The sequence below is a fragment of the Xenopus laevis genome, chromosome 4L (assembly GCF_017654675.1).
Source record: "Xenopus laevis strain J_2021 chromosome 4L, Xenopus_laevis_v10.1, whole genome shotgun sequence".
NCBI classification, from domain to species: domain Eukaryota; kingdom Metazoa; phylum Chordata; class Amphibia; order Anura; family Pipidae; genus Xenopus; species Xenopus laevis.
Window position 1 is genome coordinate 56,004,885 of NC_054377.1, and position 69,510 is coordinate 56,074,394.

The 69,510-nt window shown below is 37.9% G+C and overlaps 1 protein-coding gene across 1 annotated transcript; it reads right to left on the minus strand.

Moving 5' to 3' along the window:
• Positions 1-27,003: 27,003 nt before the first annotated feature.
• On the minus strand, positions 27,004-60,358 carry crispld2.L (cysteine-rich secretory protein LCCL domain containing 2 L homeolog). The gene is made up of 15 exons (XM_018257956.2): positions 59,877-60,358; positions 52,030-52,348; positions 45,248-45,366; positions 44,964-45,096; positions 44,538-44,653; positions 43,758-43,858; positions 41,308-41,445; positions 39,229-39,289; positions 37,619-37,685; positions 35,623-35,753; positions 35,490-35,533; positions 34,791-34,863; positions 34,137-34,212; positions 29,894-30,027; positions 27,004-28,461 (listed from the first exon to the last, which is right to left on the minus strand). The coding sequence occupies exons 2-15, from the start codon at positions 52,270-52,272 to the stop codon at positions 28,407-28,409; spliced, it is 1,491 nt and encodes a 496-aa protein (XP_018113445.1). The 5' UTR covers positions 52,273-52,348; positions 59,877-60,358; the 3' UTR covers positions 27,004-28,406.
• Between the last annotated feature and the right edge of the window lie 9,152 nt (positions 60,359-69,510).

Genomic DNA, 69,510 nt, shown 5'->3' on the forward strand with positions numbered 1-69,510 from the left:
TTCAAATCAGGGTAATTTGGAACCTAGCAACCAGATAGCTAAAAATTACAAACTGGAGAGCTGCTGAATATAAAGCTGAATAACTCAAAAACCACAAATAATACTAAATAAAAAACAATTGTAAATTGTCTCAGAATAACACTCTCTACATCATACTGAAAGTTAATTTAAAGGTGATCATTCCCTTCTAATTCTTTGTTGAGTTTTAGTTCTCCTTTAAGCAAGAGGCAGACCATGCTGAAGAGGAAGTGATGGTGTGTTCTTTTCTTTTTTATCATGATTTACTCTTTACAACTTCCTCGGCTATCATCAACTGCACCTGTATTTAGACTCTTGAGATCTCATCTTGTGAATGCCTAATTGAGGAGAAGTGACTTCTGTTTTAAGGAGTAAGAACCAGAGTACAAAAACAATATAAACAACTATTGTTTCAGTTGCAATTACATTTACAAATATCTTTAAACATGTTGAAAACTATTACAAAAAGTGGAATTCATTTTAATGCATATTGGAAATTTACTTTCATTTTGAAGAAGAAAAAAAACAGTTTTTGGATGAAGATCCAAATATGCCATATGACTTATCTTGAGTCAGGGAATTTTGTGTGAAGAATGGAAAACGGGGGAAAATATTTTTACATCTCAAGAGCGTAAAGAAATTATTTGTTATTGACAAAAAATCCCTAATGTACATTCCAATGTGCAGCTGCAATTGTAAAGCAAGCAGGATATTTGGTAGAAGTAAAACTGGAATGTTACAGCATATAAATTATTCAAATGTTGTAACAAACTGATTATTTTTTGTGTGCAAAACGCTATGAAGGTATGCTTTTTACAACAGGGATGAATATGGTGCAGAAGCCAGATGGATAAGTAGGAGGCAGACAATTCTACCAGATGTATAGTTTGATGTATGGAACAAAATATTAGCTTAGAGACACAGTACAATATGGGACTGTAACACAAATGTACAAATAATCAGTACTGGCTCACATGCAGATAAACCTCCATGTTAGATAACGCACTCTTTCATTTGTATATTTTTCCAAAGTCACTCTAGGTCCAGTATTTCAACCCAAAGAATGTGCAATGTCTGCTCTAAGGCATATTTTGATCATTTAAATACTGTAGTCCAAAACCTCACTGTTTTGTACCCCAATACTGACTGGATCATTTGCATAAAGCTTCTGTTTTATTGTTTTGTAACGCTAATCTGGGCTATCCAGGCCACAGATAGTTAATATCCAGCTAATGGTAATGAGCATAGGTTACATTGGACTCACACGTCAGGTTCAGGGCCTTTGCTAAGCGGAAGCTGTCCCTTCAAGGTGTAGTGCAATCACAAAACACAGGCTACTGTACATAGAAATAGATTGATTGGACACCAGGAGGTTCTCATGATGAAAACAAAAGGGGATTTTACTCACACAGGAGATGAAGTAATAGCAGGCGATATTCACAGAGGACAGGTCACATGATTGTTACTCCCATGAGTCTCAGTAGTCAACTGTACATCAATTCCCAGAAGACAGATATACCTTTGTGGGGATCGGGATCACCAGTTAAGTAGTTAGGGAAACAAAGTCTAAAGCCTAACACCCTGTCCACTGAGTCCCTGCACTAAAGGCAAACAAAGAAGCCTTTGGGAAGCTACTCCCTACCAAACCCTACCAAAGCCATCTTACTCTCCTAGAGAGTCTTATTAGAAAACTGCCCTAGGATAGCTATTCCTCATTCACGGGGTTGCCTGGTCCCCAACTTAATCACCAAAGGTACAGGTCCCTTTGGGGCAGTGGCTTTACTGGGGCCTTGGTGATCCCAGGCTCAATGGGAACACCTAGCTGGAAGGACACCAAGAGCCAAAGAGGAAGAGGCCACTCCTTTCCAACATTATATGGAAGTGTGGCAGGAAGTGGTCATTACACCTTTGGCCAATAACTAGTGGTGTACTAAAGGAAATGTTACAGGGTTTATACCAAATAACAAAGAAGTACAGAAGGAAGGTAGGGATTTAACTCTATAGGGGCATAGCAATCCTATAGGTCCCTACAGTTTCATGCACACATTCCTAGACCAGTAGAGTATTTTAAATCCCTTTGTACATAGAAATATCTGTTTACCTTTCTGTACCCCAGTGGTCTTGAGTAGAGAGCCTAATATTGGCCTGATGCTCACCCAGATAAGCTCACGGAATAGCCTCATTAGTCTTTGTATACTTAATAACTACTTTGGGTAAACTCTAATCTATTGTAAAACACAGGATGACAGTAAAGAATGGATCCCCTCCTTTAAGTAATGGAAAAAGAGAAAAGGATTAAATGTTGCTCAACAGTTTCTTAACCTTTCGAATTAATTGTAAGGAAGTTGCTGTCCCAGTGCGGGAGTCTGTAATGTTCTTTATTCTTTATAGTTAATTATAGTGCACATATGCACAGCATGTTGTTCAGATACAGCAGTAAGGTTTTATACATCCAAGTAGATACTGTTTGGATAAAAGAAAAAAGCATTTCAAAATGAAATAGTTCATACCTTATTGAATTGATTCAATTAGTTGAAATGAGAAATTCTCTTTGACATCACTGAAAGCTGGGAAAAATTAAAAGAAAATAAAGGAAAAAGCCTTGGGCACAGTTCTTTAAGATATAGATCTAGGCCATAAACTCTTACAGAGGTTGAACTTTTACAGAGTTTGAAAACACTATCAGCAGCTTTTACGTTGGGGCGCTAGCCTCTATAGCTGCGGCAACTTCAAATGTCAAATGTTGAAAAGGACGGAGAAGACATTTAGAACACAAAACCTCCATGCTATCAGAAACATTGGCAATTCCTTCATCTAATAAGAAAATAACATGGGAAAGGAAGGCCTTGTGCAAGGGCATAACAACCACGTAGCAGGTTACTGAGCAAGACTGGATAAACCATTTGTATTTGCAGAAAAAACAGGTACACACAAAGAAAACTGAAGTTTGGTACATGTACTAATGTTTAATGTTCAAGAAGAATATATTTCAGCTTTATATACAACTTGTGGGCTCCACTCAGGGCTAACACTCCCATCTAATCTCACCCTGCTGAACCACAGAATGGCCACCACCCCTCTACTTCCTTCTGGAGTTATCCCTTTCTTGATCAGCTTTATTAAATGTATTCTGTCATGGTTTTTATGGTGTAGTTTTTCTTTCTAAATGACACTTCACTGCAAATAATTCACTCTACCATGTAAAATTCAATTCCTGAACCAACAAGTATATTAATTTTTAGTTGTAATATTGGTGTATAGGCAGCCAGGTCATTTTGCTTGGTCATGTGCTTTCAGAAAGAGCCAGTGCTGCACTATAGTAAAGCTTTCTGACAGGCTATTGTTTCTTCTACTCAGTGTAACTGAAGGTGTCGCAGTGGAACCTGGATTTTTACTATTGAGTGCTGTTCTTATCTAACAGGGAGCTGTTATCTGGTTACCTTCCCATTGTTCTGCTGATGGGCTGCTGGGGGGGGGTGATATCACTCAAATTTGCGGTACAGCAGTAAAGAGTGACTGAACTTTATCAGAGCACAAGTCACATGACTAGGGGGTCCTGGGAAACAAACAATATGTCAAGCCCCATGTCAGATTTCAAAATTAAATATAAAAAAACAGTTTGCTCTTTTGAAAAATGGATGCAGAAGTCTGCTGAAGCACCGCTATTAAAGGGGAAGTAAAGTCTAAAATAGAATAAGGCTAGTATTTTGTATACTAATCATAAACATGAACTTACTGCACCACAAGCCTAATCAAACAAATAATTTATGCTTTCAAAGTTGGCCACATGGGGTCACCATCTTGTAACTTTGTTATACATCTTTGCAAGACAAAGACGGTGCACATGCAAAGTGTGGTCTGGGCAGCTTAGTGATCTTCATAAACAGCACAAGTCAAATAATATCTGCCAGAAGCCGATACAACAAGACAGCAGAATATGCAGACAGCACTGGGTCCTGTGTTGTCATGAAATCTAAGGTGGATTTTATAGTTTTTGTATTGTTTAATACAAACTTTCTCCAACTCTGCAGAACCAGTGGCTGCAAAATAATCCTCCAAATAGAATTCCAGTTTATATGTTTAAATCTATACTTAGCAATAATGGAGTTTGCTATGCACCCAATTAAGGTGTCAGGTGCTCAAACCTGCCCTTCAGGTCCTGCAATCCATGTAGAATAAAACCAGTAGCACACTGATAAAGGTGAAAGATGATTCCGTGGTTTATTCAGCCGATATGCATACAAATAAAGGACAATGTTTCAGGCTCCACTGAGCCCTTTATCAAGCCTGAGCTTGATAAAGGGCTCAGTGGAACCCGAAACGTTGCCCTTTATTACAGAAAATGGGATGTAAAGGCAAAAATAAAATCCAATACAAATCTCTACACAGTTGCAGACTGCTCTACAGGGAAACAAACAAAACTGCTTGAAAGGGGATGTAAAGGCAAAAATAAAATCCAATACAAATCTCTACACGGCTGCTTGAGTTCTGCATGGCTGGGAAGTAAGGCGGGGGCTCCCCCTGCTGTTCATAAGTATGATTGTTTCCCTGCAGAGCAGTTAGGGGCCATCTGACAATTCCTATCCACAGAAGTAAATGAATGTCACTGCATACAGTCAGGTTTCTTATAAAAACGGTACACATTTTTTAGTTAAAGTATATTGGAGATGATTAAATAACTGATGTCTATTATCTTATATGCTTTATATGCATATATTCATTCTAATATTCTGTTCAAATGTATGTGAGGCAATGTTATACATGGGTTTTATAAAAAAACAGGAAAAAGATAAAAGCATACTTTGTTGCCAAATCCTTTAAATAATGAATGAATCCATTTAATATTAGTCGTTTATATTATAACATATTGGAGCTGAAAGTTTCTAAGGAATCTGTCTCATTGCTCACATGATATGCAACCTTTATCAGATTTCTAGGATGTTTTGCTTTACTATATATCTCTATTTCAGTACTTCTCAGTGTTGTTGGAGACTGCAGAGGACGCACCTTCTGTCATTATTTTTGACTTTTGCTATATTTGACCACTGAGAAGCAATTCACTGAAATATTTTTCTTAATTAATGTTGTAGGAGAAATGAATCTCACCCAGGTTCCCCAAAACTGGTGGCATCTTTTCTCTTATGTTATGTAACATTAGTCAATTCAACGGGCAGTTATGTATCTGGCAATGTTTAAAAGGATGAGGACATCTGAAGAGTCTGTCATATGATTATGTGTTCTTGATATGCATAAATAGGAGATGAAGATGTAAGCCAATTTACATAACATATATATAAAACTTTTTATCTACATTTAGGTCTTCAGCTCACAGTATGGAATGAGCTTGTGTAGTTACAGTAAAAGGATGGATTTATACGTTTTTTGTATCAGAGTAGAACACTGTTGAAGGAACAGGGTGACAGACCCTTCTTTACATTCATGCTAGGTTTGTTTAGCCTTAAAGGTTTCCTAAAGTGCCTGGGTCAGGGATACCCTACAATGATGCTTGCAGCCTACACTGCATTATAAAGTAAACCCTGTCAACCTATACTCAGTACAGCAGCAAGTACAGGTTCCCCCAGGAGCCACTTTTCTTGAAGTTAAAAGTGCCTTTATTGCATTATTTTGCGGGCATTACAACTATATTTTCATTTCCCCCATAGATTTACTTACCTGCATTCCGATTGGTTACCTTTTCGAATTCTATCCTCTGATTGGTCGATTAAAAAAGGAAGGCGTGGCTTCACTTATATATAATGCAATTAATTGAAAAAAATATTTAATATTGTCACAGCTTTAATATTTTCGCAGCTTTAAATGTATAAAGATTGCAGATTAATTGGAGGTATGCCCCTGGCTAGGTGTTCAACAGGCGGGGCTTAAGGTTTTTTAATCCTTTAAGGCGGCTGGTGCAGGGGCTGCCTGGGAAGGCACGTATTAAGCAGTTATTAACAGTTGTTACTGTTCTGATTAATATGATAGATAATTAATAAAATAGAAGCTGCGGCCATTCTACACCATGTATGTGTTTGGTGTCTATTTATTATGGTTCGTGTTTAGGTAAATAAAAAATGATGGCTACAACTACCATGCAATAAAGGCACTTTTAACTTCAAGACATTGAGTAGTGCTGTTCCATATTAAAGCCTGTACCTTATCCAGTCCCCATAGCTACCATTGAAATTATTTTTTCTTCATTAATTAATTTGTCATTTCATAATGTATCTATAGTCTGTCTTCAATGGACCCTACAGTTGTGGGGTGCTCTTTCCAACCTCCTTATTTAGTAGCTTCCAGTAGTTCTCAGGGCTCTCGTGTAAGGTACAGTACTAAGAGGCACATTTATCAAAGGTTACATTTTGAATGCATGTGAGTTTTAAAAACTCCCATAAACTCCCATGAACTAAAAAAATAGAATTTCCTTAACTCAGGTGAATAGGATCGACCCAAAACTTGAATCGTATTTGAATCAAATTCGATCAGAGTTTTAAAAACTTGATTCGAGTTTTTTCTCCGAAAAAAACGTAAGTGGCAGATTTATCAAGGGTTGAATTTCGAAGTTAAAGAACTTCTAAATTCGACCATTGAATTCGCCAAATTCGATAGCCGAACTTTTCTTTTTGAATTTTTTGGCGTTTTCGGTCAAATTAATATCCTTCCATCGATCGTAGAAATCATTCAAATTGAACGATTCAAACGATTTAATAGATCGATTGAACGATTTTCAAAAAAAAAACTTCAACTTTTTAAAACGTAGCCAAATTTTGGCTCTAGGTTCTTGGAGGTCCCCATAGGCTAACATAGCAATTCGACAGGTTTAAAGTGGCGAAGTGTCAAAGTCGAAGTGTCAAAGTGTGATGGGCAAATTTGCGCAGTTTCGATACGGCGAAAAATTCATGAAACGTATGTTTTTTTCTTGGCGAAAATGCGTCAGCGTCCAAAAAACTGTTTTTTTTGTTTTTTTTTTACGCCTAAATGTCAGGAAGGCTGCAAACAACTCCAAATTGATCCCAGGACATCTCCCATTGGCTAAAACAGCAATTCGGCAGGTTTAAGGTGGCGAATGGTCGAATTTGAGTTCTTAAAGGGCCAGTGTATGATAAATCTCAAAAATCTAATTCAAATTTTTTTTTAACATTTCCTTAGTCGTATTTGACAGTTTGGCCATAAAGAAACTCAAAATTTCAAATTTGAATTTTCAATTCGACCCTTGATAAATCTGCCCCTTAATGTCTCAGGGAATTTGCACTTGCTTGTCAGTGATTTAGCAGCAGCAAAAATGAACTACATATGAGGCCTTGATCACCCTAGCTTCTTTGTTTCGGCAGACCAGCTGAATTAAGGTAAAGGGCTGGGAAAAATGATAAGACCTACCCTGTTCAATTTCTCTTGCAGCTACTGCAGCAATATAAGAATCATTTGAGTGCTGATACCCTACTGCACAGGCTGCCCACTGTACTAGAGGCTACTGATTGCAAGAGAGGCCTTCAGCATATGTAATTAAGTCCAAGGTTGCTAGTCTTGCATTGTTCCTCAGACTGACCCAAGCTGTCAAAAATTTATGTATTTACTAAAATAAGAGCCAATGGGGAATAGTATTCCAATCATTTAGAGCTTTCTGTATATGTTCCAAGATCCAATACCTGTGTTTGATATGCTATTAAATAAAATTATATAAAGAAGTATACAGTCATTGAATCAGTTATTTAGAAAGCTTCGGATTATGGGAAGGTAGACTCAATTTTAATCAAATCATTTTTAAAAATGATTTTCTTTTTCTCTATAATAATAAAACAGTACCTTGTACTTGATCCTACCTAAGCATGATTAATTCTTATTGGAGAAAAAAAATCCTATTGGGTTTATTTACTTAAATAATTTGTTAATAGACTTAAGCTATGCAGATCCGAATTATAGAAAGACCCCTTTTGCAGAAACCGCCAGATCCCAAACATTTTCAATAACAGGTCCCAATACTGTACTTTTAAAACCAAAGAATATTTTAAATTCACGTGCAATACACATTAACATTACAAAAGGCCACCATTCATTACAACCTGAATAGTGAGCTGAACCATAGCCATTTGACTCATTTAGGGGGCTTATTTATCAAAATTCAAGTTTGTTTAACGCTAGTTTTTTTATACTTCAAATAAACTTCGTTATTAAAAAAGTTTGAATCCTTGCTTATTTATTATAAAAATCTTCATAGAAAACTTGTGAAAAAAAATTCAAAAGACTTGAATTTTTACTCATTTTGAATGGGTCAAAAAATGTAAAAAACTTGCATTGATAAAATGCATTAAAACTACCATAGACTTCTGCATGAACTCGGCAGCTTTTAGATGACAAAGTTTTACATTTGAGCTCAATTATTTGCCCTTAATAAATATTGTACATACAAGTTTTTTAAATCATAATTTGAATTCACAAGTTTTAGCAAAAAAAAATATGCTTTGTTAAAAATAAAATCCAAATTCAAACGCTGAAATCTCCCCCTTATTGTGATAGGACTAAAGGTCAATTCAAATAAAATACTAATACAGTACAAAGAATTTTACAAAAAACACATTCATTCAAGGATCAACTAAAGGCACAGGATTTTTTTCCTCCTAACCCAAGGGAGGAGAGATGTAATCCTGCACACAAAAAAAGATAAAAAGGTTAATAGAATTGGATATATTGTCGATTAGTGATGAGCTAATCTGTCCTGTTTCATGTTGTCAGAAAATTTGTGAAACTACTGAAAAGTTTGCGAAACTGTGAAAAAATTTTTGAAACACGTTGAGGTCAATAGTCTTCAAATTTTATTTTTCATTTTCAATAAAAAAAGTTAGATGGCGAAATGCAGAATTTTGCTGCAAATCCATGCCTGGCAAAAGAATTTACTCATCACTATTATTTGGACCCTTTGGCGTTCATGGTCTTTCTGCTTGTGTATTATGGAGTTTGCTGATCCGGTTAAATAACAGACTCTAGAAATGCAAATAAAAGTTCAAGGACAAGAGGACAAAAATAAAAAGGTAAGGATGGAGAATTCTAGAAAATATCATTAATAAAGTACAGAGGTTGCAAGTATTTTGTAGTGGTGTAGAGCAGGGGTCCCCAACCTTTTTTACCCGTGAGCCACTTTGGAATGTAAAAAAAATTGGAATGCAACATGAGCATACAAAAAGTTCCTGGGGGTGCCAAATAAGGGCTTTGATTGGCTATGGTAGCCCCTATGTGGGCTGGCAGCCTACAGAAGCTTCCCTTGGGCAGTACACCTATTTTTTATGCAACCGAAACTTGCCTTTAAGCCAGGAATTTAAAAATAAGCACCTGCTTTAAGGCCACTTGAAGCAACATCCAAAGGGTTGGTGAGCAACATGTTGTTCATGAGCCTCTGGTTGGGGATCACTGGTATGGAGTTCAAAAGTTAAAATATGGTGTTATGATAATATCTACATAGGTAAACATGTAAGGGGGTATTGGTAAGTTAATAGTTAATGTTTAGCTAGGTTGGCCTCTAGAGGGAGAGAGTGAGCGAAAACAATTATACAAGAGTTAAGGGAAAGTCTGAAGAGGGTGGAGACTACAAGGTTATAAAATGGAGGTTTTCTAGGAAAAGAGAGATGCATCATGAGAAGAGTGGCATGCAGGAAGACACTCAAGCAGTAAAGGCAGCCCATGGGGAGATGTACTGAGCTCAGCTAGTGAGAGACCTAGCTGGGGTAATAGCACACGATAGTAGTGTGAGGTTAGTCAGGATAGTTAGCATGGGCAGCTATAGCCGTGACTAGGAGTGAGTGGGTATAGTGACCCAGAGGGTATCCCACCAGTCAGGATAGAGTGGATAGGTAGGGCACAGGAAGAGAAACCAGTGAAGGGTGTGAGAGTCCCGTTGGAAGCATCTGGGAAAACTGGTGTCTGGGCAAAGCCCAGGTAGTAGGGGAAGTGGAGGACACCCAAGGGTGAGAGTGAGAGAGGACACTGGAGGGACCTGGAAGTGCACTTGAGCTGTGCCTGTGTGTGTCCCCCCTAAAAGTGTGCAATTATCCGGGAAACTTTGTATTGGCAATTTGTGTCCTGTGGAAGTGCTCCTGCCCATGTAAATTGTGATCACATTAATTAATGAGTTCTGTTTAACTGTCACTCCCAGTATCTCGTGTTTCTAATGTGAGCTACTGGTATGTTTATGTCTACATGGACGAACATGTTTTACGTTATGCAAGTCGGCACATAAAATTCAGAACATGGTGCTATCCTTATATCTACACAGAAGAAATTTTTATAGAGACCTTTACTTGTTTCTGTATTCTCATGCAATGTGCTCAAAGCTTTCTATATAAATTATGCAGTAAAGTTACTTTAATTTGATTTCTTTGGTCAGAAGAGGTCTTCAGCTAAAGCAGCTTCTGATTTGCAGGATAATCAACCCTAAACTTCAAAAAAATCTCATATCTATTATATTGTTACTCTCTTTGGGTTTCCAAAAAATCCCATTTCTGTTTAACAGGAATTAGTGTGTGTCCCCTGAAGCCATGCCTCCCACAGTGCACAACTTCAATAGGCTGAGTTTTATTTGAAAATAGATAATGTTGTTCATAAAACTGATCCAGGGATGTTCTGGAATAATTCTAGTGGTGTCCCGAGGGGACAGATAATCTCTAAATTTCCATTCCATGGTAAATAACCAGAAAAAGTCATCCACACATCACTAAGCAAGAGCTATGCAATATATAAACAATATCGTACTTAAGGGGTTTAAGCTTTTTTTGAAAATGTCACCAAAGATTCACAGTTCCTTTAGGTTAATCCTCTTTTTATCTTGGCCATACAGTATTCCCTGTATATACACTGATATGAGATCTCTTATCTGAAAACCCTTTATCCAGAAAGCTTTGAATTATGGAAAGGTCATCTCCCATAAACTCTATTTTTTCCAAATAATCCAAATTGGGTTCCTTTTTCTCTGTAATAATAAAACAGTCGCTTGTACTTGATCCAAACTAGGATATAAATAATCCTTATTGGAAGCAAATTATGGAAAGATCTGTTTTCTGGAAAACCCCAGGCCCTGAGCATTCTGGATAATGGGTCCCATACCTGTATAAATATATATACTGAGTGTATATGTGTGTTTGTGTGTGGAGTCTATGGGAGATATATATACAGAGTGTGTTGAATAAGGGGTTTGTGGATAACAAATCCCATGGCTGTGTATATATATATATATATATATATATATATATATATATATATATATATATATATATATATATATATATATCTTACTTGTTTAAGATATATATATATATATCTTAAACATGAATGGCGGCCCAAAAAGATCTTAGAATCGGAAATTCCAACTATAAAATACTAACTATTGTCCATGTGCCTTCTGCTTTGGGTCATTTTCCAAATTATCATAGAAATATCCTTTAAGAAGTCTAACTTGCATTCTCTATCTTTTCAGGTAATAGCATTAATTATGAGAGATTTGCTTACAGGGGGTTAAATCTCCTGCCAGACTTTTGGTTGTAGCTCGGCTGCTCAATGGGTTAATATTTTTTATCATGGCAGGGCGCCTTCTAATATGGGAAAATATTTGAGGACACTGAATATTTACAGCAGTGGAAAAATGTTGCACTATGAAATTTACTCTCCCAGGGGAAGTTAGAGCAAAGCATAAAAGATTTTTCTCCAACATAATTACACATCTCCTCCCATGTAAGCACAATAGAGAGGTGAAGCTATTCTGAGCCAAATATATCAATCTGAATATCACCCATTAAATTCCTCATGATTAATCTTTTAGCCTTTGGCCAGCCAATAAGAACTGTGTCACAAAGACTGTTTAAGCGGATAGGATTAGAGAAGCAATGAGTCCATAAATACAACCTGACAAGTATATTCAGTTCAAGCATTTTTCCAGGAAATCTATGTAAATTCTGCAGGCCAGTCTGCCTTTTTCTCATGCATTTTTCCCCTTTCAGAATTAAATAGAAGAGTTAATGAGCTGGCAGGCAATTTATGAGTTGCTATTGGAGGTAACCAGGGACTGGAGAAAACAGCTTCTGGCAAATGTCTCTTTGGTCAAGTGGTCATGATAGTCGCTCACTAGTGTAAGGTTTGCTTTTACACTGTGCATAATCTAAGAGGTTTGTAATCTATTTACTACATTTTCTTTTCTATTTGAATTATGTAAGAAGATGATTGTAAATCTACATACTGGTCTCTATTATCCAATATGCCTGGGGCTTTGGCATTTGTCTCTTGAGAAAATTATATATAAGCTCCCTTGGGGCAGGGACTAATGTTAATGATTTACAATCTCTGTAAAAAAAAACTCTGGAATATGTTGCCACTATATAAATAAAGAATAGTAATACAAGTTTTTTTCTGAATCATTGTTTTTCGGAGCCCTGTGTCTAATCTTTACTGAACACATTTAAGCATTTAAAAAATCAAATAAACACTGATACATGCTTGGTTAGATATTATCATCTACAAAGCATTCTACTTAATGCTGACAAATGGCAGATCGTACAAAAATTACAGGTACTGTATGTGACCTGTTATCCAGAATGCTCAAGACCTGGGGTTTTCCGGATAAAGATCTTTTCATCATTTAGATCTTCATACCTTAAGTCTACTAAAAAATCATGTAAACATTAAATAAACCCAATAGGCTGGTTTTGCTTCCAATAAGGATGAATTATATCTTAGTTGGGATTAAGTACAAGGTACTGTTTTATTATTACAGAGAAAAAGGAAATAATTTTCAAAAATTTGGATTATTTGTACAAAATGGTGTCTATGGGAGATGGCCTTTCCGTAAATCGGAGCTTTCTGGATAACGGGATTCCAGATAACAGATCCCATACCTGTAATTATTAATTAACTTAAACAATACACTATTACATAGATACATAGTTCCATATTTAGGTTGAGTTAAAAAAAGACTAAAGTCCATCAAGTTCAAACCCTCCAAAATAACTATAGTCACATTCATACAGTACATACATACACACATTCATACCAACCTATCTATACACTCACATAAGTTATATAGTATACTAGTTGTAAAGTAATCCTAGTGTTTGTTGAACATGAAATACGTAAGGCCATCTCCATGTGTATCTAAATAAAGGTCAACTTGATTTTACACATCTGATTGGAAGATTACTCATTGAGTGTCTGCTCTACATCTATACAGTTAAATATTTTTCAGTCTTTTTTGTTTTTTTTGGTACTGTTCTTAGTAAGTAGGTTAATGCAATTCTTCTACAATACTCAGTTCCAGACCTTGACACCCTGGCTCTGATTGCCAAGCAGGAAAAGGTGCAGTAGTAGCCAAACTCATCTTGGATTCCACTGCACATGATCTTGGTCAGTTTTTGATCGATTCTTGATGATTCCTTACACAGGATTAGTACTGTCTGGGGGACTGAATTAGGTGCGATTCTGGAGGTTCTGTGCAGTAGCCTGAATAGCAATTACATGGTTTTTAAGAACTGATAAACTCAAAATGGCATTCATACTGCCCTAGCTATAGACAGAGCACCTGTTCAACAGAAAGTTGACTACTACAGGTATGGAATTGGTTATTTGAAAACCCATTAAGTTCTGAATTACAAAAAGGCCAGCACTGTTACATCTGTTACATTAGAGCAGGGACCCCAAACCTTTTCATCTGTGAGCCACGTTCAAATGTAAGAAGGGCTGGGGAGCAACATAAGCATGAAAATAGTTCCTAAAGATGCCAACAAAGGACTGTGGCTATTTGGTAGCCCTATGGGACTGGCAGCCTACAGAAAGCTCTATTTGGCAATACAACTGATTTTTATGCAACCAAAAGTTTCCTCTAAGCCTGTAATTCAAAAATAAGCACCTGCTTTGAAGCCACTGGAAGCAACATTGAAGGGGCTGGGAAGCAACTTTGAAGGGGTTGGGGAGCAACATGTTGCCAGTGTTGGACTGGCCCACCAGGATACCAGGAAGGGTCTCAGTGGGCCTCTTGCTTCTAACCATTTGGCCTATTTCATGGTCATTCCCTATTTATTTATGGGAACACAGAGGCTTAATAATGGAAGAATAGAGTATAGTATGTAGAGAAAAGAGACAAGGAGAATAAAGAGGTTGAGTGAGGAGAGGATAGTTTGGAAAGTGGGCCCTCACCCTAAGGTTTTCTGGTGGGCCCCTGGTATCCCAGTCTGACACTGCATGTTGCTCACGAGCTACTGGTTGGGGATTACTGCATTAGAGGATAGGGAGAGAGGGCAAGTTATGTAGAAGGCTTCTGATTAGAAAGGCAGCTTCATGGGCAAATCATCCGGAAGCATCTTCCTTGCAGGGACTGGAACTGTCAAAATCTCGTTTTCTTTATCTTTTTATTCTTTGCTCAGAAAACAGTTGTAATTGTAAATTGCAAGTGTTCAGGAGCTCACTTTATACATGTTTACATGTTTCATTAAAGTATGAGTATCTTTATGACCATACTGAACCATGCGACCACGGAATCAAGGTGATGGGGACCATGAAAATACAAACGCATGTAAAACAGTAGCTTTCTGTAAGGTGTGTGGAACGCCTGTAACATGATTACATGACTTTCTGTTTCTTGTACAGTTCCAGTATTTTTATTTATTTTCACAGGAAATGTCATAGAGAATTAATGAAGGTCTTTCATACTTTGGGGATTTGAATGCATTCATATAAAATGCACAAGTGGATGTTTAATAAAATTTGCAGCTGGGTTTTATTATTTGCTTAGAATTTTAAGATATTTAATGATTTATTAGTTCACTCCCTCGACCAACAGTTTCTCCAAGTGCAAACAATTCAGTCACATGGTGCTAACATCTGCTCTTCCCAAATCCCTGGCTTGTGCTAGAATCATGCATTCGAGTGAATTAGCTTCCTGACTCATTATCTGACTGTTCTGTGCTATGTACTACCTAGCACTGAGGTTTGCAGAACTAGAAAAAAAACATGGCGTATCAGAGGAAATCTCAATTTTAAATATTTAAATATTATAATTATTTTTTTTAATACCAATTTATAATCAAATTTTCAGTAAAGTGATATGTTAATTTAATAGGAGTTTAAACACCTTCTTGTTGTTAACAATATAAGTAAATGGAGGGCACACCTAGTTCCAATAAACATAGGCAAATATTAAATATGAGGTGCACAACAAACCATGAGTCGCCCCTACCGAGCGACCAAATATAACAATAACAGAAAATTGGGTCTGCACACTCAAAAGGAATTTTCGACTCAGGTGGTGAAATTTAAGATATGCTTTACTTAATAAAAACAGACAATGACATCGTCATCACAGCGAACAAAAAACATTTCACATTGTCATAATATACATACCACCCTTAAGTACAGAGAAGGCAGACAAGGGAATACAAGTAGCGGATACACCTGCCTAAATGAGAATGACCCCAACGTTTCGGCAAAATAGCCTTTGTCAAGGGAATCCCCAAAACGTCGACCCTTGCGACTATGCTTTTAATCTTTTGATAAATAAAGAAACAAATTTTTCTAAAAGCTCCGGTGTGCGCTGCTTACAACTGTGGATTTGATACTTACATTACCTGCAAAATCTTGATCACAGCCTTTATATGGTCACATAACTCCTCAGAGACTGTACATATAATATAGGACACAAATTCTTATATATCTATATATATCTATATATATATATATATCTATATATATCTATATATAGATATATATATCTATATATATATATATATATATATATATATATATATATATATATATATATATATATATATATATATATATATACACAAACATAGCCAAATGTTTGAGCTCTGAGCCAGTCCTGTATTAATGTGGGTGCTGGGTCAAACAGTATATAAAGTTCAACAGGACCCACACTCCAAAGTCAATGAATCATCATTATTTATTGTTCAAACTTGTGCATCCAAAATTTTGGCCCACATTATGGTCTTTAACAAGGCATATAGGTGTATGTATATGTACATACACATAGGTGGTTAAAAACCCCTTGCTGTTGTATTTTGGAAACTGCTTGGTTAATTTCTTAGTGACGATTCCCTTCTTGTTACTATATGAGCACACTAAAGCCCTTATACACATCTGCTCTCAACAGCAAACAACTCATTTTAGCTATATCATAAATGCAGGAACAAATGCTTATAATAGTAAAACTATTACAACACACCAGTTCTCAACACAAGAGAATGAAAAGTTGGCACCAGTTCACTGATTTCTTTGATCCTTACATGTTGATATATTTTGAAGTCTCAAGAACCCTTGGTCTTCAGGCATTTCCTTAACGCCATGGAAAGACTACATATAAAATCTGCTCACAGCTGATTTATTAAGCAATATTTTGCTATAAGACACCATCTGGCACTGAAGCATAGGTCTTGCACTCTGCACATAAAAAGAGGTGAAATTGTGAATTAAACCCAATGTTATACAAAACAACTGAAAAAAGATCACAATGACAAATAATGGTACATTGCAAGATATACATAGAAAATTAGTATAGAATGTAAATGAGATATTCATTTCTTTGTACATCATTATTTTAAAGGAATTTGGCTAAACATGCAGTATGAGAAATAATCAGTCCACTACATGGGAAAAGTTGAAGTGCACATCAGGGACCTATAGCTCTATAGGCACCCAGGGCCCATGTTTAAAGAGAGTAAATAATTAAAGGTGCACTATAGCCTACAATTTTCTTGCTGAATTGTTTTAAGTACAGCATAGTACTTATGTTGGCCAATTTGTTAAGGTTGACATAATAAATTTACCACTCATTTTTGCAACAAGGAAGCGCTGCAGCGTTGTATTTTCTACTATGTTTATCTAACCCCAGGCAAGGGTTTGCAGACTGCATTGTACCCAACTCAAAAGTTTCTATAAGGTGGTTGTTGCACACACAACTTCAAGAAAGAAGATAACTAAGATCCAGCAGATTGAGACTACAATCGTCGCTAGTTGTAACTTGGTATTAAAGCAGAGCTTTACAGCTGAATCCCCAAGGCCTACATGCAATCTACCAAACATTTCAAGTGGTCTCTGTGGACTTCTATAACCTTAGCTTGACACACTGCTACTCCTATTTGAATGTAGAACATAACCTGTCACTGCAGGAAATATTTCATTAAACAGTTGTACGTTCAACCATCATAAGCCTGGATTCCCAAAACCAGCCAGCCAGGCAATTTAGGGATTTTACATAAACCCATTACAGTGCCAGGGAAAATGACTGTACTGGGCAATCAGTAACATGCATGCTTGGGCTCTCCCTGTGTTACATAAACTGTTTTGAAACCTCACTGTATAGGTGTTATCTTTACTGATCAGAATCATCACTCACAAGTGGAGTTGCTCTGGGAATGGGTAAGTGATACGGATGTGTTTCTAAGATTTAAAAGTTGAGTATGAAGTTATTGGGGTTTAGTAAAAACTTTGCATCAGTAACTTCCTCCCACTGATGCTGTTTTTTTTGTTTTGTTTTTTTAAATAAAAGTATTTTCATTTGTGATTTCCATATAAAGGATAAAAGATATCTCAACTTTAAAAAGAATCAAAGCTTCCTCTTCAAAAAATGATCATTTAATTAATTTGGGCAAAAATGTAAACATCGCTGAGCTCTGGAACATGTCTTCCATCTCATCACCTCCTCCTGATGTTCCCACCCCATGTACCGTGAACATTATGGGGGTTATTTACAAAAATCCGAATGTATCTCATATTTTATTTTAAAAAACCATGACCAAACTCCCATGCCCAATTTTAGCTCATTTATTAATAGAAAATTGGATTAATTGGATCATGGCAAAACTCAAGTGCAAACCCGAATCATTCACATTTTCAGGCTTTTTCACGAATTGCTCTAATTTTTCAGGCTTTCTTCCTGAATTGCTCAAATTTTTCTGCTTTTTGCCCGAAAACTTCTAAAAAGTCAGATTTCGGGCTAAATCAAGCGCAGACCACGAAAACTTCAAATTGAGATAGCTGCCTCTCCCATAGACTTAAACAGGACCTTGACAGGTCTGAGATGGTGGATTTTTGGATTTGGGGTTTTTGGAGCATCATATTTTTTTCCTCTAAAAATTTGAGTTTTCTAGTAAAAAAAACAAAAATGTTTAGAGATTTGAACATTCAGATTTTAATAAACAACCCCCTACATGTCCTTCCTCTTCCAGAACTTTAAGGGGGGCGGCCGAGCAGGGCAAAGGACCTGGGTCAAAGAGACCATGATGGCCAGGGACCACCAGGTTTTCTCCCGGTGTCCTGCCAGCCCAATATGAACCTTGGGGGGTTGCAATGAATCTGGTTAATGCAAAAAAAATCAAGGCAATGCCCAAAACTGTGCAAATTTAATATAGCTTTTCCGAACAAGTATCAAGCGGCCCATCCTTTAGGGGAAAAAAAATTGAAAACTATATAGTTTGCCCTCCTACTGTATAGTGTATAAAGCTACTCACAAAGAAGTCAGCATTTTTGTGTCAAAAAATATACCACCTTTGTGCAGGTCTTAAAAATGCTTTATGCACAGTTCTTAGTGAAGAATATTACATTGCGAAATGACATTTTTTTGCCATCTATGACAGTTCTCTAATAGACACTCAATCCCAATGGGAAATAAATGATGGCATCTTCAAGTAGGTCTTGAAAATGGCCAATGCATAATTACAATTCTCTATTGAACCTTATTACATTGCAAAAAGCTATTTTTAAATCTTATTCTATTTACATCTTTTAATATACAGCCCATAGATTTGACTGCTTCTGTACAATGTTCCTATCCCATATTTTATTGTGCTTTAAGTCTGCCATGTCAAACAAGAATATCTGTGTTGGCACTAGAAGCGGTGCTAATGGACAGTTAAATAAACTGCAAACTGGCTGCCAAAATGGCAGCGCCCCTGTCCCTGTAGTGTTCTGATGTTTTTGTTTTACAACATAGGCAATATATACACATTCAGCTCAACACATGAGCTTTATAATCAGGGCTTCTCCCGTCATGATGTACTAGGGAGATCTAGGAGGCAGAAGAAAAAAAAAACATAGAAATATAAATGACCAGGTTGTTTTGAAGAGCAAATACTCAAACAACATTCAAATAGTTCCATAACGCAACGTGGCTGAGAACACAATTTTGTCTTTACATGTTCACGTCCTTTCCCATAAGGCTTCATGGCTTAATGCAATGGAGCATCAAGTTTTCCATTATCCAAGCTGTGTGTTCAGCAGGATTAAGACCGGCTTCAAAGACTTCTGCAGGCTGATTCTGTAAATGATGCTTTGGACCTATTAATGCCCAAGTGGGTTGAGCTAATAGAAGGTTAGAGAGCCACTGTATGCACAGAGCACACATACTTACTGCCTGCCTGTGTTCTCTCAGCACTGTCTGTGCACAAATGTTTTTATTAGAACTCATACTGTGTCTCTTTCCCAGTGCTTGGAAGATATCCCAGTGTCAAACAGAAGCCATCTGTGCAGGTGAAAAGAAGCTTCTACTTTTGGGAAAGACTTGCTTACCTGCCCCATTATTTCAATTAAAAGGGGAAAGGGAAAGAAGGCCACAAAAAGGCATTATGTGCACTCTAGATGTGTAAGTGCCCATCATTTAGTGATGACACCATTAAAATCACAAAGTTTGTACTTGGACTAGAAATCCATAGCAATCAAATAGCATTGGTTACTTGCTTAGTTAATAAGGGTTATTAAAGTTGTTTTTTCTTATTTTAAATGATAGATTCTTTAATAGTTCACTTTATGAATTGCACGCTGGAGTTTCTGGTGGTACAGGTATGGGATCCGTTATCCAGAAACCCATTATTCAGAAGGCTCCAAATTATGGGAATGCCGTCTCCCATAGACTCCATTTAAATTGAATTTATAAAAATAATAAAACAGTACCTACATTGTTCACAACTAAAATACAATTCATCTTCATTGGAGGTAAAACATGCCTATTAGGTTAATTTAAATATTTTTTAAAGTAGACTGAAGGTATGGAGATCCACATTATAGAAAGATCATTTATGCAGAAAAGTCCAGGTTCCAAGCATTCTGGATAACAAGTCCCATACCTGTACATGCATCTGCTTGGCACCAAAACATTTACATTCATGTTGGCCACAAGTGCAGCTGTACAAAAATGCTGTGTATATTGACACCATTCATTAAAGGAGCTTGCATCCAAACATGCTCTTTGCACCGCCATATAGTGGCACTAAGCACCAATGTGCCTGCCCAGTCTGCTTGATGCTGAGAATCCTGAAATTACTGGTGCCCTGAACATGGCGATAAATCCAGGGTCCCCACAGTGTATACTTGTATGTTTCCAGATGATGACACCCAAAACCATATTTCATAAAGATTGAAAACTGAAAAATCACTGTGCACATGGCCCATCTGTTTTTTTTCATGAATGATCATATTAGAAAAAAGCAGTCTTTAGAAGGCCATTCACTTGCTGTACTGCAGTGCTTATGTGCAGTCCATTGCATTAATATGTGCTCCATTCACTCAGTTACACTTTGCTCTGCTTTCTTCCTCCTGCTCCAAACTGGGTGAAGTTACACCTATTGATACAGACCACTGTGAGAACCCTGAAGCTACTGCCACCATCAAATTAGGTGTAACTGGAAGGATTTTCACCAGCGTCAGACTGGGGGGGCCAGAGCCCACCGGGCTGCTGGCTTAGGGCCCACCTCCACCCCCCACCCACGCAAGTGGGTGCATGAAGACTGTGTTTTTGCCCAGATCTGGCCCGGCGGGGCCCACAAGAGCCAGTGGCTTAATCCGACCCTGATTTCCACTGCAGCCCTTGTCAATTGCATAATCATGCACACACATTTCTCACATCAAACATGGAAATAAACACATACTATTTTATCGGGGAGGATTAAGATCGAGGAACCAATTCTGTGGTCTTTGCAATCTCTCTCCTATAAAAGCTAATGGCAAGGGAGGGTTAAGCCCTTTGACTGTAACCAATGCCCAGGTCAAGCAACACTTATACCAAGAAATGCTACCATGCAGAGAGGTACTAGCCTTTGAATATTATGATAGGAGGTAAATAGTTAGGGCCACGATATGGGGTTGACCTTAACATGGTATGTGGCTTACTAATTTTATAATGACTTTGTAACTGAAACCCCTGTTTTTGTAAATACATGCACTTACATATATACTAGACTACTTATGAGACACGAAATGTGCCTTTATTACGGTAATCCCTCTCTTTTGTTTGCTTGTAGCTAATTTGCCAGATCAGTAGCACTTAGATGAGAGACCACTCTTTGGTACCTAAGACCCTTTTGGTTCAGCTCATTGTAGAGCATGGGATTCTTGATGCAGGGTGGAGGAAGGGCTAAACACACTGACTACACTAACACAGAATAGCTCTATTTAGTGGTTCTTGAAACAAATAATTAACTTTTTATTTGCTGGATCACACACAACCTCTCTGGTGTTAATTCAGAATAAAACAGAACACGATCAATCACTTCACAGTGTTTCAGTGTTATTATTATTAACATATATTTATATAGCGCCAACATATTGCGTAGCACAGTGTTGTACTGGGCACAGGACGAGTAATAGTTACAATGCTGAGGTCTCACAGGTGATTTAGCCCCAACACTACAAGGAAGCTCACAGTTGTAATTTTATCCTGGAATCCCTCTAACCCTGAGTTAAACTGCTTGAGTCCCTATGCTGACAGGTGACACTGCAGGCTACTAACCCTTCTGTTCTCTTCATTGGAGCCCCAGACTGCTCTTCTAACTACCCTGAACCTATATCTTACTCCTAGACTGAGACTCTCTAGCACCAACCACCCCTCCAAGTAAGTGGACAGAGCACATGGTGACTTTCCTTTTTAACGACTACAGCTGCCACCCCTGGACAAATGCAGAACTGCCAATGAACTCTATCCTAGAAAGGGAGACAACTTCTAGCAACAAACAACTCACTAGAGCTATAAATATATCCACCCTGCTGATATTTGTTAGCAAGCCAATCCAGTACAAAAATGGCATAACATGGATAGGCACTTTGAGAACTCTTCTTTTCTTTCTTTAAATTAAAATGTTCAGTGTCTCTGCAACTAGGAGTTATAAATAATAAACCTGTTGCTGCTCATTATGATTTGGGTGCATTTTATAGATATGACAGTTCCCTTTTTTAAATGACTAATAGGTAAATATTTTATTAATATTCAACTGTAGTACTGATTTCTAAGGACATGGATATGTTGCCAAGGAATGCATTTGCTATTTGCTAACTTTATTCTGCTTCATTTTTTCACAGCCACTCACTTCTTGGCTTCCCTCTGTAAACACTAACAATGCCTGACACTGCCCCATAACTATTAGTAATCCATAAATCCATTATTTCATTATATAAATATTAGGACTAGAGGATGGAACAGTGACTGTGTATGTTTTTGTCTTCATTTTGCTAGGGTTTTCCTCTTCCCATGTATAAAACATGACTAGCTCTCAAAAGTATCAGGTCTTACATAAAATACGTTTTTCTTTCACTCAAAAAGCAGGGGATGTCATGTTTTTCCAAATAAATGATAGAGGATAATTCACTTTTTTTTATAACTAAGGTATAATCCCTCTTCTAATGGAAACATATTGGATTTTCCAATCACAACCACAAAAATAAATTCAGATTAGCATGAATCACATACCGTGTGACAGGGAAGGGAGTTGTTGCTCTTCTGTCTGAGAAGCAGATCATTTTTTTGTTACACAAAACTGAACTTGTAAAGTAGAATTATTTGCATACAAATTTGTTTCCATTTGAGTAAAAACAATAAAGGAGCTGTAAACCCTCCATAAAACTCTCCTGTTGCCTTCCACTGGTCTCTAGTGTAGGCAGCCCAACCATAAAGATGCAGATGCAGCACCACATCTAGCAGCTCTTAAGAACCAATCAGAATGTAGCATTTACTGGTTATTTATGTAAAATCTAGCATTTTGCTGGTTCCTCTGGGCCACTAGACCTTGTGCAATTGTTGTGCCTTTTATTTCATAACCCCAAAAAGGGTCAGGTAGAAAATCTTTACACAGTTTCAACCAATTTGTTGTTGTTTATGCTTCCTGTGTTCTCATGGTACCTCTTTATAAAGACGCAAGGTCAGGAAAGGAATCCAACCCTGTATTACCAGATGTGGAATTATATTGGGCAAAGAGAGTATTTAAGTTCGACAAGTTTTCTTTCATGTCCCTTAAGATGCACTTTTTCCCAGATCATCTGTTTACAGAGGCGTATTAAAATCTTACTGTGTTATCTAGAGCTACAAACAGATCGTTTTAATGTTATCAAACATCATCCACATGTCCCCATATTAGAAAGATGTTCAAGTAATGTTTCCCACACTAAGGAAAACAATCCTATGGTATCAAGATCATTAACATTACCCAAGAGTTTCTGAGATATTAGCGGTTTAGACAGAGAGTCAGCAACCCAAGGGTTAAATGAATACAGGAAATGCATAAACAAATAGGGTATGTGACACTCTGGGCCCTCAAACAATTGTTGAGCTGAAGTATATGGGATTTATTTATTTTTTTAATTGCAATACTGTCGGGACATTTCGGTCTTTTAAAGTTTCCTTGTGTTTAAATGTTTTTTTTTTTGAAGAGAAAGAGAAGAGATTTTGATTAGCACGTCTTAAAATTCAGGTCCAGGGGGTAGTGTGCAGAACATATACTTGTACCATAAGTTTTTGAAGAATTTTATTTTATACAGACTGGATGATGAGGAATTTAGGCCCATGGCTCACCTTATGTGAATAGAAGCAACACTACAAGAAGTGTCTTGGAACAGATTTGGCAGAAAAAAAACCTTGCTAATCAAGGGCACTTAGTCCTGCTAAAGTCTCATTAGTCTCTTTCATGTGAACTGATTACAGGACCCAGTCAGACCCTTGTATAAATCACAATATCCTAAGATTCACAAGTGTTTTTTTCTTTTTATTAGGTACAGGTATGGGATCATTTAACCAGAATGCACGGGACATGGATCTTCTAAAAATCAAACATTAAATAAACCCAACAGGACTGTTTGCTATCAATATGGATTAATGCAGCTTAATAAGGGTCATTCAGAAGGTAATGTTTTATTGTTACAGAGCAAAAGCAACTCATTTTAAAAAAATGTGAAATTATTTGCTTAAAATAGAGTCTATGGGAGATGCCATTGCTTTTTGGAGATTTCTGGATAACGGGTTTCCAGATAACGGATCCTATACCTGCATATCTCTTTTGAGGTGATTTATAAATCTGTTCTAACTTTTGCATTCATAGTGACTAAGGCTAAATAAATGTGCTGATTCCCTGTTATCAAACCTTTTATTTTGTAGGGTATTCGACTGGATATTAGTGCAAGTAGCACATTTCCCGGTCACTGATAGCATTATATGCTCATCAATGCATGTTTGACATATATATACAACTATAACTATCAAACCAACAGAGGGTGATTAGTCAGATGCTTGAAGGAGCAATACAGATGCAAACAACTGTACAGTTTGCTCCAAAATCATAAACTTATGTAAGAAAACAAATTACATTTACTGCCATCTACAGTATAACAGAATACGCTATATCATGGTATTCATCCCGGAGATCCACCAATATAACTTAACCAGTAGGAGGGACAAGTCTGTGGCTTTCTTATTATACCCTTAAGGGCAGATTTATTAAGATTTAGTTTGAGGGATAAAACTCATTAGGCATTGTACAGCAACCTTACAATAAAGCCTTGTCCAGAAGTGCCGTCCATTTGTTGAGTTTGTTATACAGATTTATTAAGGGTCAAATTCAAAATTCGAATTTTAAAAAATAATTTATGGTCAAAACTCTCAAATGCAAATTGTGAATAATCCAAAGTCGATTCGAATTTTAATTTCGAGATTTATCAAACCTTGCCCCTTTAAAAATTCGAATTTGACTATTCTCCACCTAAAAACCTGTCGAGTTCATGAGAGGTCCAGTGACCAATTTGAAGATGTTACTAGCCTTCCTGACATTCAAGGTTTTTTTTCGGAGAAAAAACTAGATTCAAGTTTAGTCGAATTCGATTTGAGTTTTCGGGTCGGTAATATTCGTTCAAGTTTTAGGTATTCGATTTTTTTAATGAAATAACACCCCAATAGAATTTCGAGTATATTCGGATTTATTAGAGTGAAAAAAAATTGACATGAATTAGAAAATCGATCTTTGATAAATGTGCCTCTTAGAGTCCCATAAAAAAATTGCTACAGAAAATATAAAAAATCTGTAAAATAATTTGTCTCTCTAAACTTTCTTATGTCCTCAAGACCGAGTTAGGCATGAACTCGATTGGACGGCAATTTTATCGTGTCATTATAAGGGACAGGGAAGAAAATGGCATAAAACAAGACAAAATCATTTAGATATTTGTTTTAAATTCAAAAATCAAATTTCTACAAAATCACATGCCAGATACAGTCATCATGTTGCACGATTGTTTCTTTGAAGGCACCAGAGAGAATTTCTTTGAAATCATCTTTATTTTGCCATGGCTGACACAAAGATACATGTACTTCTGTCATGCAAAGTATGATATATTAGGACTAAAGAATCATGCAAAGAAAACTATACATTTTTATTTACACATTTCATAGAAAAAAAAGCAAACATCTAAAAACAGAAACTACAGGCTGAGGTAGCCAACACAATTGATAAAACAGAGAATGCGATTTGAATTAAACCAAAGGCAAATTGTAAGATTTCGGGTATACTCCTGCAGGGGATTTTGGATGCACTGCAGAAAAGGGAGGACAGTCTATGTTTTACTGTTTTTTTAAAAAATGGGAATCAAAATATGATTGCTTTTAATACAGCAAGAGATGAATTTATGGCACCTTTGCTCCACTGTGCAGCTAATACCCGACCTTCAACACAGGTGCAAGAATGGAAAATGATTATTATCCAAATTAGTGACCAAAACGAACAATGGTGGTCCAATGAATTGGAGAATTAAGGCTTATGGTGGGCTAGTGTAAGGCACTGAGTTAAAGGTAATTTAATAACAGGTGCAAAGTGCAAATCTGGTATCTAAGCAACCAAGCATAGACAATTGTTTACTAGTTGAAACAAAAACTGATTGGCTGCTATGGTTTTCTAGAACTGAAGGAAACATTGAACTATAAGACTTTATGGGGTCATCTAATAAAACACACGAAGGTGTGTATTTATTAACATTGGAAACAATCACTGGTGATGTTGCCCATAGCAACCAATCAGATCTTTGCTTTTGCATTCTAACTTGTAGGTGACTGTTCAAATCTAACTGCTGATTGGTTGTTATGGACAACATCACCAGCGATTGTTTCCAATGTTATTAAAGTTTGCTCAGGAGCAGTAACCCCTAGAAACCGATCAGTAGGTAGGAATCAAGGAAATTCATTTACTAAATTATATCATGCACAGCATGTGCAGAGTTTCTAAAAACTCCCATTGACTCCCATAAACTTGAAATTTGAAAAAACTGCCAATTGAAGTTTATTTAAAAAATCCAACTTTCATTAAAAACGAATGAATTCGAATCAAGTTCAAATCGAATTGAGTTTTTTTCACCAAAAAAAGAAAAAGGTTTTCAAAAGTCAACCAAATGATTGTAGGAGGTTCCCTATAGGCTAAAACACCAATTCGGCAGGTTTTAGATGGCGAATAGCCTAATTTGAATTGGGACAGTACATGATAAATTTCAAAATTCGAATTTCAAATTTTTTTTTTTAATTCAAATTGAATTTGGACTATTCCCTAGTCAAACTACACTAAAATAAACTCGAAATTTGAATTGAAAAAATCTCTTGATAAATCTGCCCCCAAATGTAGCTTTTACTTTATGGAGTATCCCTATGAATTAGACATAGCAGGCACAGCAAATCTATATAGAGATAGCAGGTCAAACAGGCAACAGTAACCTTTAATATTTATGTTACCAAACTGTAGTCCTTTCATTTTTCTTGAAGTGCAACTTGCAGCAGCTACTGAAAAAAAATCTTTTTTGAAGGGCCATAGGCCAGACAGTCCTAGCTTTACATTAATACAAAGTAGTTGGTCTCCTCAAAGTCTGTTTTACCCCAGTATACAAAGCATATTTCAACAACATCCTGGGGGTTTAACAGTCTAGTGATATCATCAAACACTAAACAACGGTACATAATAAACAATAATAATATAGTAAATTCAGAAAGTTTGTAACAGGTTTGTAGCCATAAGCAACCAATCAGAAGCTTGCTTTCAAAGCTATCTGCTGGTTCCTGTGGCTCTATAGAGCTGGTGCAAAGGATGTGATATTTATAACATATCCCATAATAATGTTCAACTTTCAGGCCATGTTCAAAGTAGTTAAATATCTGGTTAACATTCTTATTGTCTACATGCAGGTGTCAGCGAATGCCTTTTGTACACATGGCATATACTGAACGGGTATCCTGATGCAAAAGTTGCTGATAAATTAAAGCATTCATGCTTTTTACAAGTCAATATATGTTTAATGTATTTAAAGACCGATGGTCACTCTGGAAATGTGTCCTGTTTATTGTGCAAAGTAATTATTTACATTTATCGGGTATACAAGAATGTTGCATACCCCCCCCAAGAACTACTGTACCCTGAACAAATTCCAATGTACAAAAATATATAACAATGGTAAGTCAAAACTGAACCCCTAAATATTAAAATATAGATATTACTGATAAACCAGCACAGCTGTATATTTTTAAACTGTTCAAAATAATAATAATAATAATATTAATAACAATAAAAAAAAGTACAAAACCTTAAAAAAAGTCATTTATATACAAAATTGGAGAGAAAAAAAGAATTCAGCAGAAATATCAACATTTCTTTTAACAAAGAAAATCCAAGTGTTTTGCCAACAAAACAATCTGGAAATGTATGAGAATAATTGCCCACATTACTTAAAAGTGTTTTGGAACGAGCACCAACCCATTTTATTACATAATACTGCTGATTTATGAGGAGGAAATGTTCCTGGCTGCATCTGGCTGTATGCACTAGCCAGCAGTCTTGTCCCACTCTTATTTAACATGGCATGAAATGACACCACCTTACTTGAGAATGCCTGAGGGCATAAATCACTCTAGGGTTTTTTTTCTGGCGAAAGGAAAAATAAGTCGGAACAATTTATGGCTTTATAAGTTTAACTAGTGGACATAAGAATCCATGGTGAAGAGGTGTTGCTGGTAGTTCTCTGTTCCATGGGGAGCCTGAATTCTATCAGCCAAGTATCACTCATGGTTTTCTTTTTACTCTTCTGAGAGTTTATATTGTTCGTCTGATCTCATTTGATCCCATTTGTTACTGCTTTACAGCAAAGATCCGAAAAGCTTGACCTTCCTTGTGATTCTGGATGCTGCAATAGAAAGGAAGGGATAACATTAGTGTTAATTATTTTTGTAATTCCACTTCTTCTCTCTCAGCTTACCAGACAACGAAGAAACAAATACATCCGAACCTTTAATACGTTTCTTGTCTTCACTTTTAAGTCCCAGAAATATTTAGGCTGGACATGCACTGAGTATGCTGAAAATCATTGGAGAAGACCAAAGGGCAGTGATCCCCAACCAGTAGCTCGTGAGCAACATGTTGCTCTCCAATCCCTTGGATGTTGCTCTCCGTGTCCCCAAAGCTGGTGCTTATTTTTGAATTCCTGGCTTTGAAGCAAGTTTTAATTGCATAAAAAATAATTATAGTGGCAAGTAGAGTCTCCAGTAGGCTGCCAGTCCACATAGGGGCTACCAAATAGCCAATCAGCCCTTATTTAGCACCCCAAGAACTTTTTTCATGCTTGCATTGCTCCCCAACTCTTTTTACATTTGAATGTGGCTCCCGGGTAAAAAAGGTTGGGGACCCCTGCCAAACGGTAATGGCTGACCATTCAGGGGATGGCTTACCAACTTTAGTCAATATTGAGATACAGGGATAGCTCAGAGGCACTGCTTGCTAATTGGTCTTTATCATGTTGTTTTAATTATCTGCCTTTCTTTTTCCAAAATGCAGTTTAAAATACTTTCTAGATATTCAGAGGACTGCTCGCAACAAGCTTGTTTACAGCTGGAAGGTGATTATGATTCAGCCCAAGAGCCTATGGGGCATGAAACGCGTAGGGCCATTAGAAGATGCTCATTTTTTAATATAAACTGAAATAAACAATTTTTTATACTTGTGGCCCTGTGGATTTTCTAGTCTGCCTGATGTCCCCTTCAATAGTATTGCTACAGCTGGAAGGTGAACCCGCACTATTCATCAGCAAAAGTGATGTTATGGGGCCTGATTCGTCTTTTAACACGGAAGCAATTTTGGAACAAAGAGGATTAGCCTCAGTGAAGCTCTATAATGATACAGAAACATTCCTATCAAAATAACATCAGTTGTGTTAGTCACATTTTAAACAAGCCACCAGCAGCATTAGAGTTTTTTAGAGAGACAGGTCAGCAGTATCTGCTCCTTTCAACACCCCAACACATTTCCCAAGACTGTATTTCACAAACAACTGAGACCAGCAGTATTGTGGCAGGTGATATCTACATGATTCCTATTATTTAGAGTAAGTATCAATATTTAAAACAAAAATAATAACGTGCAATGCTTTCCAAATCCTCACAAATAGGAATGGACCTAACTGGAAAGCAGTCAACGTTTGGAATGATCAATCCACATGGCTCGAAATAACTGGGCTGGACATGAACTGATAAGGACTAGTTATGCCAATTTTCAGGTTCAGAATATTGATGCTTTTGCCTAAAACCAGGCACTAGAGAATCCATAGTCTTAGAATCTTGTACCTGTCTGATTGGATCCCATTTTTGCTTGTGCCAAAATAATGTTTTTTCTTTTCCACTGGCATGACATCAACGTATCCTCCTTCTTCATCTTTGATCACTCCGGCATGCACAGCTGTTTTACAGATACTGGAGCTCTGAAAGAAATGAAAAATGTCCTTATTTGTCTTCATTTATTAAAGACGTTATAAGGCAACTGTTATTAACTGCTCTTGAACAAAATCCATTGCATTGTAGTGACTCAATCACTGTGTTTTACCAAAGTCTTCAATATGTACTTCTTACAATTGTATATATATTTAATGCTTTTACTGTTAGTTATTGAACCTGATATTTTGTATAAGGCTCTCACTTCAGTTGGGGTGTATACGTATATCAATGATTTGTGGCCAGGTAACAAAGGCCCGGGCATAGGGCAGCAAAGTTCAGGGGTCAGCATGCCGCCAGTTGGTTGCATCTGAAATGGGGAAAAATGCCAACAGGAAAACAGCTCTGGGTGAGCAGAGGAGAGTAGATGAGGGAGATGGGTGGGAGAGGGCGGAAGTGTATGCGGGGGTCAATAGGCTGCAAGTGGGAGAGGGTACATACAAGTGTGGAAGTGTATGCGGAGGTTGGGGGGGTCAGTAGGCTGCAAGTGGCCTAAGGGGGCACCAGTGTAAAATCCGGAACTGGTGATAGATCCCCTTCAACCAAATTATGAGAAATGTACTCAGCACTAGCAGAAATGCATATAATCAATGAATAGAGGTACAATACAAATGTAATCCTTTAATGCAGGGAAATGGTATTGCAATTATCTTTGTGTCAAGGCGTTATATTAGGAATGAGAAAAATTGGCTTCTCCGTAGGTTTTGGTACAAGAACAGCCAGTATGCTACGAATACCCTTGGTGCGTACACAATTTTATACTACTCACGGCTTGTCTAGCACATTGAATAGATAGATGTTCATAAAATGTGCCAAATACAACTAGAAAAAATGTTGTCTAGGAGTGCAAAATATATAATTTAAAGCTGAGTTTATATCTAAAAGTTAGAGAAATTTTGCAGAGCAGCTGTGATATTTTTAAATATACTTTCAACAGAATAAACCTCTGACAATATGATAAGAAAATATGAAGAGTACAAACACCATAATCCACATTTCATTTCTGAAAATTTGTTTATAAGACTTGAAATCCTTTTCCCGTTTATTCTCCTCCCTTTCACATATCTGTTGGCACCATCTGAATTTTTGATTGGCTGTGAGTGTAGTATCCATACATGGACTGAATGAGAAGCGAAAGCTTTATTAGGAAGATCGGACTGAGCCTAATAACTAGACCTCTATATCTGGCTACTGAACTCTGTGTGCTGGGAATAGCTTAGCAGTGTTTTCATTGCACTGTTCACAAGGAAAGACAACGTTATCACCGTTCTGTGTAATGGAATTAAGTGACCCAATTACATTTTTCTTGAGGCACTTCATGTGACTTTCTCATAGGATTTCTAGCTTGCAAAGCAGTGTTCTCTTATTATTATTTTGTACTACACTGACCAAAGAATGTCATATATTTTGTGCCTTTTTGTCTACCCTCTTCCATGTTACCTCCTCAAAATTCACTCCCTTTTCTTTAATCTGCCCACCCAAATAGTTTTTTTGGGGGGCTAAATAATGTCTACCAAGTAAATGTCTACACAGTCCTACTGATGCTCCGAAATTATCAGAAGGCTTGGTCTTGCATACATGCATTGACCCAAGCAGGGATATTTTGGAGACTGCTTCAGGCCACTGGCTTTATTTCTCCTCCTTAAGACTATATAACATCAAGATGACCATATCCCGGCAAATCTATAAATACAATGGCAGTCTTTTCAACTTCAGATTCCAATTTCACAATAGTCACTTCCTCATTTATTGGCCAGGGAAGAGCACACATCATGTGACCAAAGTAAAGGGAATTGCAGAAACATGGACCACATGTTCAATTCTACAACATTTGGAACTGGGCAGTTGAGTTTCACAGAATTTCTTTCAATTTAAATAAAAAAAAGTTAGGAAACCACAAAAAAGAAAATGGTTTATGTGGATTTATTGCATGTTATTTTGAAGTCTTACAGGAATGTTAGGGACACCCCTTTCCACTGCAAAACAACACAAAACATGGTTGTTCTTTTGATTTGCTTATGGAGATGGAGTTGTCTAGCACGGGGTTAAATAAGTGAACCGAATTCAGCGTTTCCCACAGACATCTATTGAGTTTTCATGAGATAAACATACTTTTTTTCATTGAATTTAATCTGACCTTAGTTTGTGAAAAAATTCATTGATGTCAAATGGGATATCTGGAATTGAATTAGAACATATGTTTCTCATTGAATTGAATATGAGCCTTTGTGTTTAAGAGAGATGGGGATTTATTTGTTTTGATTCTATTCTATTCAGGACCATTCATTTATTCATCAACTAACAGTGCAAATGCAAATTTTTTTATTTTTAATTTATCTACGCCCTCTCCCATTGGCCCTGGGGGCAGCTGCCTCTTCCATGGCAGTTAATGAGACCCACATGCCTACTGTGCCAAAAATACATTTGGGCATATATGGTCGTTCATAACCTTACTGCAATGATCCAGTTGATCACCTACTTGTCGATTGGTTGAATTGAAGTGCGTAGAAAAAGTCAAGGGAAAGATTTGCTCATCTGGAGCAGTAAACAAGCAGATATATTCCATATTTGGACATCCAATTGGTAGGGGAAATCAGGCTGATCAATTATTTGACTCCAAAGCCAACAACCTTCCTAATAGAGCCTATGATGCAGACCCATCCAGAAAGGAACTCAAACAACTGCCCAATTCAGATTTACAGAGCAGGAAGGCTCTGTGTGGGTCCATGGGTGGGTCTGTCAGCAGGTTCTAAAATCTTCACCAAAAAAGCAGATGTTACCATGTATAGCCAGCTTTAGTCTCTCCAGCAGTTGTACACCTACCAGTTATCCACCCCTGTTCCTAATCACCTCTATATCACTCTTGCCAGTACTTCCACATAACACACATAACACTCCTATGTTTTAAGGATTTGTAATCTGGTCTCCTTTCCACATTGTTATATCTTCTGCAACCTTTTATGGCCTAAAATAGAATTAAGATTACAGGTTTCCTGACATTGGAGCTATTCCTAGTAATACTTAGATGAATTTCTCTGCAATGTGTATAACATTTGGGGGCCGATTCACTAACTTCGAGTGAAGGATTCGAAGTAAAAAAACTTCGAATTTCGAAGTGTTTTTTGGGCTAGTTCGACCATCGAATGGGCTACTACGACCTTTGACTACGACTTCGAATCGAAGGATTCAAACTTAAAATCGTTCGACTATTCGACCATTCGATAGTCGAAGTACTGTCTCTTTAAGAAAAAACTTCGACCCCCTAGTTCGCCATCTAAAAGCTACCGAACTCAATGTTAGCCTATGGGGAAGGTCCCCATAGGCTTTCCTAAGTTTTTTTGATCGAAGGATATTCCTTCGATCGTTGGATTTAAATCCTTCGAATCGTTCGATTCAAAGGATTTTATCGTTCGATCGAAGGAATAATCCTTCGATCGTTCGATCGCACTATTTGCGCTAAAATCCTTCGACTTCGATATTCGAAGTCGAAGGATTTTAATTCCCAGTCGAATATCGAGGGTTAATTAACCCTCGATATTCGACCCTTTGTGATTCGGCCCCTTGGTGTACATATATTTTTGTGCTGTCATGTGTATTTGGACCCCCCTTCACTTATATGTAAACACATTAAGGGCAGAGACACACGTTGCTATTTCGGGAGATTAGTCGTCCAGCAACAAATCGCTTCTTCTTCGGGCTACTAATCTCCCACAAACTGCCTCAGCGTTCCGAAGTTGCTCAAAGTTTCCTTTTGAGGCAACTTCGGACGACTTCGGAAAACGAAGCATTCCGAGTGCCATCCTGCCGGTGATTTAGATTCTACCCGGCGGGAAGGCAGTTTGGGGAGATTAGTCACACGAAGAAGAAGCGATTTGTCGCTGGGCGACTAATCTCCCGAAATATCAGCGTGCATCTCTGCCTTAAAGAGAAACCATCTCCTGCTCTTAAACCCTCGTCTCTCAGTTGTCACACACCAGGGAAGACATTTAAAAAAATGGACTTCAGTGTAAAAAACATACATTAAAATTATACTGCAAAGGCCTAGACCTACAACGGGTGTTACATAAAACGAAAGATCCATAAAATAAAAACTACTTACATCTGCATAAATATTTGTGCCAATTACTGGTGCCCAATATGAAGGTTCATTCTTACAGTGCGCTGGACAGTTAAATCTAAAAAAACAATATGAACATGTTATTTCCAATTGCATCTGTCTGCCAATAAATGAAAAAAAACGCAGCTCGCCAGCGCTTCTGGAAATTCACTGTTATTCTAATATAATCGCACATGCTGTTGCGTAAGAGGTAAAAGAAGCCAAGAGCTTAAATCTCCATCTAGAACAGAAAAGCAAGCATCAGAAAATGCTACAGACCTGCTCATTTTAAAGCCTCGTAATGATCAAAAAAGCAAAATGGTTTTATGGGCCTTCTGCCACATAACGCTGGGATGCGGGCAAAGCCTTTTTAATAAATGAAACTGGGGACTTAATATTTTTTGTAAAAAAAAGTTATATTTTCCCTGTATAGTAGGCTCAGATTTTGTGCTGATCACTCCATAGCACCGTGCCTTGGAAAACAGATGCAGACCTCTTTATCCAAACAGAGAGAGGATATTTTTCATGATGAAATAGATTAACATGCTTAACTCGCAAATCAACAAAAGAAGTGAATTTGTCAAACATTTCCCATCCTTCATCCTCCCCCCCCCCCCCAAAAGAGTGTAATTCCCTATAGATACGGCTGGCACTTACCTTGGACAATGTTTCGCTGGCTTTACAAACTGACACGTTTCTGCCACCGTTGTGTAACAGTCAATGGTCTGAACTATGGGTAAAATTAAACATACATTATGAAGGTTCAGAAATCAAGTGTTCAAATAAATCCGGTGGCTAAAACCAATACCAAAATATTGTTTGGCTTACTGTCTTTGCTGCAACCTAGAACAGGGCTGTCCAGTTGGAGATCTGTGAGTAAGTGCGTGGTGGGATATTTCTATTACCCCAAGTTTGCCAATAGGCTCCACTCACTTCTTTGTGTAACATTGTTTTATTGGTGTGTGGCACCTAAGCATGTGATATAGTACCTCATTGCTCTGTTAAATGGGAAATGATAGACAGCACACCCAGGGAACCCCCTTCCACTGAAAGATATATATTATTTTACACATCCAGGATTTGGTTCAGGAACGGGCTAAATCTCAACATTTATGGCAGATTTTGGACCAATCTTGAATGCGTGACTAAACCAAATCCTAACTCTTATTTTGGGTATTTTGCTCAGATCTTAATATAGAACTTAATACTCAGATCTGGTTCATTATTCAGCCAAATATTTTGGAGAGAACTCTGTTCTCAGTTGAATCCAGTGGATTTGGTCCCTCCCACATTATTTACATATTATTTCAGATGTTTTTTTATGACATTAATATACAGTTGTGGCCTCGCACCTACCTGAAACTTTTGAAACCATGAATGAATTTGCTGGCTTGAATTTACTGCAAAGAAAAATGCAATGTGGAATGCAATAAGGTAAACAGAACAAACGCCCAACATTATTCAAATATAGTGCAAACAGCAAGCTTACCTTATTGACTCCACACCATTTCTAGTGGACTTCACAAAGAACTGAAGCCTTCCTTTTCTTGTTATATCCACCAGGCCTCCAGTGTTATCAATTACCCCATAATGAATGGCTGCCCGGCATATGCTTGACATCTACAAGAATCCAAATATTTTTCTATATGTTATTAAACATAGGATGTCAAAATGGAATCTAACACCCTAACCTAAAATGTGATGTGTTCTTTTTAATATACAGTTTAAGCTTATTGTACAATTTAATGAAGTCGCTGCCATCTTCTAGTTCATCTTTTGGAATTTTTGTGAAGTGATAGCCTCCCCTTTCAGAATTAGCATTACCTAAATATGGGGCCCATGGCAATTTAATGGAGAGTGCTCAGGACATATGGCCAAAGTAAGCCAAGATTCTGTGTGTGTTCGTAGTAGAAAGAGCCTTTAGAGAGAATGCATATGAAGGGCCTCTGCTTACCTATGTAAGTTCCTTCATTTGATTTTTTGCAATTTTCTGATTGTAAACCAATTCCCATTTCAATACCATGGGGGTTATTTACGAAACTCCGAAAAACCCCGAAATCCGAAAAATTTGTGATTTTTTGTGTTATAATAGGCTTTTAAAAAAATCACGAATTTTTCGGAATTTATTAAACCCCGAGGGCTAAAAAGCCGAATATAAAAACACGACATCACAAACCTGTCGAGGTTGCATAAAAGTCAATGGGAACAGCCCTATTGATTTTTGGTTGTGTCAGGGGTTTCGGGCAATTCCACGATGTTTTCTGAGCTTTTTTTTCAGAGTTTTCAGGGAAAATTCCCAAAAAATTTTAGAAAACATGAGCTTTTCCCGCAAAGGTAATTTTCGGGAAAATGTAATATTAAATAAGCGTTAAAAACCCGATCGGCTTAGATCGGAGATTACAGCAGCCGATATTGAGATAAATTCGGACCTTGATAAATAACCCCCCTAATCTTTACAGATGAGGACATCTTGCTATTCATTCACTCCTGGTGTATTATATAAATATGATACAGGTCTTTGCAGCAAATATTTTTTTTCTTGGATTACTGCCCAAATACAGGATGGCTCCTCCTAATCATCAACTCAGTTTGGCCTACTCACATTTTCACACATGCCTTTATAGTCTGACTATACTGAGCAAACAGCAAAGCAAGGATCTAATGTTGACACAAACCAGTTGTGCCTATTTTGGCTGGATAGTAATAAAGATGGTTGGGCTTTGGGCAAATAGTGTCCTATGATAAATAGCACAGTGCGCTGCCCCTGATTAAAGCATGCAGTGCCTCCTCATTTACCACCAGCTGGCAACATATGCAAACTGGCTACAATCTCACCTTCTATCTAGGACATATGATAAAATAAATACATTTTACTATAATGTGTATGGTATAAGTGTTTATTTAGTAGGATAATGCCAAGTCGTATGCAGCTTCACAAATCAAACACCCCAATCCTGAACCCTCAAAGGTGAAAGGCTTACTATAAAGTGAGTTAACCAACTGGGTATAACTGGACATGGTCTAGTTGGAAAAAGACATCCCTTTATCCCAATTTTTAAATGCAGACTGAGAATGGATAAAACCATTCACAAATCATTAATATCCCCAGATGTAGAAATGGCAAAGTTATCTACAAGTGTGATTTGTAGTTATTGGCGAATTTGGGCAGTTTGGCTTTGCCGGAAAATTCACAAATTTACAGCGAAACTCGCAAAACGGCAAAAAATTTGCGCAAACGCATTGAAGTCAATGGGCTTCAAAATTATTTTGACACGCATCAATATTTATGCGAGCGACAATTTTGTCGCACGTCAATTTTTTTAACAGAGATTTTTCTAAAGCAAATTGTCGCTGCAGTTTTCGCTTGCGTAAATCAGTTGCAAATTCGTGTCTGGCAAATTTGTTCGCCCATCACTAGTGATTTGTCAGGAAAGAAAAAGAAAAGGTGTCATTTTGGCATAAGGTGCCTTGTGCTTTATACTTACACTGTCATAAAAAAGGGTCCCAAAGACTTTAGCTTTATTGTTTATACAACCAGGAGGACACCTATATCTGAAAAGGAAACAGATCGTAAATATAAAAGGTCACGCAAACGAGTCGTTTGCGCAAGCGCGTCCTCCTTTGCACGGGGGGCCGCATTGCCTGGCACTGCATGCAATTATACAATATCCCTGTAAAGGTTCAGTATTTTTATTGTTTACTTTTATACCTCTGCAGCACAAACAAGTAGAAGTTTGACATAGATAAGAATATTTAGTCGTAGCTGAGCAAGAAAAAACATTATAAATTAAAGATATATGCATAAGGTAAGTAAATTCTAAAAGAAGCTTGTAAAAAAGATAAATTGCCTGATGTCAATGTCCCTTTAAAACACTGACCACAGAAATCCAGCAATAAATTACCACAGCTATAATAATAAAAAAAATCAAGTTTAACACAGAGAAGAAGGCATTTTTTTGCTTCCCAAGGGTAACTATTTATCTGACAGAGGCAATGTTGATAGAAACAAGGCCGGGGAACAGGCAGGAGAAGCTGTGAACATAAACTGTTTTTGAAGTATTGATCCACTTAGAATTCTAACTTGTAACTAATGTAACTAATACTTTGTGTTTATTTTAACATCCCAGCAATGGATTGCTTTGCCTACAAAATGACTCAGGAGGACAATGAATGTACTATGCAGAACTTGCTTCTTGAAGGTAATCCATATATATTAGTCATAAGTCAGTATGGAAGCATCAATAACTAAACCGTACCCTCATTTTGGCTTGACTCTGCTTTGTTATGTCACCATGGAAATGCTCAGCAGAAAAGTGCCTACAGGATCTATTAATCTTTTATGTGTTTAATATGGATGAAATGAGGTGAAAGGTACGCTTCGCTTTCCGAGAAGACAACGTTTTAATGCGTCTTTTGTCTAAAAAAAAAAATAGATGCTTATTCTAATATTTAATGGAAATGGAATGCAAACATACAATGTGCCTGAGTTTAAGTGCAGGCTTTACAAAAATATAATAGGATTTTAAAACGGTGTTTGATGTTTTTTGGCAGGTCATAGTTTTATTATGATAGGCTTTGCACAGTTTCATGGATAAATATAGCCTTGAGTCTAGAGAACTTTTATTTTATTTTCACATTCATGAAAGATTTTTCGAAAAACCTTTTACAACTTTCCTTGAGCGTCTAAAAGATTTTTCACACCGTGGGAAGTTTATCACAATACAAGTCTACCAGAAATTCTCTGCACCTCAAAGTTGTTACTGCTTGAAAAGCAAAAAAAATGCAAGTAGTCCAGGCTCAGATAAGATAAAATTAGCACAACATGAAGAAGTTTTCTTTTAAGGTTTAAGAAAAGGTTAGCAAATGTGATAAAATTCAAAGTTCTGGGAAATAGTCAGAATTCAAATTTGCCCAATAAAAAAAATCACTGAATTCCTTGTATAACAGAATTGCAGAAAGGCTCTCTACGCATTTCTGGCTACTTCTCAGCTAGGCACATTAACATTCTCCTGCCAACAGAAGTGTAAATATAGAATTAAGGGAAATTCCCTTAGGGGGTATCATTTTAACAGAATTCCTAAATATTTAGGGGTACCTGTTACAGGTGGATCCTTTGCAGCTGTCCCTCATTTTCGTTTCACATTTGATGACTTGAGCTAGGAAAGGAAATGAAACATTAGGACGAGAAGGGGTAAAAAAAATCAATATTTGCATTAACAGCCTCACTATTCAGAGAATCTCTGCAGCAAGAGCAAGAAAATAGTGAAATTTGGTCAAGAGAAAAATAACCGGCTTATTATTCTTGCTTTAGAAATACTTTTAAAATATATTATCGTTTCATACATGCTTAGAAAAAGTATGTTTTTTGTTTGACATATTATGTTTTTTTTTTAATTATATAAAAATAAAAGAGACATATTTATTACACAACTCCTCTGTGAACCTTGTGTTGGTCCTGGGGAAGTTTTTTCTTTCCCTTCGCAGCCCAGAACTGTATTAGTATACTAAAAGCATAGGGGCAAATTCACTAAGCGGCGAAAATACGTTAGCGACGCTTTCGCCGCACTTCGCAAGGGCTCAGCTAATTCACTAAAATCTGAAGTTGCGCTCAGGGAGGCGAACGGTAGCGAAGTTGCGCTAGCGTTAATTCGTCAAGCAAAGCGAGTTTACACTAGCAATGGTTAATTTGCATACGGTGCCAAGTTAAAGTACAATGGATGTATATGTTGCAGCAAAGCCTGCGTAAGCTTCATAAAATAAAATAGAGTTGTTATTTTGCCCTATACATGTGGCCACTGTATAGTTTAGGTGCCATATGTTAGGAAATGTAGGGGGGAAGGAGGGTACCCCCAAAAAAATTACAATCTTTTTCAGCCTATCACCCTTAAAAAAGTGAAAGACGCCAGCGTTTTTTGGGACTTTTTTTGAAGCAAGCCCTATCTACTCATTGCACTCTATTGCCTGGTCTGAGGTTTCGAAGGCAAGTCTGGCGCAAGAGGTAACGTTCAGTAAAATGCGCAAGTTAGTGAATTAGCGTAGTTACATCCCTTCGCCATAGCGCAATTTCGCCTGAGATAAGGGTGCGAAGTAGCGCTAGAGTAGGTCCACTTGGCTAGCGAATATATGCCAGCACCCATTAGTAAATGGGCGAAGTAATGAAATGACATCACACTGGCGAATTTGCGCTAGCGTTAGCCGATTCGCTTTAGTGACTTTGCCCCATATAGTGAACCTTATGAAGGAAGGGCTCTGATTTGCGCATCCTCCTGCATATAGAACAAACCCCTGTGCTACTCAGCCCTAAAACCATCCTGACAGCAATAGGAAAGACGGACTCCAAGAGAACTTAAAGTTTAGTTTCCTATAATGTCAAAAAAGTCATGCCAACCTAACTATTTATTTTTGGAGTGTGGGAAGAAACCTACAAAGACAGAACATACAAACCCATTGCATATAGTGGCCAGGTCGAAGTTCAACTCCAGACCCAAGGAAGAAATGCTAAATGATGGGACTTTGTGAAGCTCTGTTGAATACTGAGAGCGTTAAACCCCTTTTTTGTTTGTTCTATAATTCATAATCAATTTTGGGAAAATGCTGCATTATGGGGAAATCATGGCAATGTGTGTGCCTGAAAAGTGCACTTAGCACTCTGTCTTGCTTTTATAAATGAGCTTAACAAATCTAGTTATAGTCTAGTTATACAGTATCTATAAATATTCATCTGTGTGTGTATGCTGGAAGCTCATAATTCAAGGTACTGAGATAATACTGATTACAGAAAGAGGAAAGATATACTGTATAGGAATGTGTATTATACTCTCCAGATGCTATTTTGAGGATACATGGCCACTTTCCCTTTGCAATTGATGGGGATAAATGATGTATTGCTCCCTCAATATATCACTCCCCTTTAAAATGCCAGACATGAAATAAGTGGATACAAATGTGTAAAAGAATGCTGTAAAAGAATATAGAACTCTCCCTAACCCAATATTACTCTAACACCAGAACTGACCCTGTTTTCAGCTCGTGCTAGAGACACTGCACTGTTACTGTTCTTCCTAATGTAGGAGACACAAGACTTTCCTGTTTCAGATGTGAAATACAGAGTATTTTCAAACTGACAGAGTATGTGAACAGATGCTAGAAATCTACAGGGTATATGTGTGCTTACTCATTAGGTTTTCTGTGGACGTGTGTGTGGTTTTTGGCAGTGCTTTGGGTTTGTTGATGTTTTTATCCACCCAAACGTGTTTTTCTTCAGGAACTTCATTAGTCTCATCTGTTTCCACTCTTCCATAATGTTTATCACCTTGTCAGAAAGGGAAAAGTGGGTTATTAGTGCCACTCACACATTCTAGCCGCATGCTTATAAAATATACTTTTTAATATAATCTTCATGAAGATTTGCACATTTCTCAAACAGGGTTATCTGCTTTCTTATTCCAGGTTTAACACAAACAGTCAAAAATAAGATGATCCATCATATATACCATATGACTACATATTTACATCTTGTTGCATTTTAACATTGAAGCTGTAGCTTTTACTTTGTTGCAGGGTGAAAAGTTTCAAGGCATCATCTTAATGAATATTCCAGACAAAGTCATAACATCTGTAATGCTCACATAATCGTGGATGATGCTGCTCTGTGTCTGGATCAAACCTTGCATTACCAATTTTTTTATTATGCTCACAAATTTTATTATTATAATAAAAACAGTTTGCTAGTCGACATGGAACATCCAATAATGTGCTAAATATTTGGCTGCCCTGAACCACCTCTTCACGTGGAGAAGTCATTTGGAAAGACAGCATAGGTTTTTCAGGGCTAACCGATTTTACGGCTGATTAAACCATTTACTTTGCTTTTCATCATATATATGCAAGGAAGTACATTTTAAACTTCATTAGTCATCATAAAATACTATTGACAACTGTTCCAAAGTTCAGTGACACATGAATAACTGCAGTTTATTCACACCTTTCCACTTCTAGAGAATGCAAAGAGGAAGAATGTTCAAGGGCTTCAGCCTCCCCTAAATTCATTATGACACTTTGCTATTTTCACTTTAAAGAGCAGCACCCATTTAACTGTTGAAACTACTGCATTAAAGGGCAAAAGTGTTGATTTACAGCAGGCTATAAAGCATTCATTAACCCATGTTAAATTCTGATTTACTCACCGTTGCAGGTTTGTTAAAGGAACAGTAACACCAAAAAATGAAAGTATTTTAAAGTAATACAAATATAATGCAGTGTTTCCCTGAACTGGTAAAACTGCTGTGTTTGGTTCAGAAACACCTCTATTGTTTATATAAAATTGCTGTTGTGTAGCAATGGGGGCAGCCATTTAAAGGAGAAAAGACTCAGGTTACACAGCGGATAGTAGATAAGCTCCGTAGAACATAATGGTGTTACCTGTTATCCACTATTTTACCTGTGCCATATAGCCTTTTTTCAATTTCCACCATTGCTACTCAGCAGCTTGTTTATATGACCTATAGTAGTGTATCTGACACAAACAGATCAGCTTCAGTGGCGGAACTACCGGGGGAGCAGGGGGTGCGAGCGGGCCAGGGCCTGCACCCCCTCAGGGCCCCCCGGCAGTCTGTTCGCCACTGAAAATGCGGCCAAATGCAGCCGTACGGAGGGGGCGGGGCCCGGCTGCGCGTCACGCACCAGGGCCCGCCCCCCTCTATGATCGCTACTGATCAGTTTTACTAGTGCAGGGCAACAGTAGATGTTTTTGGTGTTACTGTTCCTATCTAGAGTGCCAACTGACTGAATGAAAATTATGAGTAATGTACAACATAATTCCCAGCCGTTTAGAGTACTGAAGATCTGATGACCCAGCATTATCCTAGAGTATCATCAGAATTAAAATCTTATAATAATAACCTGAATTGAGTATGTAGAGTAAAAAGCCAGTACTTGACAGGGCACAATTTTGCTGCAGATAAGGAAGAGACATATGAGTGAGTGTCAGGGATACTCAATAGTACCATATTTTTGTTTTGCACTTTTCACATTGCCTCACAGGTTGCTCCCTTAGACAGTGGCATTTGATCTCCAGGATGGAGGACAAAGTCATTTGCCTTTTTCCCTCAATACAGGTATAAAGTACAGGGCTAAGTGTAAAGTGCAGCCTGCATCAAAATCCCACAGGCCCAAGAACCTGAGGTTGGGTCCTAGGGGACACCGTTTATAGTTCCCTAAAATGTCCATATTCTTTAGTATCTTTTACTTGGAATCCTGAACTGTTTTAGCCACCATTCTGTATGATGAGACTGCATGCAGAACATGGAAAACTAGTATTTGCCCTTCAGCTTGGAAGGAGCCCCCAAAGGGGGGTTGATGGTTTCTTATCTGAAATTATGGATATTAAAGCCAACATGGTAACTTAGAGAATATAAAAATGTGAGCTCTACAAGACCAAGGTACTAATATAGGTGGTAAAATGAACCAGAGCAAATCAGCAATTAGTTTTGATCAGTTCCATATGAGTTTTAAAATGAAACCAGATAAGAAACCACCAACAAAGATCTCATTAGTTTCTGTGGCTAAGCACACTAGTACTGCACTTTACCAAACATGTAAAACTGATTTTGCTATCAAAATTACCTTTGTAACAGAGATTGTTCTGGCAGTTGCCACCATAGCTAGGTGGACATTCTGAGCATGGCCTCCCATTCTTGTAAGGAGCTTCACCGATCCAGTTACCCCTGGAAAAGAAAAAGCACATCATGAACATCTGTCAAACGTTCTCTGTGCTCCTGTTCTCTCAGACCTAGAATTGAAGGCAAGATGGTTATGAATGCTCTCACTGTGTATATGTGATGACAGATTACAGTGATGATAGGAAAAACCTGGGATTTGCCTGTGTGAAGGAATAGTGGGAGCTTTGAAGCAAAAAAAAGAGTCAACTAATCCGATGAAAACGGCAGCAAGAGTAACATTTTCATTTTAATATCTAAGTTTTAAGTTTGGTGTCTGGATGTATTTCCTTTTTAAGAAGAAATATCCTTATCTTTGGCTGGTTATTAAACAGATATTATTATGAATTTTAAATTTATCAAAACCATCATATTTGCGGAGTACAGTACATGTTCTATCCTGGAAAAGTAAACAGGCTGAATAAGGGTTGAATATATAGAGCTTCCAAGCTTTCCACCAAGCAAGGTATAGCATAGACACTGTGGCTGGAGGGTCTGCCTTACGCCAGGGAGTGGTGCAATGAACTGGAGCCAAGTTAAGTACTTTACAAATAACATTGCCACTATCCATTTAAAAATGACACAGTCGTGTTTGGAGTCTAAAGTAAAGCCAAATAAAAGGGCAGCTATTTGTGAAAGCACAAGCAAACAATGTGCCCTTTAGTGAGCAATCTGTCTTGTTCCTTACTTTGGAGAGTAGTTGCAGACAAGGTATACAGCGTTCTCCCAAATATCTCCCCAGACATTCATCCGTTTGCATACATTCACAGCACAGCCAACTTTAGTGGTTGTGGCCCACACAATCTGCAATAAAAAAAGACAGGGGTTTCGTCAACTACCATTAATAACACAATATGGCATTAAGTAAATTGCTTCTAGGGACTGCATAAAAGTTTAGGTTTTATCAAACTTTGATCTTGCTTGATCTGCCTTTATTTTGTGTTCTAGCACAATATGCCTCCAGCTGGTATCTTTTACTTGCTGTATACTCGCTAGGCCAAGAGTTAGCTTGTGGCTCACTAGGAATCTAGTGTATAAGTAGTGTATTACGTACTATTTTATTCCTGGCCTGTTCTTTTCTATTACACTTATAATAAACCAAAACTTAATTTACCTGTGTATAGTGAGTGCACATAGGTCCAGAGCAGCGTTCAGGGCAATAGGGTTTACATTCATGAGGGTAGGGGTATGTATAGTCCTTGACTTCATCATACCAGGACTGGACATGATATGCAGGTGATCGGTATCTGAAGTCAGAGAAAATATAGAATATTACATTGCAATACGTTTTATTTCCCACCAATACACAAAGAAACACCGTAAATAGGATACACCTGATTTGATGATTTTTCCAAGATAAATGGCTGCATAAAGTTAAAATGAAAATAGAATTCTCACCTGCCCCAATGTACTGCAAGGTTTTGTCCAATCGACATGAGCAAGGCAGTAGGACCATGCTCCCAGATACACTCCTGTGCCCAGGCCTCAGCAGATTTCTCCAGATCATCATCCCAAGTCTATACAGGGAAAGGAGATCATTGGTTAATTCCCTTTATTAGCTATTACTATATAATGTAGCTGTGTGGATCTATTTACTGTATTTCCTCAAGGAAACTACAACATCACCTCTTAAAGGACATGTACAACCCACACAAAAATGTAATCACTGAGTATTTTTGAAATTTCTAAATACCTGCCTGTTTGTTCAAAGATTAAAAGTAAGGCTGCAGCTTCCCCTTAATCACTTAGGATTCCTTCTGCTCCTCTAATCCATTCAGCCCCCTCCCTCAGGAATTTCCTTTGGCTGTTGGCTACAGAGCATGCTCAGTTCTTCTCAGCTCAGAATACTAAACACACCCTCCTCCTCTAGCAGCCAATGATGAGATAGTATTGCTGGTTCCCATAGAAACTCTAGCCATCTGATACTATTTTTTTCTCTTAACCACCTCTCCTGAGCTCAGCTTAACCATAACAGTGCGCAATCCAAGTAGGACTTGTCATCATAGATAATTCTGCCTGTGTTAGCCTGCATTCTTTAATTGCATAAACTTTACATCGCATTTGTGCTGTTTACAGATATAAATGATGATGTGTCAGAGGGAAAATGGCCCCCGGGTGAAAGTTGCTATTTGTTGTAAGGGAAATGTAATGACACTGGCAACCTGAGGGGATGTATGCAGTACAAATAATGCCTTTGGATGGGGAAGATGTGCCCAACTTATATACATGGTAGTATAATGTATGCTTTGTCTCATAATTCTATAACAAAAGTTAAAATAGGGCATGGGCTAGTAGTCTATGGGAGGACCTGACATCACTGGGTGCACTGCCAACTAAATAGGTCTACAAATGATCTTCATCGCAGGGACAAGCCCAAGGTTTTCTCAGAGATTGCATAGAGAGATACATAAATCTATATGCCATGATAGGTATGAATAATAGAAAGCTCAATTCTGGTGGAACATGGTGACGGAACAGTGACCCTTCAAGCATGCCTGTACTGAAACAAATACAAATCATGTACCACAGTAAAAGCATCGATTTGCTTTGTGTTGTTAAAAGTTTTGGTGGCTTACGGCTCTAGTTTCTTATGAACATATGCCAACTATGGATGAGATGTTAGACATATCCATGGTAAGAGCCAGAGGGTTGGTTAGCAGGTTTATGGCATGGAGGTAGATTAATTCAGATTACCCACAAAAATACTCCTATGCGCTTGTTTGCATACGGTGGCGGGGTGCACAGGGGGTGGAGCGCGACGTGGCCAGCCAGGTTGCCTGGGGCGCCCAGCCGCCATTGCCTGACACTGCCTGGTAGATGGATCCAGAAACAGTTAGCCCCAATTGACCTGTTAAGAACTGTTACCCTCATTTGGCCAAAAGTGCTGATAGCATACAACCTCTGCAACTAACTGCAAAACATATTATGAACATGTATTGTTTTAGTAAGAATCATCCATCTCTGCGGAGCATTCTGGCATATTTATGCAACAAAGGCAATATCTTGCAGACAGCACACTCTTGTCTGAACAAATTACTGCTGACTGATCTCCCCCCCCACCAATATGAGAGAACATATTCTGCACACATCTGGTTGTACCAGTAGTTGCCAAGAATGTTCAACACTGTCCAACTCATACAACGCAAACAACACTGCTCCAATATCAACTTTATTCTCTTTATAATAGTACTGAAATCAATATTATATAAAGTGCCTATTTTCTTGCTGGCTCCTTCTGTGTTAAAGGGCTATGAAACTGTAAATTGATAAAGGATTTTATGCATTAGCACAATGTTGTCAGTGATTATGGATGGCAGAATCTGAAATAGCTCTGGACTCCATATAATATATGTACTGTTGGATAAGATGACATATACAATACATGCTTTGCCAAAGGTCGGTGCTTTGGAAATATGATTGGAAAAAATATGCTCTTTTTTGCCAGCAGCAGCTTCCCTCTACTATACATGGTAAAATGTGCTGCCTACGGCAGAAGCTGGTAGCCTACAGTGGAAATCAGAGGTCTGTATATGAGTAAGTGTTGGAAGCAGCTTGGATTCACTCAGTTGGGTATTCTTTTCTTGATAAGATGTTAAGACTGGAAGATATTGGTGGGCCCTTCTGGAAAGAAAATGGATGTGTAGCTTCCTAACAGAATGCTATGACTGAAATGCACATATTGATACTGTATATTGCAAGATAAAAGCAAAAAAAATATAGATGTTTCTGGTTAGATTCTCTTTCATTATCTCTCTATGAGTTACTCTAGGTCCTAATTCTAGCACATGATAATTAGTGGGGAAAATGTGTATTCTTACCATGCCCTAAGCGCCTGTGCCAGTAACCGTAGTAAAAAAAATTGTATTGAGCTGGAACCAAAATAAACTATCTAAAATTACTAGATCAATTTTGTCACATTTAGGTGTCAGCCCCTAACGTAGGGTATTCCATTAAAGGAGTAGTATAAATATGTATTTTGATATTTAAACAGTTAACAAGCTTCTCAAATATAGGGTAACTGTTTATATTGGGAAGAAAAGTGTAACAAGCAGAGTGAATTTAGTTTATTGCAGATTCCAAATATGTATTTGGTGGGACCTGTACAGCGGCGCATCTATACACCAACTCACTCTCTCCTAAAATGCTCTTTTTTATGAAGTCACTTGAGGTCACTTACTGTAGGACCATGAAATCACAACCCCAGGCTGAGCTTGTAGATGGCAATCATTCTGGAGTCATTTGCCAACTCTGCCTTCTCTGTGTACTTTTCCATAATCCCTGAATGAAGATCTTTTTTGAAACTATTCTGCTCTGCGGGCAAAGATGTTACCTGCAATACACAGTTTATAAGATGCAACCTTAACACCTTCTTTTCTCTCTGCCTATACTATTTGTAATTGTAAGTATGTTTGTATAAGTGTAATTGATTGATTATAAAGTTCTTAATTGCTGCAGAATACTAATATGCCCTGACATGTATACCCCTAATCTCAGTCCCAGACATGAATCTTATGATATTATGGACAATGTTATCTAAATCCAAACCTTGCAGTGTAAAGTCACCTTGCAGCCCTATGAACAGCCTTACGATTACAAGTAGTAATAGTTACAAGAGAAAAGGATAGCTAGAAGGGGGGATCAGCAGAAGTAATTCTACAGGTCAGACCCAGAAACATGACTGGAATTTGCAGTGTTATAGGTATTTGCAAACACGACTTTAAATATCTGTAAATTTTGCTGCTACAGAAAAACCTGTAACGAAAGAAATGCTTTCACCATTACTGAATGCAGGACACCTATGAATCCACAAGCCCTTGCTTTAAAATGGCAGTATGAACTTAAAGGGGATGTTAACCTTTTGCAATATCCTGCCAGAGTGCAAACAACATATTCCCAAATATGTTATTGTATCAAAAATGGATATTAACGTTAGCGCTCTTGCACCCCTTAGATCTCTTGCACCACCTAGGCTGAATAGTAATTCCAGTTGTGGTCAATAATGACCACTACTGAAATTACTATTCAGCCTGGACACCAGTCCAACCCCTCCTCCCCCCGCCGCCCCATAGTTTGTTCTATGATACATTCGGTTCATGTATTCCTGTGACCTTCAATGTGTTTGTTCAGTGCATGAATGTGAATTTTTCATTTATTCCCACATATTCCATTTGCCAGTTGATCTGTTATTTATCTAGCGAAAGATATTTCCAAACACAAAATCATGCATACACAAGCATACTGAACTGAAATTTATAACATACACTAATAAGCAATATAATTAATAGAATCATACATAGAACACTGGCTATATTCATTTCAGTTGGGACATTTTTAGCCATTTTTTTCTAAACATAATTTTAAAACCCTTTCATTTTGACAAAATCCCCTATAAAACCACGAGAAAAGCACATTCAGCGTAGTCAAATATAAAACATTGCCCATCAATTCTCCAAGTAAACAGACGTGAACAGCAGTTTTATATCCCAGGCCAACCCAAATATTCTCTGCTTTCTTGTTCCGTCTGTGAGTTCTTCCTCACAATCTGGCCCCATTCTAAACTTTCTCGAGTAGCCAGGCAAAGCTAGACTTCTGTTACGAGAATAGCTCCTGTTTAGCATAAGAGAGAAGAGCCCCTTTCACTAGATCTCTGCTGACAAAGACAAGATGCTCTACAGAACTGCACAGCAGCTGTTCTAGAAACAAATTAGACTTTTTCATAGAAATAAGAGGTTTTCACAGAAAATACATACCAGACATAGAGAAGAAATCCTGAGCTAAGGAATAAAAGCAAGAGGTAGGGATGCCCATATTTCAATAAATGGAACCCAGTTATGCCTTCTCTTGGGCCACAAAGTCATAAAGGAGTAATTTGAATGCCTCCACCCATACTTTGTGAGGTTATGGTCTCTCATTGTGGTTTAAATTAATTTTTCAGTATAACAATAAAAAATGGGTAAATACATAGGCTGTGCAAAAAAGTATGAGGCATTTGCACTATAATGAAAAGTCGTCTGCGATAAAGCACACGCGGCACTTCGTTTTCCGAAGTCGCCCGAAGTTTCCTCGTTCGGAAAATGAAGTGCCGCGTGTGCTTTAGCGACTATTATAGCGGACGGGAAGACACGCAAAGGCAGTTCGGAGAGATTGGCGCCAGGCGACTAAATCTCCCCGAATCTGCCCGTGTGTAGACAACCCTAAAGGTGTGTACAAAAATATGTATTAAATAAAGGGCAATGAACTACCTATAGCTCCCCTGGTAAGGCCTCATCTGGAGTATAGAGTGCAGTTTTCGACTCGTCCTTAAGAGGGATATAAATGAGCTGGAGAGAGTGCAGAGACTAAGTGCAACTAAATTGGTTAGAGGGATGGAAGACTTAAATTATGAGGGGAGACTGTCAAGGTTGGGGTTGTTTTCTCTGGAAAAAAAGGTGCTTGCGAGGGGACATGATTACACTTTACAAGTACATTAGAGGACATTATAGACAAATAGCAGGGGACCTTTTTACCCATAAAGTGGATCACCGTACCAGAGGCCACCCCTTCAGACTAGAAGAAAAGAACTTTCATTTGAAGCAACGTAGTTGGTTCTTCACAGTGAGGTTGTAGAATTCACTGCCGGGTGATGTTGTGATGGCTGATTCAGTTAATGCCTTTAAGAATGGCTTGGATGAGTTCTTGGACAGATATAATATCAAAGGCTATTGTAATACTAAAATCTACAATAAGTATAGATATTGCTATGCAGTATATAGTTTATGTGAGTGTATGAAGGGGTCAGTGTGAGTGTGTTTAAGTATGTGCACTGGGGATCATTTGGAGGGGTTGAACTTAATGGACTTTGGTTTTTTTTCAACCCAACCTAACTATGTAACTAAGATGTATGGAGCTTTTGATACCCCTGTAAGAAACAAGTCTAACAGATAAACAAATGACTGCTGATCCTGCCTTGTACATCAGTTCTGTTATATTTGACTGGTAAGTGGTAATGGCCAAAGTATATCTGATGGTGTCTGAGTAGATGACAGCATGGGGGTGGTTGGTTCTTGGTGGGGGTATGCATTTATTTATTCCCAGCGCTGGATGTACCGGGCGGGCGCCCCTAGGCCGCATGGTCCTACAGCCCGCCTAGTGGGCGCACAAAAGCGTCAGAGCACTGGGGAGCTGCACATCCCCAGTGCTCCCCATTAAGCAGTTGGGCAGCATGCTGTCCCTAATAATCTGCTGCATTAGGTCGGGCCTTTGTGGCCTTGCCACAAATCTGAGCCTTTTTATTTATATATATTGTTAAAACTATGGCTGAATGTCTGACACAGGAAGCGTTTGTAACCTTGATATGAGCAAGCATGACTCTCACCAATAGCCCTCAACATGCAGGATGCTGTGGAAACCCTGGAGTTACCAGCACCTTCTTACCTTGTGTCAATAGGCAACCTGCACTTGATTCATCAAAACAACATGGCAGGGAGCACTAGTGATTCACAACAAAACACTCAAGTGCAAGGTGTGGCTTTAGATGGAAGTACTTTTAATGAACCATGTCGATTCACTCAACGACCCAGTCAAAAGTTAGGCAACCATAACTGCACTTAGTAAATGAACCCTATGTGTGTGCATAACTATACTTGTTCAGTTCTGTTCTTTTCTGCATAACATAGTTATAGAAAATAATACACAAGTTTTACATTGACGCAATTGTAAGTGTACAGTAAGTAATGTGCTGTAAACTCTAAAACCAATAAAATGTGTACTTTATGTATATTGGAATGTTGCTTAAAATTATATTTTGTTTAGTTAATCAAAAAAATATATTTTGGGTGAATCCAGGGACCTTAAAAAGCACCTATATCAAGCACAAGACTAAAGTATTCTTGCAGGTGGGTGTGCATGCTAATAAAGTAAAGACTAATTAAAACCTATGTTCAAACATGAGAAATACTAATTTCCATTAGATATTTTTTTTAATCTGAGCTTCATTGTGCTACTTGTGTCACATTAATCACTGAAGCATGCGTATTGTAAAGATACAACAATCTTTGCCCTTAGATTAAAATATGAAGATTCCTATATTTTGCAGGGGGCGCATTACTAAATAAAGTTTTTAAACTAAAATTAATAAAATAGCCTGTTTAGTCTGCTATATAAAGTACACCTGGAAAACAGATTTGCAGAAATAGACTCACCATGTACTCCATATTAGAAGCAGAAGGATGGACCTGGCCTCGAAGCTTGTTATGGAGCTGTATTATGTCTTCTTTGTCTGTCCTTGAAATGGCTCTTCTAGTTCTAGAATGCGGGGTTGCATCCTTATATTTACTAAGTAGATTTTCCAAAAAAGTCGAATTTGGTGCAAAGATGCAGTCACACTGTTCCTTCAGAAGAAAGAAGAGCCCAAGAGACAGAATGCAGTGCATGGCTGAACTCATAGTGAAAATGGTTTGCTGTTTCTATAACACAGATGTGGCAGAGTCAATCTTCTTCGGGGATTCCGCTTCACAAATGCTGTTAACAAAATAAAAATATCAGTGCATTGATTCACATACTTTGTTGTCCTACATGAGAGCCAGTTGATAGTGAGGCGAATTAAATAAAAGTCTGCACCAGTTGTGTTAACGTTTGCCAACCAATCAGTATATGGCACTAGTAAAATATAGACTGGCTTTCCATAGATTAAAGGCTCAGATCCAGGACAACAGGCTGGATTCTCGGTTCTATGAATTTGCTTGACAAAACATGCTTTGTGCATTTCCCACAATATTGAAATGTTCAAGGCCCAGAGGCACATTCTCACAAGGTCAGTTTTATCCAGAGACTGAACAAGAATGAACGTCTACTGTTTAGATAGTATGAAAACAAAACATACACGTTTCAAAAAAACAAACAAACAATAATCTATTTCATTAACATTTATCCTTCCCCTTTGGGACCAAAAGGATGTTTTATGCTTTTAATTCTTATCCACCTTTTCCCATTGTGTGGCCATGAAGGAATTCATTATTTCTGTCACTTCTGTAGGCACAATTTCCTCCATAGAAGTACACTTAAGAAGCCCAAGATTTTATTTACCAACTGATTTGGCCAAATTAACTGAAGACCTGGGCTGTCTTTTATTTGCAATGTCCCTCCTCCTTAGCCAGTATGGTGACCCATGACCCCATTTGTCCATACTATTCAAGTCCCATTGGTAATAAAAGGCACCAAGCTTGCACAGATGCAGTAACCCTGATAAATTCTTCCTACTGATTGGTTGCTATTGGTGAAAAGACAAGTAACAAACGTTGCTACATTTATTACATTACCCGAATTAGAAATTATTTTATTTTTGAAAATGTTTCTGCAAAGCAGAACACCAGCACATAAATATACATTCTATAGCACTGTTTTGACCTATCACAATCTAGTGAAACTGTTAATTGTAGAAAAGAGAAACCCTTGTGGCAGACGACACAGTCAGTATTTGTATGGGGCCTCTGGGATAGGGTGGGGGTCCTGCATTTATATTAATCCAATTGGGGTTCTGTTCCTTGCACTGTGACCTTTAATGTGAATGGCCAAACTACATATCATCAGCAGACCAATTTTCATTAGCTAGATATTTTAAAAAACTGCCCCCATCTTTAATATTGCTATGACCAAGCAATTTCATGGCCAGTCATTGCCTATCCGTTGCTATGTGGTGCACTCTCCACTGCCATTAAATGGGTTATACAGTGGCCTTTGCTTACTGCAGAGCAGAGGAAGTATAGAGAAATAAATAATAACAGCCTTAGAAATCTGTTTTACTTTAGCGTGCCTCTACTACTGCAAAACTTGAAGAGGTATGTGGGACGCATGACAGCTACATAAAAATTTACCCAGTTCATGTGAACACTCCAAACCACATGTGACGCACAGGGTTGTTCTGTAACCAGTACTTTGATATGAAAAAGCCAGAGGTGAAACTGTAGCCAGATACTTCATTTGTTACTCATCTGTGGGAGAAGCTGTGACGGGAATGGTATTACTAAGGTCTGAGCTTCCCTCTGCTCTTTGCTACTAATATTCAATGTACCTGGGAAAAGTTGGACAGAAAAGTGTCCTAGGAGTTATGAGAGTCACACAGTGTATTATGACTTGTTGATTATGTCTGAAACACTATCCAAATGCACGCCTCTTAAGCTCTCGATCACTGAGCTATCCAGCCAGGAGGATGGTGGGACCTGTAGTTCAATAATAGCTTGAGAGACACCAGGTTGGTTATAATTTTAATTGCCTCAGACAACCAGGGCCCCTGCTCGTCACAAGTTAAAAAACAAAGTTTACTATAGAAATACAAAAGCTAGTACCAATAAAAGAAAATAATCGTTAATGGCAATACCTTCAAGAGATCAAGGCATATTCTACTTAAAGGACAGTGGCAGTGTTGGGTTGAACTAGTTAAATTTCTTGTGAATCCAAATGTATGTGGACCCTCCTGCTCACCTAGCTATTTGGCATAAATATCTATAGGAAACTATATATGTCAAGAGAATAGGAGAATAAAGAAGGTGAGTGAAGAAAGGAAAAATATTTTGGTGGGTCCCTACTAGCACCCAAGTCCCCTGAAGAAGACAACCTGTGGCCTCAGCTTGAGCAAGCAATCTGCAGTGCACTAATGAAAAACAGCATAACAAAAACACAATAAAAACACACAAATCCCTTAATGATCCCTTAATTTGTATATTATTTGAGGAAACATCTGCTTCACTAAATAAGATATGGTAAGTCATTAAATTTGTAAATACAGACTAAAGTTCCACTTTAAATTGGAGGCAACACAATCGGTGATATGCCTCCAGAAATAAAACATTATAATTATTCTGAACGAGCAAAAGCGGTTCCCTCACTCAGCTGTTGGCAGAGATGTCTATCAGCTGCTATTTAGCTTTTTCTCAGGCATTATAAACTGTACTTTCTTGGTAATAAATATGAACACAGAGTTTTTTTCCCAGAAGTCGAAAACCGGAAATGTTTAAAAATGGACCCATGGAACATTCCAAAAGAACTTTCTTTAAATGTCGCAATAATAGCGAGGTAGAATACAGTTTTATATGATGATGCATAACATGACATATGGCAGAAACTGACATCTAGTGAATGTCACATGCTCTGTCTACAGTATGACAGCTAGCTGAGAAAAGCATTTTTTTCTTTGCATTTTTTCAGGAAACTGGTTTATTTTCTGCAGGGGTAGGTAACAGGTTCAACTCCAGGGACTAATGTACCCCCTGTAGTAAAATATAAGGATATAAAGCTTGTGAAATTCAGAGGTAGCTGCTGCTATTCTCATATATTTACAACATAAGGATACAGGGACCATATGGGATAATTCTCTTATCAGTGCATGTATGTACTGAGCAGAATGGAAAATGAGCGTACATGTGTTTTCATAATAGGACAATTTTTATGATCAGTTCCTACAGTTCCTATATAAGTTAAGGCTTGGTTTTATTCTCTGTCCCATGCTTCCTCCTGTTGTGGTTAATAAAAGATACTGCTGGATAGTGAACTTGCTGCGGTTTTTGGAACAGAATGTTAGCAGATGTGCTATTGGAATGTTAGCTGGCAAACAGAGAATCCCTTTAAGAAGAATATATGTCACCAAGCCACAGCTTTCAAATATGGTCTTTATCAGACACACAGACAAAGCTATTATTGCATCCATATAGACACTGCCAAATTATGTAAGGCAGCCTTGCAACATACAGTACTTTGAAGTGAGATCTTTTACAATATCATTTTATATCACAGCTAATCATATTCATAATATTTTTCTTACAGCTAATTAAGGATTTTTCTAGGTCAATATGCCTTAGGTCAACATCTGAAACATATCAGTCTGAATTAATAAGGATGATGAAATGGTATTAAAAAGGGGAGAAAAAAATACTTTAAAGTTGCGTACCACTTTTGTGAGTAATTTAATAATTGAAACTAATAGGACCAAAATGGAATAGTAACTCGTTCCTTGCCACACTTAGCAGGGTTCTCTTAATTGAGGTGTTGGCCTAAGTAACACAGATTGTATTGGACTCCATCCTATGATTCTTCAGCTGTTGTACAACTCCTAGTACCCACTGAACAGCTTAGGTTGTCCGTGCATGCTTAAAGAAGACATATAGGATAACTGAAAATCCCTAATTTTGTAGACAATAATGAATAATATATGGTACTGGTTTTACTTTGGGCTAAAAATGGCCCCTTTATTGGAGCTGCTTACAGATCTGATATGGTCCCTGTCAATGTTTCAAATAAGAGGTGGTCTGGGGACAGCCAATCACAGCCCTGCAGTCACACATGCAAAGACATGCTTCAGTTTCAGATCAGATCAGATCAGCCTAGCTGCTGATTGGTTCCTATCCTACAGTCCCCGCCCACCCCATATCTTGACCAACCCACAGTATAAAGGCCACACAGACATCAGAGCTAAAACATTAACCCCCCCCAAACTATAAAAAGCCATTGGTGGTCAGCCCCCCCCCCTCCCACACACACACACAAGTTATAAAACGCCATTGGCGGCCAGGACTCCCCTTGAAAAAAATTGGTGGCCAGTCCCTCCCAACAAAAAGCCATTGGTGATCAGGGGCCACCCTGCAAGTAAAAAAAAATGATGGCCTGCCCCCCCCCACAAGTTATAAAAAGCAATTGGTGGCCTCCTTTAAGTTAAAAATAATTGGTATTTTAAAAAAATTGCTTGCCAGGGTTTGGCCTTAAGAGAGGCCTGGCCATGCTTCACTTACTTCATAAGCCAGGCCCCCTACTGTCAGCATACTGAAAGCTTCAGAGGAGAGGACTGGAGCTCCCATTCCTGCATGATTGTCTCCTATTCAGTTCTCTGTACTCTTATTGGTCTTGAGTTTAAGTCCCGGTATAGCTGCATTGGGATTGGATAGGCTGGAGGGGAAGTTCCTACTTCACTTATCCAATCCTTGTACAGCTTTACCGGAACTTATCCTTAAAGGACAAATGAGGGTACAGAGAATCTGAACAGGAGAAAAATCATGCGTGCACTGAGCTGCTGTCCTATTTTCTGAAGCTGAAAGACACAAAACCCTGCGGGCCCGGGACAACTGTCCACCCATGCCCCCCTGATGGCGGCCCTGCCTACAATGCAGTGTGCTGAGTGCCGCCGGCTCCCCTGCACAGCCTGGGAAAGGAGGCAGCAGGAAGTGAAACAGATGGGCGGAACAAGTAGAGTTTTGGCTGAAGTTTTCATTAAATAAACCTGAAACACTCTGTTTTAAAGTATTTTCCTTCAATATTTAAAAGAGTGTAATGCACTGGCACATTCTTGGTTTTCACACAATATGAAAATGTCTCCTTTAACAATATCCAATATCACTTTATATTGAATGGAAGGCAGCAGTGGGGAATTCACCCTCTTCTACATTGGCTGACTAGATGCCCTGTGCCATCAGTTTTAAAAGTATTTATAAATGCTTAATAATAATAATTAATCAATATGAATAATTTAAAGGTAGTGGATTACTTCTATTTAGTTCACAAAAACTATGGACGCTAGTAACTGTGACCTTTGTCAAGGGTAACAAAAACACCACTCCACTCCCTATCATTTAAATAAGTAAATAGTTGCCAAAAAGCAACAGTACGTTGACATGGTAAGTTGGTAACCCATATAGGCAAAGAAGAAGAAAAACAAAGTATATATATACACACCGTGCCGGCACGCACTCACAGGACTTATGACGAATATATATATATATTTGATGGTGATCAGTAACATAATTATAATTTTTTTAAAAATAGAACGAAACCGAAACTCTGCTTGTGCTCCTCTTCAGAAAAGGCAATCCATCATGCAGCGCTCGATTTCTGCTCCCTGGCTATCTCCTATAAGGAAAGCAGGGAGGAGAAATTGAGCACCGCACAATGAATCGCTGGATCGTCTTTTCTGAAGAGGAGTTTCGGTAAGTTATTTCTTGATAAAGACTTAGCGATTTAAAAGTTTAACATGTCTTTGTGGGGGTTTTTTTCCGTTCTACTAACGAATTTAAAAAAAAATTGATGTTACTGGTGCTTTAAACTGTGAATTTAAGTAATCCCAAGAGACCTTCGTATCTTAAACTGTTACAAAAGTATCTATTCAAAAGCCAATTAAGTTAGAAACTTTGTATCTTTTTCTGGCTGTTCAGCGCAGGAGATCAAAGAGAAAGTCAGGACATTTCAGTAACAAACCATTGACTGCTGGTTGAGCTGTCAAAATCGGGACTGTCCAGCGAAAAACGGGGCAGTTGGGAGGTATGATATAATAACTGATTCTGCTTCATAGAAAAAGGAGCAGTCAGGATCCCCTTCTAGAACAAATGGCAGCCTGAAATGCAAACTATACAATGATGGATCCAACAAGTTCAGAAAAGTTTGCTGATGTTTATTGGGATGTTATAGTCCTGAGTGGCCCCTCATGTTGTAGCTATCCCATCACACAGCAAGCTAATGTTACATTGCGCTCATCCTTCCAGACCCACAGTCACTTGTTTGTGTCTCAGTGTTTAAAAACAGCATATGAGGTCCATGCATTTCAATAAGGTATGCCACACACAAAGTTTGTCCTGTGGCAGTACATTTCAGATGCAACCAGACTTTTGCTAGGCATGGAAATTCTAAGGAAAGTCTTAATCATAATTAAACGAATACCTGTGTTTAAATCTCATTGAACCATACAGGGAAAAAGCCACATGGAAAAAAGAAAACCATTACATTCTGACAAGTAAAACACTGTACTTAAATATAAAAGTAGCCCAGACGGGTGGCCACTTATTAGCAGCAGCTATGACACTCTCTACAATATTAATTGTCCTGACAGAAAGCAAATTACTGATAGTCGATAGAACTGGATAAGAAATGTAACATACAATGTTAGAAGAAGAAAACATCTGCCACAGACCATCTTAAAGGACCAATAACAAACACACACATATTTTTACATTTACCCCAGCGCTTACAAATAAACTATACCTTGGCTACCAATGTCCTATTTTATATGAGAAATGTTGATAATTGTAGAGCATCGTGAATGGCATTTGATCCCTTTTATCTTTCCTGTGTAAGAACTAAAACCATTGTATTAAACACAGTTTATCTGTTATCTGCTGTGTACGTGTGTGCCCTATTGCCCTATTCAACTTGAGTGGCTGCCCCTATGGCTACACAGCAGTTTATTTACGTTATATATGAATTTCTTAAGCACACAACATGACATTTAAATGAACAGGAAAACCTTTAATTACTGGTTCTTTAAGGGATTATCTTTAAACGTATTATAAAAATGATAGTATCCAAAACTCCTATGGTACAAAATAAAAAATAATAAAATTGTTCTCTCTGGGCAAAATAAGATCAGTTAGTAATGCCAAATTCGTTGGGAATTGTAGTTCAGAAATGCAAGAGATGTGCAAATGAAAATGGGCTGAAATCAATGGCTCATTTGCTTGGAGGCATAACTCTAAGCATAAGGGATTGCCATCTAGGATGGGAGAGGATGCTGGGGGTTGTATTTCATGGACACATGAAAAGCATAAGCCTGAAACCAATACATTAATAAGTCAAACCTCTGTCAGAAACATATCTATAAATGAAACACACTACCCATGCCCACTACTAATAGGTTTCACCTAACAGTTCTCTTGTCTAGGATTCTTAGGGACATGTTTATCAAAAAAGAGAGTAAAATCCTCTAAAATCATTGACAAGTGAATACAGAGCTAGGGAGCTCCCCTCTGGTGAACTGTGATGAACTCTGTTTTCACCCTTTGATTAATGTGCCTCGAGATCTTAAATCATCCAGTGAGTACAGCACATACAGCTATCCAGCTGCCCTATATATATATATATATATATATATATATATATATATATATATATATATATATATATATATATATATATATATATATATATATATATATATATATGTTGTTTGTTTATCCTAATGAACAAAGCTGATTTGATTCAAAAAGACATTATTCTTCCATTGCCCCCCAGTTCTTACCTTGGCAGATGCCCCTGTGTGAGCTGCAGTTCTACTGGCACAGGTAATGGACTGGGTTTATAGAGGGAGCAGTGTCCAGGATCAGGATGTCAGCTGCTGCTTCTGATCAGGTTGGCTGCGAGCTTCCCACTATTTATACTTTGTTAGCAGAGCAGAAGACACAACGTTTGATCATATCCTGGAAGTCAGTATTCTTGGCAAAGTTCCTTTTTAATGACGAAAGAAAAAAAAAAGAGTGTCATCAAGTATCTCCTCTTCCAAGCACCAAGATAGCATCAGCTCCTAGGAAATATTGCTTCACTGCAGAAGGAGCTGGGTACTAATTAGAAAAACATGAAGAGACTGTGCCCTGATAGGCTTTCTCATGCTGTTCATGGGCAGTAGTTTATAGTGCAGGAATACAGGCAACTCACAGCAGTAGCAGCAGCAACACCCCTGCTCAATCCAACATGTGCACTTTGTCCCTGCAACTTCTCTCTGCTCTCGCTGCTCTGACAAGGGAATGCTTTATATATGGAATGTGTAATCTTATCCTAACACTCCTCAGACAGGGGAAAGGCAAAAAAATCAGCTTACTTGTCCACTGCATTTAACCTTCCACTAAAGTGAAGGAATAGCTAGAGGCACAACAACTAATTTATTATAGCTACTGTCTTAAAGGGGAAGTTCGCCTTTACATTACCCTACATAACTTGTCTATTATGTTTTTATAAATTATTTTGTTTGTTTTCTGTTTTTAATAGTTAGCCTATTTCCTATTTTATTTTTTCAGCCTGCAGCTGAAAATGCTTTCCGTGGTCCAGGGTCACTGAACTTGGCAACCAAAAAATCTGATTGACTGTAAGACTTTAGCTTGATTATTATTATTTTTACTTTGCAATGATAATTTTACTTCTACGCCCTTCTTATTATTTTCCATTTCGATTCTAAAACAGCTGTCTGGTTTCTAGGGTATTTAACCCCTAGCAGTCAGATAACAGAATTCCAAGCATGATAGCTGCAGTGCCAGAAAAGTTAATAATTTTTTTAAAAAAACAATAATGTCGAAAAGTTCATTTTAAGTTAAAGATGAACTCCTTTAAAGTCAGGATAGACTTGGCAGTTTTGGTTTCCAGTGACCACTGTACACAACTTTTTCCATGTATTAGGCAATGAATATGTTAAAGACGCTTCTGCCCAATGGCATCATAGCTCTGTTTTCCTCTATCCCCTATTAGTCTACAAATCCAAGATAGTTTGATGCTCTGTATCCATTAAAATAAAGATGTGAAAACTACTACTAGGTGACTGGCTGCTTGCAAACTAGATCTCTACCAATCCAGTCCATACCCAACAAGCTGTGTTTTTGCATTCATTTATGTGGACTGTGGTCCACCATGCAAGTAAGACACCCCTGTATGAAGAAACTGTAGTTACCCTATAAGAATATTCCTAGATGCAGCCTTATTTTTAGCTTGTCTAACTGCACTGTGCTGTTTTCAAAGTCAGGCTCTGTGACTCCCATCTTTGTTCAATTCATGAACTGCTGGGCAACACTTTCCTCTGTCTTTATGGGGTGCAAATAAGTAGAGCACTAATGGAACCCTATAATACTAATAATAATAATAATAATAATAAGAGTATGGGGCTATCTTGGGTCTCTCAAATAGTAGACCCCCACTGCCCAGAGAACAGCAATTATAGGTATGAATGTTGGGGGTATAGAGGAATAATATAGAAGCTGCAGAGCAAGATGGTGAAGGTAAGTCTTTATACCAGTGGGGCCTTCTGCTTATGTTAAAATTCCCAGTAGCCACTGACAACCAAAGGCTCTCCCACAACTATGAACAATCCTGTGTTTTGTGTTCCATGAGTTAAAGGAAACATGTTGTAGTCATAATTACCATATACTGTCTCCTGTTACAGCAGAACTGACAGCATCCTTCCCCTGCAGCTCATGTGCTGCTAATGGTTTGACTATATGTAGGGGCATGTCGGGTAATTAAAATGAAACAGCCTAGAATATTGCTGCCGAGAGAGGCAATGATTGCAATCATTTCAGTGGGGAGGGATATTTTCCCCTTAGGAACCAATTTACAAATAGGTTAACTTAAAGATTTTGTTTCCTCCCTCTGACTTATCAAAAAATATATTTAGCAACATCTTAATATTAGGCTTTCCTTTCTGCATAGCAATTTAACCATAATGAATTATCACCAGTAGGGGGCAGCATCTGATTACTGTGGTAGGACGGTTTAAATCCACAAAACATGCTTGTCAATAGGAAGGCAATATCTTTGCTCACAGCTGCTTGTTTATTGTCTACAGACACTAGTAAGATCACATATAGTAAAAAGAGAAGCTTATTTGAGTACATGTGATCCTATATTGAAAAGTATTAACATGGAGAATTGGAAGAAGCTGCAATGTAAGGAATTGTATTACAGCACTCAACCTGTCCTTTAATTCTTTAGACACTAGTAGAACACATAGGGGCCCATTCACTAAGTTCGAGTGAAGGACTAGAAGAAAAAATACTTCGAATTTCGAAGTGTTTTTAAGGCTACTTTGACCATCGAATGGGCTACTCTGACCTTCGACTACGACTTCAAATCGAATGATTCGAACTAAAAATCGTTCGACTATTCGACCATTCGATAGTCGAAGTACTGTCTCTTTAAGAAAAAACTTCGACCCCCTAGTTCGCCACCTAAAAGCTACCGAAGTCAATGTTAGCATATGGGGAAGGTCCCCATAGGCTTGGCTATCTTTTTCTGGTCGAAGGATAATCCTTCGATTGTTGGATTAAAATCCTTCGAATTGTTCGATCGAACTATTTGCACAAAATCCTTCGACTTCGATATTCGAAGTTGAAGGATTTTAATTCCTCAGTTGAATATCGAGGGTTGATTAACCATCAATATTCGACCCTTGATACATTTGCCCCATAATATTTGTCCATTGCAGATATAAGAAATGTTGACAATACAGTTTTCAGTATCTACAATTAAAATTAGTCAGGTCTGGAATTCACTAAATAACGGTTAACTGTGAGGTCCTGGGGACATTGAGTATTACTGTATATCCACAGGTCTATGGTTGCAGGTTCAAAGGTAAGGTAAACCCCCAACACGTGCTCAGGCTCACCAAATTGCCAGGAACTGGCCAAAACTTGGGGAATGCAGGCAGAAGTCCATATTTAGCTGGAGTACAGATGGTTATGAAGTACATTAAGGCCAAAGGTTTACAGTGGGTGTCAGTCCAAAGGTTTGGTCAACAAAATACATGTTGAAAGAAGTATCTCAAAGGGTTAAGTATAATAGACATTTGTAGTTAGCAGTTTTCTTCACAAGACTGAAATCCTGGGTTTGAATGTCTAATAATAGAAGTTTCTATTTGTGCAGGCCTTTGGGCATAAACGCTCACTGGGTGGAGTGGAGTTTGTATTAAGTCTATTAAGCAAATTAGTCTCATAAAATGTATTGTAGGATTCAGTGATCCTTACTTGTCAGCCCACGTGTCTTGTCTCTACAAAAACAGAAAACTGAATGGAGGAAAGTCAGTAAGCAAATATAATTTGTCTAAAGATGAATGTATGTGCTTGGTCTTTCTTTGAAGATTTCTTTGGCCATGTAAAATGCAAGGGACCATGAGCTGTGTGTTTTCATTTATATATATATATATAGTATATACAGAGGTGATACCACACTCCCAGGATTTTGGTGATCATAATCTAAGTGAATTTATTGTAGCAAAGACTTTGATAAAGGGTGTCCAGCCAAAACATCACTTTTTGCTAGAATAAATTTACTTTGATTATGATCACCTCTGTATATACTATATATTTAGATAGAGGGGTCTTTTTGCATCAAAAAAGCAATATATTGTGTTGCATGTAAAACCGACATTTTGGTCCCTAATATATTTCTTTTTTGATGCATAAAGACCCCTGGTGCTGGTGTTTTCTTTCTCTACATATGCACTGCTTCTCCGTGCACATGGGCAGCTTAATGGAAGGTGGTGCTGTCCATATAGGGATTGAAGCGTTGAGGCAAATAAACATCCTTGTTTTTGCTTATACAAAAGTCCCGTGAGTGCCGCTATTTCCTTATCTTCTATATATCATTTTGCAGGCACCCGGGTGTTAACATTGACAATAGTATGCACCTTTGCGAATTATATATATGTCCTGAGAGTGCGGTATCACCTCAGTTTCTATACTGCACCCAGACATACTTCGGACTTTACTCTGTTCCCAACCTGTAGAGAAAAACACTTACCCTTATATGCAACGATGGGAAAAGGACCTAAATGTTTATATCTCAATAGAAAAATGAGAACCAATCTGAGCCAACGCTTCAAAAACATCCATATGTGTTCCTATAAAAGAAAATATTTATAAGGTATTATATAGATGGTATCACACTTTGGCCTTCCTACATAACCTTTACCCAGAAGTATCACCAAGCTGCTAGTTATGAGTAACTACAGAGGAAGCAGACCCTGCAGCTGCAGGGGGGCCCAGAAGGTATAGGGGGACCCATAAGGCCCTAATAAACTAGCACTTTCAACATATTGGTAAAACAGGACAAACTCTGATATGTTGAGTACCCTAAAATAAATTTGCTGTGGGGCCCAGTATCATCAAGCTCCATAACTGACACCTTATGGTCCACGGGTTTTGGTAGCAAAAGCCACATGTCTGGATCTTCTAAATTACCCCTTGACCAATTGGCTAGGACACCAGTTAAGGGGTTGGGAAAAGAACACAGGAAATCTTAAACTGTATATTCACAAGGTGGCTTGTCTCACCTTCTGGCTTTCCTCAATCACTTTAGACTCAATCACCATTGCCAATTTACTAACAGATGCAGGCGCCAATTCGCCAGCGAACGGGACCATCGATATCGGACATTCGCACTCTATCGCCAGCCTACTTTTCGCTCTGGTGAATGATTGTTACTCCGCAAATTCACTAAAATGCAGATTTTACTGAATGTTACGTCTTTTGCCAGAGTTGCCTTCGCCACCTCAGACCAGGCGGAATGCTATAAAGCAGCTAGATCTTCCTCAAGCTTCTGTCACTTACATCATATCCTGTGAGCTGAAAATGCATCAAAGTTCAAAAAATGCTGTTGTCTTTTCCTTTTTCAGCGTGATTGCCTGCACAAGTCCTAAATTTTTTTTTTTTATGGTCTTTATTAAGGTTCCCTGGACATGAGTTTTAAAAAGTGGAATTTTTAAGTATATGCACCAACATTTAACATAAAGACGTCCATACAACTTTAAATTTCCCGCCCTATGCAAACTGACCTGAGCGCAAGATCACTAGAGAATTTTCACTAGGCAGAAATGAATGCTAGGGCATCTTCCCTTTGAAATGCTCGCACTGCCAAAGTAACATTAGTGAAATGTCGCCAGTGTTCGGTGCCCAGGACGAAACTCCGCATATTAGCGAATTGGCATAGTCTGAGCGCATTTGCGCCTTGCAAAGTGTTGTGATGGGTGCGAAACGGGCGCTGGTGAAAATTTGCAGTTTAGTAAAACTGCCCCTAAAGCTGCCCAGGCCAGACAGAACTATTCTTTAAAAAGAGAAACCATTCTCTGTTTATTAACATCTCCCTTGCAGCTTTCATCTCCTATTGGGGAGAAATTAAAGGCAAAACTCAACTTTTGCCTTGCCCCATTACTTCATCTGAAGAAATGGGATAATTGTAATGTATAATATCTTTCTCATATTTTTTGTGAATGAAATATTGCTGTACCTAAAACTGGGCACAGCCCAATTGTAGTAAATGATGATGTCCCTTAGCCCTCTCCCCTGCCAGCTGAGTTTATGGCTGCTTCCCTTTATCCCTTTCATGCCTTCATCCTTTTCAATTTAGGGAGCATTATATGAAAGATAACCCATATTTATAAATAGGAAATACTTTCCCAGTAACCACTCTCCACACTTGAAATACCAGAGAGGTCTAAGTCTTTAACAGGTTAATGTGCTTTTGTGTCCTCTGTAGACGGAAATTAAATCAAGGTTCTAATTACAGCAAAGAACTTCGAAACAAATGAAAATATAACCCATAAAAAAAACAAACCTTCGCTGCCAACAAAGAGAACGTCCAGTGTGCACAATCCCTGGAATGTGAAAGTAATCCAGTTTTTTTCATATATCATATACATGATGTTCTTTTCCTGAAATATCTTTCTGTAGTTGGGCCTGTGCCCTGTACATATACCACAATATGTACTCAAACAAACAGTGCCTCACAAATTATCTTGACAAATTCTCTTAATTTTACTGAATTACAAATCCTATGCTGTTTTTTTTTATTTCAAAGCAAGCACTGAAAATCAGTTTTCTTATCTAATGTTTGTGTTATGAAGGAGAAAAAAATAAATAAGCTTGTTGCAGAATTATTTGTCTGTATATTTTGTACAATCACAAGCAAAACAGCAAGTCTGTGGGGTACATATGTGACAGCTTTGCACACATTCTTCTAGACAGATTGCTCCAGGTTGGCATGGAATCCCTTATCTGGAAACTAGTGATGGGCAAATTTGTCCCATTTCGCCAGAAAATTTGTGAATTTCTCGCAAAATTCACATAAAATTGTTGATACTCGAAAATTGACACCCATGTCAATTTTGGACGCACGTCCGAAAAGTCATTCATGTCAATTTTGACGTAGGCGTTAAAGTCAATGGGTGTTCGAATAGTGTTGACGCGTGGCGTTTTTGACGCAAGCGACTTTTCGGACGTGTGTCCAAAATTTTTTGAGCCCGGCGAATTTTCTCGGGAGTTCCACAAATTTATTCTTCGGCTGCGAAACTTGGAAATTCGCAGCAAATTCGCACCATGCGAATTTATTCGTCTATCACTACTGGAAACCCATTATCCAGAAAGTTTAGAATTACAGAAAGGCTAACTCCCATAGACTCCATTTTAATCAAACATTTCAAAGTGTTTTCAAAATTTTTTTTCCTCTAATTAAAACAAAGTACCTTGAATAATTAATCCTGATTCAAGGCAAAACAATCCTACTGGGTTCTATTAATATTTACATTATTTTTAGCAGACTTACGGTATGGAAATCCAAATTATGGAAAGATCCCTTGCTATTCTTTCTTTTATTTAAACAAGATGCAAAATCTGTGTTGATAAAAGCAGACTCATATACTGTATATACTGCTACCACTTCCATTCAGGGGAGGGGACCTGGGAGTGTAAAGGGTCCAGTGAGGCCAGGGCCGCTCCGGCCATGAGGCAAGGTGAGAATCTTGCCTCAGGCGGCACGGAGCGGCCAGTTAGCAGGGGCGGCAAAAAGCCGCCTCTGGTAACTTTAAGAGCCGAATTTCCGTTTTTTAAAACGGAAATTCGGCTCTTCTAGCGCAGCGAGCGCAATAGCGCTCACTGCACTAGCAATGCGGCCCCTCCTCCAACCGCTCCGACGCTGGTAGTTAGAAGAGCGGAGCAGGAGGAGGGGCGGCATTGGGGCTGCTGCCTCAGGCGGCAGCAGCCCCTGAAACGTGCCTGAGTGAGGCCCAAATTAATGACCAGTTTTAATATATATTGGTAGAATAGACCATCTTATCAATTTTTTGGAGCCCTAAACTGAATTTGCTGTAACATCTAGTTATGCCACTGCTTCCATTATTTTTATAAAATACCCAGACACCACTGATAACCCTGTAAGAAATGAATATATTAGAAGTCATTTTGGAATTCATCAACCTTTTATAATGTACAGTTTTCTGTTGACTTTTGCCTTCACATAGGAATGGAACTCCTCGGTGACTTGATTTTAATATAGCAATGTTTCCCCTATATGAGTGGTATCCAAGTTCTGGGGCATACAATGAATTGAACAGATCTCATAAGCAAGCTGGATACCATACAAGTTATGCCACTATGTCTAATATTTAATGAACCTAATTTTAAATATGGATTGGTATTATTTATGGGCAATACGTAATGTTTATTTATTCATTCAACGTACGGACAAAGTGATCTATGAATTTATTTAAATTACATTTTGGCTACATTTATGTGGGTGATGCTGCAGATGGAATAAATGCATAATGAATTATGACCCTTATGAAGATATTTATTATTCTCATGATGAAGATATATAATGATCTTCATTTTTTTTTCATAAGGTTTTGGTGTTTAATGTGCATTGTAAATGGAATAAGGAATATAATTGGCTATTAGGGGATCTGGCAAGGGGTATATTCCCAACTTCAAAAAAAAAAATATTCTCACACCCTTTAATGTTTTGTATTTTCTACTTTATATCTTTCATATCTTTTTCTTTCTCCTTGTGCTTCAGATTTTATTAATTGAGGTATGGTACACGAACATAACTTATGGTACAAAGCGTGAGGGAGTGATGCTTTATATGTACTGTATATAATATGATCTCTTCCTACTATTCCTTAAAGCCTATTATCCTACTACAACTACACACAGCATTCCCTCTACGGTGTCTCCTATTCAACAGCAAAAGTCCCTTCTCAGAACATACGGGCAAATTCACTAACCGTGAAAATTCGCCAGCGCAGGCTTTGCGCACATCGCAACACTTCGCCAGGCGTAAATTCTACACAAGGCCAGGGAACCTTAATAAAATTATATAAAGTTGTTATAATGCTCTACACATGTGCCCACAGTATAGTTAAGATGCCATATGTTAGCAAATGTAGGGGGGAAGAAGGGTACTCCAAAAAAAAATTTACCGTCTTTTTCAGTCTATCACCCTTTAAATAGGAAAAAACGCTAGCGATTTTTGGGACTTAGAAAAATTTTCAGCTTTTTTTTGAGGAACTCTTATCTACTCTATTGCACTTCGCCTGACATTAAGAGTGCGAAGTTGCGCCAGAGTCTATCTCCTTGGCGAAGTTACGCCAGCGAATTTACGCCAGCTACCGTTAGTAAATCGGCGAAGTGCCAAAATGACGTCACGCTGGCAAATTTTCATCAGAGTTAGCCACTTCGCCCTTTAGTAAATTTCCCCCAATGAATTGCCACTGGTACAGATTCACTTATCCCAACTGCTTGTACATCTGTTACTGTGCTGCCTGAAAACTCCAGGCAAAAATCAGCTGCGTTATTTCCCCATACTCTTTCTACTACAACTACGGGATCTGTTATCCAGAAAGCTCCAAATTACAGGAAGACCATCTTGCAGAGACTCCATTTTAATGAATTGAAACAATGATTTTTATTTTTCTCCGTAATAATAAAACAGTACCTTGTACTTGATCTCAACTAAGATATTATTCATGCTTATTTGGAGGCGAAACAATCCTATTGGGTTTAATTCATGTTTAAATAATTTTTTAGTGGACTTAAGGTATTGAGATCCAAATTACGGAAATATCCCTTATCTGGAAACACTAGGTCCCGAGCATTCTGTATAACAGGTCCCATATCTGTACCACTACTGTTCTTGCGGGTTCCAATTTTCATGCGGGCCAAGACTCTTACTTGGACCTTTTATAAATACAGCTCTGGCTATAATACTGAAATTTGCTTCCACATATAACCCATGACAACAGGATGTTCATTTGCCATTTTTAAAAGGGTCCTGCTTGTTTTTAACATTAAAGGGATACTGTCATGGGAAAAAAAATTTTTTTCAAAATGAATCAGTTAATA

Excerpts from the sequence above, each read along its gene's own strand:
- crispld2.L (XM_018257956.2), bottom strand. The coding sequence starts at position 52,272 with ATGAGTTCAGCCATGCACTGCATTCTGTCTCTTGGGCTCTTCTTTCTT. Across the intron at positions 45,097-45,247 it reads CTTGCAGTACATTGGGGCAG|ATACCGATCACCTGCATATC; the intron begins GTGAGAATTCTA and ends CTCTGACTTCAG. Across the intron at positions 34,213-34,790 it reads CCAGCGAAACATTGTCCAAG|ATTTAACTGTCCAGCGCACT; the intron begins GTAAGTGCCAGC and ends TTGTTTTTTTAG.